This window comes from Geotrypetes seraphini, chromosome 5, assembly GCF_902459505.1.
Source record: "Geotrypetes seraphini chromosome 5, aGeoSer1.1, whole genome shotgun sequence".
NCBI classification, from domain to species: Eukaryota; Metazoa; Chordata; class Amphibia; order Gymnophiona; family Dermophiidae; genus Geotrypetes; species Geotrypetes seraphini.
In genome coordinates, this window is record NC_047088.1 from 186,557,302 (window position 1) to 186,629,390 (window position 72,089).

The 72,089-nt window shown below is 40.9% G+C and overlaps 1 protein-coding gene across 1 annotated transcript; it reads right to left on the reverse strand.

The window, feature by feature from the left end:
- Nucleotides 1-14,281: 14,281 nt before the first annotated feature.
- ZNF804A (zinc finger protein 804A) lies at nt 14,282-54,523 on the reverse strand. Its single transcript, XM_033944120.1, has 4 exons — nt 53,729-54,523; nt 39,480-39,623; nt 19,638-19,768; nt 14,282-17,501 (listed from the first exon to the last, which is right to left on the reverse strand). Exons 1-4 carry the CDS (start codon nt 54,521-54,523, stop codon nt 14,282-14,284), a joined length of 4,290 nt encoding a protein of 1,429 aa, XP_033800011.1.
- Nucleotides 54,524-72,089: the final 17,566 nt, after the last annotated feature.

Consider the following 72,089-nt stretch of genomic DNA (forward strand, 5'->3'; position numbering starts at 1 on the left):
CATGAAATACTGACACTGTTGTTTCCTGTACAATTTCTTCTATGTCTTGCCACAATTCTTTACCCCACAGTTCCTTACCATGAATTAACCAGTTATGGGACTTCCACCCCATTAACCATGTAGCAAGACCATTAGTGACCGACCAGGAGTCAGTAAAAAGATGACATTCCCTCTTTAAGACACATTGGCACCATGCATATTAATATCTTTTCTGTGACGGTCCCTACCGTCTGGAACTCAGCACCAAATTATATAAGAGAAAGTTCATCACTTGATAAATTTAAAACTAGCTTGAAGGCCTTTCTTTTTTTAAAGACGCATTTGGAGTATCTACAAAGTGCTAGATTATTTATTTTTTGTTTCCTCCCTTTTGTTTTGATCCTTCTCTCTTTCTTTTTCATTATAATTAGTTTTGTTTTGTTTTTAAATATATGCCTTTCTGACTGTCTGTTTTAATAATTACACAAATGTATTTCTACCCTTTTTCATTTTGTTTCGGTAAGTTCCCCAAACAAACCTGAAACCTACTTAAAACACTGTCTTTGAACGAACCCCAATTCATTAATATCAAACAAGCTGCTGAAAAGTTCTCAGCCAGCCTACAAACAATGCTGAAAACTAGTCAGCCTGCTTGTCACTACAACACATTTTGTTTCGGTAAGTTCCCCAAACAAACCTGAAACCTACTTACAGGGAGCTCTTATTCGTTCTGTCCGCTGAATATACATTAACATTTTATAACATTTCCAATATTCTTTTATCATTCTTAAAAACTTATTTCAGACAATTTATCTATGTATCAAACAATCTGCTGAAGAGTTCTCAGCCGGCCTACAAACAATGCTGAAAACTAGTCAGCCTGCTTGTCACTACAACAAAGGACAAGGAGGGGCTGTTCTCCTCCTCTTCCCGCCAAAGACTGCCACAGAATCAGAATCAGATCTCCGACTCCAACTCAACCACTTCACCCATACCACACATCCACAACCTGGTTCGCTTCACATTCAATTCATATTAAGCCCAACAGGGTTCACCACTTTCACCTACCCTATTTAACATTTACATATCCTCTCTAGGACACCCACTGCAAAAACCAAACCTGATCACCTGATCCCCCTCTTCTGCGGATGTCCCATCCACATTCAATATCACACCATCCCTATTCCGTACCGGGATTCTTTGTCCATCCCCTCCTCTTTTATCCTGCCTATCTGGTCCATAAGTGGTCTGATGTTTTCGTCTAGTTTACCGATGGGTTACTTACACCAACGGGGGAACCTATTTCTGGATCAGGACACCGAGGTCCTCCTGGACAATTGTTCCAATCCCATCCATCATCCGAGTCAGTACTGTCCCAAACATCCCCATCCCACTTACTAGGGTCCCAATTTACTGTAGCGGCCGCATTATGTTTCTGCACCTTTATCCTATTTACTTGGCCGCGCCTTTTCTTATATTTTGTGGCTGCAATATAAACTGCAGATTCCTCAGCTATCTTTTGATAGTGATCTAACTTATCCCTTAAAAGCTTATCACTACATTCCAGCATAAGACAACGCCTCTCTACTTCCACCTGCGCCCGTTCTGCTTTAATTTGTTCCTGAACTGCTGTTTGCAACCGCATGTGCACTATACGATATGCAGAAGTTAATACCCAGCTCCTTCGAGCCAGAGCAACTACATCACCCGATTTATTGGGGCATTTTTCTAAACTACATCACCCGATTTATCGGGGCATTTTTCTAAAGCTTGTACAAGATCAAGTGGTTCTGCCCTTCCCAGAACCCAGAGCAACTACATCACCCAATTTATCGGGGCATTTTTCTAAAGCTTGTACAAGATCAAGTGCCCTTCCCAGAACCTTTTCCCATGACTCTGCTAATCCATGATTATTGGCTAGTTCTTGTGCTATCAAATTATACGGTGCCTCAGTCCAGCTGGGCACCTCTATAGGTTCTTTTGAGGATTTCTCTTTTTTTTTTTTTTTGAACATTCCTGTATCACAAGAGCGTTCAAGTTTTCTTTCGAGAAATCCTGTCGACTACGCCAATTAATGTATTACTATTTAAAAGGGGTTTTCAAAAAAAAAAATAAAACCTTCAGTCACTTTTCCTCACTGAGAAGAATATCAGGAGTTCGAAATAGTATACAAATTAAGTTTTATTACATAAATATAGTATTTCTAGCCATAATCATTGATTAAGTACAGAGTTTGAATCAATACATTACCGGTTATTGCATCATCACTCTGTCGGGGGACCACGAACAAGAGGCTTAATCAATATGTCATCACACAGCTCGTCAGCAGTGGAAACGTCCCTACCTTTTTTTCTGGGAAAGCACTATTTATATTGTACTGAGTACCCATCCCCTCATTGTGGATTGGATAATCCAACGCATGCTACCTGCATGCTGAACTGATAATCACCAATCAGTATGTGTTAGAAACACCTAGCCTGGCTCGTGAGCTGAGTACCCATCCCCTCATTGTGGATTGGATAGCTGAGTACCCATCCCCTCCTTGTGGATTGGATATTCAGATGCATGCTGAACGCGTGATGATCTGATGTTTACCAATCAGTATGTGTTAAAAACACCTTAGCCTGCTCGTGCATGCTGGGCTGATGTGCTTCTGTGATCACCAATCAGTATGTGTTTTCAGAGTACTTGTGTTTTCCCTGTAACCACTGCCACGTATTCAAGGCAATCTCACTCAATATTAATATTCCTCACATTCCATTCGTTTCTCATTTGTATCACACATTTTTACAGTGCTTATCCTCTTCTTAATCTTCTTCCCCACCATGAGTCTCATCCCTTTGTAATTCCCTTTTCAGAAGTTCAGTGCCGTGGTCGATGTTTTCCCCCTGTGTCCAGGTTGAAGCTGATCATATTGTGATCACTGCTTTCCAGCATCCCCTCTACTTCTACACCTTGTGCCGGTCCTCGTAGTCCATTTAGAATTAAGTCCAGAATTGCATTTCCTCTCGTATTTTCCTTGACAAGTTGTTCCAGGAAGCAAATGCCTATAGCATCCAGGAACTTGGTCTCCCTACTGCAGCCGGAGGTGCCTAGGTTCCAGTTTATCCCCAGATAATTGAAGTCACCCATGATATTTGCATTGCCTCCCTTGCAGTTGCGTTTAATCTCATCCGTCATCTCTCCATCAATTTCTTCGGACTGCCCTGGGGGTCAGTAGTAGATGCCGATCTTCATTTCCGTTCCTTTTGTCCCCAGAATTTTGGCCCATAGAGACTCTACCTTATTTTTCATTTCCGGCGTGTTCTCTCCGGTAGACTCAATTTCTTCTTTGATGTATAGAGCAATATCCCCACCTTTTTGACCTACTCTGTCTTGTATCCCGGTAGCACAGTGTTCCAGGCGTTTTCCTCATTCCATCATGTTTCCGTGTTGCCGATAATGTCAACGCTATCATTTTGTGCCATAGCTTCCAATTCCCCCATCTTGTTTCTTAGGCTTCTTGCATTTGTGTACATACACTTGAGTTTGCTGCCTATTACTTTCTTGCAAATTCTTCCATCTTGTGTCCTTTTCGATCCGTCAGGATTTCTATTTTGCCTTTGATCTGGTGAGTCTTCCCCGCTGTCTTCCTGCACAATATCCTCTGGGTATACCGGTTCCAAAACCATCGATTCCTGGTCGACTGTCGGCTTTCCCCTTCTTAGTTTAAAAACTTCTCAATTTCTCTCTTGATGTTGCTTGCAAGTAGCTTCGTTCTATCTCCGCTGAGGTCTTGTCAGTGCTGCTGTACAACCAGAGCTAAAAGGGGCATTTTAGGAGGAGTGGTGAGGGTGGGATTTGGGCAGGACATGGGCTGATCTAAACTTAGTTGTACTGCAAGTATAACCGAAACTTTAACGAGGCTGCTTGGACAGAAGTTGTACGTTATGGCTTAGGCCATGTAAAAACAGGTCTAAGTGGCAAAAAAGTATCCAAAGTGACCAGATAAGCACTGCAGACACAAAGTACAGACTGTCCCAGTGATCACTGATCCCCCCACCATAAAAATTGTAATAAAAACACATATCTGCCTCCAGAATATCAGCACCTGGCAGCCTAGTAGAGCTGCACAGAGGTAGCTTAAGTGGTCTTGGGGGTGGGTTAGTGAACCATAGAGAGGAGGACCCAGGCCCATAAGCCACTCTAATCACTATATTCATGATGAAATATGTTCACCCCTCAAAACCCCCCAAAACCCTTTTGTACTGCCATAAAAGTAGCACCTACAGCCATAAGGGCTATTGGGATGGTAGGCAGATGAGTCTAGTAGGTTCTGGTGGTGTTTGGGGGGGCTCACCATGACCAATAAGGGAGTTATGGTGAGATGTTTATGTGGCACCCTTTTTGTGAAGTTCACAGCAGTGCCCTGTAAGGTACGCACTCTCTGATGCAATGTTTGGGTGTTCAGTCCATCACTTTGCTGACCCTGCCCACGTTGAAAAGGTCTTGCTCTGGGCGTTTTTGACTTGGATGAATTTTTGGACGAGAATGGGGTATAACGACAGACGACAGCATTCTGGATGATCAAACGGCTGGTCATCCAACTATTTTCGGTAGGGGGGAAATATTTTGGATGTATTTTTTGGAAATTGACATTTTGCTTAGCCAACTTTGGGTGACTAGCGACTTAGGCTAAAAACGGACTTACAAGTTTCTTTTGATTATGCCCCTCCATGGGATTTTCCACATGGGTTTAAAAAAAGGGTGTGGCCTAGAGAGGCACATAAGGGGGCCACGGATGCTCCTTAAAATGCAAGTAGTGTGTATACAGTAGAATTCTGGAGATCTGCACCCAACTTGGTTTCAGTTGAGCATAAATCCCAATGCTATATAGTCTATAAAGGGTGCCGATCCCAAAACACCCATTTTAGAATACCATTCTGCACCAATTTTTTCAGTACCAAATTTTAAATGCCATTTTTAGAATTTTCCCCTTGGTTTATATAGTTGGGTTTGCTTGTCAGAATGAACTTGCATTTAATTATTTTTGTCCAGATTCTATGCATGTCATTGCTACAATAAATAAAAGTATTTTATCTTTATTCTGTACAGAAAAAAACACTGACTTTACAGCCCCTATTTGTAGCACACTGTATATCCTGGAGCCTCTGAAAGAACAGTATTCCAGCTGCTGCCCTATCTTTACCATTTTTTTTTATTACCTTCAAGAGCATGTACGGTTGTGCAGAAGGTACAATTCATTTCTAGCACACAGTTAGTTTGCAGTCTCACTTTAACAGCATAAATTAGAAGTGTTTCAACAGTTCTATGCATCTCTGTAGCAAAGAAACAAGTATATAATTAGTTCAAATCATATTGTAAGAATGGGATCTGATTAACATTCTCAGCGTTAGCTCATTACTTTATTACCTATGAAATATTATGCCTACAAGAAGGTCAGAACCTGGACATATTGCTGCATTCCAATAGCAGGAGGAAATACATTTCTCATCTATTTGCCTCATATTAACTTTTCAATCATTTCTCTGTACAGCTGTTTTGGGAATGGAAAACCATTTAACGTAATCTATACCCCAATCTAGTTTTATCAAGGCAGTATGAAGATTAATGCTTCTTTTCCTTTAAATTCATCTGAGTTGATGGAATTATTTTTTTTCAGCTATTTACAATAGAATCCTGCTTTCTCTTATAGTCTGAGGGTATAATTTAGAAAGGAAATCATGTGTAAGAACTTTGAGGAATTTCCAAAAAATTTAATCAGATACAGGTTACTTGGCTGGCTGCAGTGTCTTGAGGTATTGTTAATTCACAGTAACTGTATTTTTTTGAGAGAGAGCATGAGACTGACAACTAAACAATTTCAATTATTAAACTCATTAAACAATATTCAAGTTTTAGCCAAAAAAGTGCAAACATTCTGCAAATCCGTTTCATAGAAATATGGAACATGAGGAAAGATACTGTGAGGACTGCTCCATTTACCGTACTTCCTAGTAACAAGTTTAGGACTAGAATAGATCAAGCGGGGTATTGTCTGGGGCACCCATTAGGTATAGCTAGGCATTTTCCTAGGGCAGCAGCATATATATATATATATATATATATATGTTGTATATGTAGTAGTTAGGGCACCTTTGTAAAAGAGGGCCTAGATCCTAACAAGAAGCCCATTTGCCTCATTAAATGACTTTTAGAAATTGTCCTCATCTGTGTGTGATACGTGCACACACACACACACACACACACACACACCAAAGTTTAACATTTCAAAGCATATCCCAAATTCTAGATAAGTTACTCAAAGTTGGGGGCACAAATTTGGGTGTACAAGGCAGATGTGCGTGCATATTAAATGAGTTAACAAGGTGTCAACAATCAATTAGAGTTCATTAGCATCAGTTTGGATTTGTGTATACATCGGGCCTAGTTGCTATTCTGTAGCATCTGTACCTAAATTTCACAGCATGCAATCAAATAGGGGGCATGCTTTGGGCAGGGCTTGGGCATTGACAGAAATTAGTCATGATGTTTTAGAATACTTGGATTTGCACATCTGTCATCAGCTGGGCGTGAGGATTTACAGCAGCACTAATGTACCTGGGGCAATGGAGTGTTAACTGACTTTTACACAGCAGTTTACAGTGCACTAGCGGCCAACTTGTTGCGTTCTCCACATCGGATCTTTCAGTTTGGAAAAATGAACTCCGCAATACCAACATTTTATTAACAAACGGACCTTTAAGAAAGGCTTTGTTAGCCGAAACATGGCCCGTTAGTCTCTAATACTGTTGATGTGGATATTTTCTTATCAATGATTGAAGATATTTTGAAGAAAAAAAAGGAAAGTCAAGAACATTGTGTTATGTCCACAGTTTGTTTCTTTGCTGTGTTAAGTGACTTGGCCAGGGTCACAAGGAGCAGTGCTGGTCATGAACCTGCAACCTCAGGGGGCTGAGACTGCTGCCCTAACCACTAAGCCACTCCTCCATACCACAAGTCAGTGACATTCCTGGAAAATTACGGTACAACAAAAACTTAACTTGTAGCACACCTTAATAACTACCTCCTTTAGTGATCAGTTACTGATAGATATAAAACTTTGTTGCCGTAATAGGAACCGACCATATTGTTCAATACTTAGTATACAAAAAAAGCAAGACATAGAATGAATGGTCATTTGTATATATTTAAATAGTTAACAAAAATGTATTGCAAGAGAGATTTCATCACTAGATTTACAATTTCAAAAGAACATTGTACAAAACATAGTGCATCAGCTTTGTCTAAACATTAAGTAGGTGCAAGTACACAGATTAGAAAATGAAGACGTATACTTGTTAATTGAGGAACGGAAATTACAGTACTAGAAATATCTATATACATTATGCACATTCTAGCACATTTTACATCTACCTGTAATATTAAGATCAATCTATTCAGTGCTTGAAACATATTGTATTATACTGTAGATCTGAACATGACATACAATTGCATCATAACACTTACAGTCAGTGCTCCCTCTAAGCGGGCGGGTGTTGTGAGCAAACTTTTTTCGCTGTGAGCTAAAAATATCGGGCGCCAGCAAGTTATGAGCCAACTCGCCCGATTCTCCTCTCGCCGCCCTGCCATCTGCCGTACGCCGTGCGCTGTGACGAGAAACTTGTGCGCTGCGATGTAATATTTTGTGCGCCAGCGCACGCCAGCGCAGCTTAGCGGGAACACTGCTTACAGTGCATTGTGGATCCAGGGTTGAGACATCTCAACCAGTTTATTTCAAACATTTACATAAATTCATGTGAAACTTGATGATGTGCAGCAAGGACCAGATTTACATTTGGGGCAGTGGTATAAATGCTGCCCAGGCAATCACCGCAGTACTGGAGTGACAAATTCACAAAGGGGGCCCAGCAGCCCCTCTATTGTGGTGATGCAGGTATAGCACACAACACTGTACTGTTTCCAGACATTTTTATTCATTTAAATTAGAGGATTCCTAGCTCCCTCTACTGGTCAGTCAGAGAAGGGCTTAAGTGCATCATCTCCTGCTCTCCAGGCCGTCTCCAGATAAATCGTATGATTCTGTACATCTTCTCATGAGATGACCCTGGCAGCAGGAGATGATGGCCTCTATATAATGAAGTATACTACAGTTTTGCAGCTACCATTCAGTAATAGCCAAAACTGACATAGCAATTGCAAAACCTCTGTGCTGATGGCATTCCTAGCGTTTTGGGGAGTGAGCAGCCATGTAGTTAACACACAGGAAAAGTCACTACGGTACTGTGCATTAATGTTGTGGAAGATAATGTGTGATGAAGTTAGCTACACCTATGAAAGTGGTCTGAACGACAGATGGGCTGCTGTTTGCAATGACATGGGAAATGTCATTGTTTTAGCAAATGAAAATGAGCAGAAAACACCCTAAGTTGTGCATTTTTTTTCCATCTGCCTGCAATAGTGCACCCTCTTTTCAAATGAAGACTAACCAAAACAAAACAAATTATTAAAAATGTTGGGACTGCCTGCCACTAGTATTAATTGCCCTGAGTTATCTCCCACATTAATAGTTAATGCATGGTAATGACCACTATTTTAACTATGAGTGATCCCTGCCCATTCCCCACCCCATAATGGCATTTTTCATCTTAGCTATTTCATATTACGTTAATGCACTGCACTATTCTGAGGCTATAAACTGCATTAAACAGTCAATACGGCTTAGTAACTAGGTCCTGATGCACTTACACAGTTTTTTTTAGCTGCCTAATATTTTACGCACGCTAAAATGGTTCGCGTTGCCTTAGTAAAAGGACCCCTTCTTGAATAAAAATGATGTCAAGAAGTTAAACAGTGACACAGTTACAGAGAAGTACAGTGTTTGCCATTCTTATCTCCTCCTAGTAAATTTATGGCTTTTGTGGGGGAGACCCTCCCAAAATTTTACTTGGGGAGCTACCCACGTCTGAATTTGCCACTAGTATGGGGCAAAAATAAAGTGCAAAAAGCTTGCGATTTACACTGCTTGCACAATTCTTGTATTTAACACCTCCTTATCATCATCATTTGCAGAGTGCATACAATGTGTGCAATGTTGTACACAGAGACATGGGGGTAATTCTATAAGGAGAGCGACAACATTTTGGCATGCATAAATGACCAGAATACTAGCACATAGGCACATATACGTGCAATATGCTGATATTCTGGCTATGTGCTCTCTGAAGTGATACCTGCGTGTGATGGCGCATAATATGAAGGTGGGCATACGCATGGGCGGAGTCTAGACAGAGAATGGGTTGAGCACACAGTTATACATGTAAATTATAGAATATTATAATTTACATATATAGCAATCTAGACACAAACACTTATGCTACCTCTATAGCTATGTGTGCCAAAAATATACAGGGCGAAGAAAAAAAAAAGTCCACAAGTTTTTTTTTCTCAGCAACCGCTTGGAATTTCAATGTGAAGTTTCACAACTTTATTTGTTGATGTTATTTACATTTAGTGCTGAGTTGCATGAAATTATCTTGAAACATTGTGCAGTTACATGCTTTTTTTTTTTTTTTTTGCGTGACCATCTAGTGATTTTTGAACATTCAAAAATGTTTGCACTGCAAAACTACCATTTTTTGAAAAAAAAAAAAAAAAGGGGGGGGGACCAGCTTACTGTTAATGAAATCATTATGATATAAACTTTTGTCTGTGGAGCAATGTTGGAGGCCTATCACAAGCCCTACCCAAAGCCTCAATCTTTGAACTTAAATGTTGCAGATGATCTCGGACAGCCTATCACAGGAGCTGATCAGCAAGAACTTCCCCAAGTAACCAAAGGTCTGTGTTAAACTGGGGGTGGACACTATGAGTATCACAGTGAACATGAAATTTTGACACATTGTTAATTGTTGCGTTCAAATTTCATTATTTTCCTGTTCTAGCTAGAACATTTTTAAAGTGCAAAAATCATTCAAAGCTGTTGCTGAAAGGCATAAAAACTAAGGGTTTTTTTTTTTTTTTTTCCCCCTCACCTTGTATAGGTGTATTTGCCCTGTTAAATTAGTATTCTATACTTCCCAGCATAGAACCCCAATAGTGGCCTTTCTGGCACCTACAAATACTAGCGGCGCCCCCTTATATAATTACCCTCAGAATGGACAGTCCTTACTCCTTGGAGCTTACAAACTAGACAATATAAACAGATATGGCATAGAATGAAAAATAATTTAGAGGCTTTGTGTTAACACAGCAAAACCATGAGAGAGGAGGTTTCAGCAGTTGGCTATAGAGGTGGTCAAATTGAGGATTTTGCTTGATTTATCATCAGATACAACATTGATGGTAGTAAATACTGAAAGAGGCAAAATGTTCAAGTAAAAGTTCCCAAATGCCATAAAAGGAAAAAAAAAGGGAGAGGTAGCTCTAAACAGGACAATACAAACAATGGATTAAGCCAGTGGTCTCAAACTTAAACCCTTTGCAGGGCTGCATTTTGGATTTGAGGTACTTGGAGGGCCTCAGGAAAAAATAGTTAATATCTTATTAAAGAAACGACAATCTTGCATGAGGTAAAACTCTTTATAGTTTATAACTCTTTCCTTTTGGCTAAGTCTTAATAATAATATTATAATTTATAGCTAAAGAGACATATGATCAAGAAACTGTTTTATTTTACTTTTGTGATTACAATAAACATACCGAGGGCCTTATGTGGCCCTGGGCCGTGAGTTTGAGACCACTGGATTAAACTCAAGATGGAACTGAAATCAGCACCCAGTTTAGACAATTTATCCTTCCAATGCTAATGAATTAGTCCTGGTTGGAGGTAGATCTACATCCCTCCAAAATGAGCTGTAGTTATTCTGCTTGGCCTGGGTTGAACAGGATCTTATCTTTATTTTTCTTGCTTTTTCATGCTCTATTTTTCTGTCACGTTGAAGACCTTAATTGTGTAAATGCAGAACAGAAAATAAAAACAATCAACAAAAAGAATGCCTTTTGCAAGGCGATTTTGGTTGTGTAATATTGGCTGTGCAATTTTTATCCTTTTCCAAGAGTTGCAGGAGAGGTTCTTTTATCAACATTTAGTAAAGTATTGAAGTTACCATGCAATAACTGCAAAGCCTCTGTATTAACTGTTGGGGTCTTTCCCAGCATCTAGTCATGCAATTACCATATAGGTAAAATCTCAACCGCATGTTATGTTTTGACAATGTCGATGCATTTAGGGGAAATTCTAAATAAATAACTTAGGCCCTCTTTGACTAAGCCACGGTAAAGGTTTCTACCGTGGCTCGGAGAGCTAAATGCTCCAATGCTGCTCTGCCGCCCACCCACCTCCTGTACTGGCTGATTCTAAAAACTTTCACCTCCCTCCCACCTTCTGGTGCACCTTTCAAATCCCTGGTGGTCCAGTGGTAAACTAGGGTAAGAGTGATCTTCCTGTGCTCCTGCCCTGTGCAGAGCTGCTGGTTGAATGACTTCTGCGAGTTTTCGCGGCAACCTTGCTAGTTCATGTGGTCTCATGGTGGGCTGGGACAGGAGGGATCCCTCCCGTTTCCTCTCCTGGCTAACTCTAAAAATTTTAACCTTCCTCCCACCTCCCTGGCATACCTTGCAAATCGCTGGTGGTCCAGTGATGAACTAGGGCAGGAACGATCTTCCTGTGCTCCTGCCCCATGCAGAGCTGCAAGCTGAATGGCTGCTGAAAATTCTTGCAAAAACTCGCAGCAAACATTCAGCTTGTGGCTCTGAAGGGGTAGAAGTGCAGGAATATTTCTCCTTCCCTGGTTCACCATTGGACTACCAGGGATTTGAAAGGTATGCTGGGGAGGGAGGTAAAATAATTTAGAGTCAATCGGGACAGGAGGCAGGATGGATCCCACCTGTCTCGGCCCACCACTGGCCCATCAGGGTACAGAGCCTGGCAGGGCAGGAAGGAAGGGGTGCTGGATGCAGAGCCTGGCAGAGAGGAAGGTGGCTGGGTGCAGAGCCTGACAGGGGAGGGGAGAGAGTGAGAGAAGGGGTTGGGTGCAGAGCCTAGCAGGAAGGGAGGGGGATGGGTACAGAGAAATTGAATATTAAACACAAATCCCACCCAAGGTTTATATTTGAGTCAACCTTTTTGCTTCCTTTTTTAGAGGGAAAAGTTTACCTTGGTTTATATTTGGGTTGGTTTATACACGAGTATATGCGGTACATTTATTTTAAGCAGGTACTTTCTGTCCCTAGTGGGTTCAGAATCTATGTTTTTGTTCCTGGGGCAACAGAGGGTTAAGTGCCTGAGCACTAATCACTAGGCTTTACCACTACCCATATCCCAGAAAAGTTCTGTCACTTTACTACCACTTACATGCATAAGGTCCATATTTTGTGTATATTTTCTCATGCAAGTGTGTGTAACTCTAAATGCCCTTTAAATAGCAAGCCAGCATGGTAACCATTAATGTGGCCATGTTCTAATGCCATGTGTTAATTCACAAGCTAAGGCCCAGATTTTGTAAATGTTGCCTGTCAATCACTGACAGGCATCACTTACAGAATTGTGGCTCCCAAGGACCCTAGGGTTTTACAGGCCTACATTTCCAGCATCTAGGGTCCTTCCTGAAGCACGGCTAGTGTCGCCTAGTGATGACGAAGCCCAGCACTGCCCCTAAACACGCCCATTTATGGGCTTCAATGTCACTAGGCAACGCTAGGCATTATGGACCTAGGCGCTGATCCAGGGGGCCACCTAGTGTCAGCTAATTTTTTGTTTTGATTATATTTTAATTGGGTTTTTAATGGTGAGATCAATTATTGCATGATGTAGAACCAATTAAAACCATTAAGTTAGTCAACAGTATGAGTGAATTAGGCACCTGATGGTAACTAACATTCGATGGCTTTTTGAGACTTTGGGCCTAAGTGCGTAACATACTTTAGTAAAGGGAAGGGGTAAAACGCGGACCTCACGGACCTGACGGACCTCGCGGATCTAAATCTGCACGTCCTTAAAAATTTGAGGTCCGTGCCACTTGTAGTTAGTTTCTGGTTCTGACAGACCTCGGTGACAGTTTAGTGTTGACGGATCCGTCTCAGCATAGGGAGGGAAAAGTATTAGGATCCATCAGCGCTAAAATGTCACTGAGGTCTGTCAGAGCCAGAGACTAGTGCTAGTGCTGGAGCGGCTCTAAAACAAATTCTGTAGCCCTTTCAGGACCAAGGGACATATTTGTCCCATAACTTTAAAATCCTATAAATTTTGATTGGGATAGTCTACAGTTCTAAATTTGATATGTACGGATTCCATATGATACTGCCTTTATGTAAACAAACTGGTTCCGACATTCATTCATTAGCGTCGTTGCCAGATTGACGAGAAGATTCACTTGCCACACTGTCCATAAGCCAGAAGTGTGATTTTTTTAAATAAAAATAATGATATTTCACAAAAAAAATCAATTTTTTGGCATCTGCAAGCCCTTTTTACCATAAAAATGTCGTCAAAACCACAAAAATTGGCCTACGATCCTTATGGTCCTGAAAGGGTTAAATTAAACTGGTTTCCTGTAGCCCCAGTAAATCGGCTCTGACACACCTCGGTGACATTGTAGCGCTGACGGATCCTAATACTTTTCCCTCCCTATGCTGAGACGGATCCATCAGCACTAAACTGTCACCGAGGTCTGTCAGAGCCAGAAACTAACTACAAGCGGCATGGACCTCAGATTTTTAAGAAAGTGCGGGTTTAGATCCGCGAGGTTCGTCAGGTCCGTGAGGTCCACATTTTACCCCTTCCCTTTAGTAAAAGACATCCCCCCAAAAAAATATATATATATATTTTCTCAGAGCTTTGCAAGGAAAATGACTCATGGGCCACTTTTTGCTGCCCTAATTTAGCATGAAATGCAGATGTAGTCCTTATGGGAACAATTTTCAAAAGCTATTTACTCTGGGGAAATAGGCTGTTGATCACCCATCCTTTCAGTTAAAAATATGCTTAGGGATCAACAGTGCACATACTTTTATCCATGGGGAAAAGAAGAGTGAACTTTCAATGAAACTAGGTCAGTAGAGGCTTTAGAATGCATAGTATTGGGAACTATACACTATTTTTCATGGAACAAGTTCTGGCAGACAATTCAGGAGCATATCTCTACATGCACTTTTTCCTGGCCAAATTTCAAAGAAGTAGCCACTTTGAGAACTGGTAAAAAAAAAAAAAAAAAAATCAATGGGTAAAAATATCCAGAAACTGCCCTTATGCATACACAAGTCAAACATTGTTCTTTTTTTTCCTGCTCCTATAAACAAAGTCTTAGAAAAAAGGCTGCAAAGGAATGACAGTCGGGTGTGCCGATAACAAAGGGGGAAGAAGAGTTGTTTGCAGCAATGGGGGGAAGGACAGATGACTAGGATGCATAACGGAGGCTGGGATTAAAGGTACTTGTGGTGGGGCAACAAAAGCAGTATGTGCCCCTGGGCAGAGACCAGGTCCTACTGATATATGTGGTAAGGGAGTTCTTGAAAGAGCTGGGACCTGTGAGAGAAATTGTTGGTGAGGATGGAGAAACTTGACCGTGCTCATGGTAGCTGTCGCTGCAGCTGCATGCTGTTGCAGTATAGTGTGATGAATTCTAGTTACTGAGGTAGAACAGAAAGGCTGTTGCAAGGGCAAAGGTTGAAGCAGAGAAGGTTGAACTGCAGCTGCAGGAAGGGTAAGTTTCACCTCATTAGCCACCATATTTTGCCTCAGCATGTGCTGATATGCGTCACATTGTAGACCTTTAACTTTTTCATGATGCTCTGGGATATATAACAATCTCTGGTCAGGCAGATGAAATGGGGCAAGAATCTGTTCAGTTGTTAAAAATGTCTGATGGTTTATGTGTGCTTCTTTCAGTGTTAAAGGTGGCTGGCTGTTTAGAATGCCTGCATTATACCTGAGCCACTCAGTGGTCGCCTCATCTATTTTCTCCAATGGTACTGTGTCCATTAGTTCATAACGACAAACATATGATTTGGGCGGAAATGGTTCAAAATTTCTATGAGTACTAGACATTTTATAAGCAGCGGAACTTTTATGAAGAAAACCATTTTTTTTTTCTTTTGGTTCAATTGTTTTCTCCGATGTTGCTAAGGACAGGTCGCTTTTCACATTCTGTGAAGAATATGTGAGGTCTGTTAAGAAATTATCTGGAACGCTCTTCATGATTGAATGCTTAATAGATTTACTGTTCTCTAATGAAATAAGATCATTGGGGCACGAAATTGATGATTGTACTAAATGGTTTGCTTGATCCATATTGCCATGAAAATCTACATTTTGCTGTGGGATGCTGCCTTCTACAGTGCCATGAGTTATAAATTCCCTGAAGATATTTATAGGAGGTGCAACATTTGATGGCTTAAAATGTATGTCTCTTGATTCCTTGTCTGCAAAAGCATGGTACACCAGGGTTTTCTTTCTCCTTCGTTTTCTTTTGGGCTTGCATGGCAGGGTAAAATTTTTCATGTCGCTGAATTGTTGCTCTGAAAAATATATCTGTTTGTGATAACTTTCATCAGATGATGAAGAATGTACACAGTGCCTACGTTTGCTACTGGATTCTTCTGGTTCATTCAGGGAGCTATATGCTCGTTTTAATGAATGACTACAATCTGAAAATTGATTGATTTGGTGGCTTACACAATTATGATCTAGACCACAGTTCAACCTTCTAACTCTCCAATTACAAACTGTTCTAGAATATGTTAAGCTATGGGGGCCTGGATTCAATAAAAGTTGTTTTGATTGTCGGTATGTTGCTGTTTTATTTTTGGTGTGTAAAATTTCATTGTTATCTGAGTCTTCATTATTCTGTTTTGAGTCCCAAAACTCACATGAACTTTTGTTGTCATATACCAGTGTCAGCCTTGATGAGGTCCCTTTGCCATCATTGTGCCCATTCTCTACCTTCTGATATGGTTGCTGTACCTGATCTGACCTGCATGTAATATCAGATACCTTACTGTGATTTTCAGAAGTTCTCCGAAGGCACTGATCTCCATGATCTTGCTCTGATGTGGCAGAAATATCAGTTGTTTGTTTGGCAATTTTTTCGGCGCTGTGCTGACACAGCTTTCTTCGTCGTTTCCTTTTTCTGGTTTTATGAACACATTTTACATGCATTTCTTTGGCCAGAATGTTATTGTCGCCTGTGCATCTTTCTTGCTCCAGACATTTTTTAGAAATGTGTTTTAGTAGTTTTCTAGCTCCACAAGAAGTGGCATGAACTTCCACCCCCAAACTCTCCTGAGTCCTTGTGGAATCATGGCTTTTAGTCTCAGTTCCATCAGTCAGGAATGACGTTATCTGACTAAAGTCAGTTATGCAAGTGCTAGTAGACGTGTTGTAATTTGCAAGTCCCATTTCATTAGTCTCTGCTTGATCTGAAACTGAACTTTTCAGGTAATCATCTGTTTTCCCACATTGACTAAGAGGTGCAGGTGATAGATGCTTCTGTTTTTCGAGACCGTCAATCGACCGAGAAGACTTGAAGTCAAAGCACAAAGGATTGCAGCTAAACGAAATAGATGGCTCCGCAGTTGTGTAGGAAACCATTTCAGAAGGCCACTGAAGGACGGTTGACCCATCTTTGCTAAGGACAGGAACAAAGGCTTCGCACATTCTTTTGTAAGAATTTTGTTTATGTTGTAAATTTGTACTGTCTCCCTCTGCATTTAAAGGGGTGTGAATATCAGGAACTTTTCCAGCAGGCTTGGCATTAGCTGAAAATGAATCGCTGCTTTTTCCATGGTCCTCATGCAAGGATACAAAATCCATATTAATGACTTGAAATGGAACTTTATTTTCCAACCATTCAGAACTATCACTTTCTTTAGGGTTATCCTGTATGGCAAGCACATCACTAGGTGATTTATGCTGGGAACATGCACTTGGTTCGGTGCTGAGGGAATTTGTTTCAATGAAAGAATGTGCAAATACATTTAATTGACAGGTAGAAGGGTGAGATGCAGAATTATCTTCTGTGTTAGACAGTTCATTCGACTTTTGAGCTGGGGGAGCTTCCAGCGTGTCAGTACCTTTTTCCACTGGAAATGGAGCACAGTTGTCTTTCTCTTCAGAACATAAAACTATTTCTGTTGGCAAAACAGACTGAAGGTTGTATGTTCTGGGATCAAATCTGCTTTTTTTACAAAACCCATTCTCAACAGACATTTCATCATTGAACTCATAGAAAACAGCAGCAGAAGATTCCAATTTCACAGCTGTTTTCTTTGGAAAAGCAAAAGAAAAGATAACTTTCTGTCCATGGATTTGATCTCCCAGTTTGTTACTTTCATTTCTTGCATTCCCAGGACTTGATGGTGTATCACATGAAACACTTTTATCATTCTGTATACTTTTCGGTAATGCATGCGTGCAGTCATCTTGTCTGTTACCAGAATCAGTTAGGGCAGTCTGAGGAACTTCATTAAATTTATCTCTCACAGAAACAGTTGTGGACTTGAACATAGGACCACTCCCTGGAGCACTAAGTATCAAGAAAAATTGGGATAAAAATGATAACACAATTAGATATTTAAAATGTTGATACACATCAAAGACCTGAACTTTCAGTGTTACTGGGTTAACAGCGTCATTCTAAACTAGCTTACTTTATCTTCTTCAATTTGATAGGAACATGCAGACACACACGTGATAAACCTATAGGCCAGGGGTGTCCAACCTTTTGCCTTCCCTGGGCCGCATTGGCCGAAAAAAATGTTTCTGGGGCTGCACAAATGCGCAAACGCTGCATCAAGACATAGGAGGGAGACAGCAAGATGGTAAACACAAAGGGGCAGCAGAGGAAAACACTGCATCGCCCTCGACCGGGGCCACACAAAATCCTTCACGGGTCCGCATGTGGCCCTCATGCCGCAGGTTGGACACCCCTGCTATAGGCCGATTCTATATATGCCACCTAAAAATTCTGATCTTTCTAGTATAAAAGTTAGGAGTACTGTATAGAATCACGCTTAGTGCCGCTTAAGCAATGTTATGCATCGCTAGATGTCCTTTTAGGCGCACCATATTTATGCTAGGGTTTTCTTGGCCTATATGCATGCACCTAAGTTAGGCACACAACAACACCTAAGTTAAAAACAGATGCCTAATTCCAAAACATGCCCACGATCGTCCCCTAACCACGGCCACTTTACGTAGACGCTTTGTAATCATGCCTAACAAGTTAAGCACTTAACTGCAAATTCCAATTCACCAATAATTGGTGTTAAGTGACAATTATCAGTGCTGATTAAGCCTATTAATCAATTAAGTTAGGCGCCTACATTGGCTAGACGTGCCGATGTAGGTGTCTAACTTTGAGGGATAGTGATTTTATCATAAACAAAACCAAATTATGAACTGCAGGATTGATATAATCAGCAACTCCTGCCTGCCCAACCCATGTTGAACGGGGCAGCTGATGATATTCAGCAACACTAAAGTGGACAGACTGGCCATGTCACATCTAGCCAGTAGAAGGGGAGAAGCCAGCAGGTATCCAGGTACCAGTGATATTTAGTGCTGGTGCCCACATAGCTAAGTGGACAGCTTGGACTGCACAGAAGGCAATCCCAGCTTTGCCTGCTTAACTATTTGCTGGCACTGCATCATTTCTGCTTTGCGGCTTGAAGTGTAGCTCATTCCACCACTCTCTCTCTCTCATCATCCCCACACCAATAAGAAAACTTGACCCTTTAATCCCCAAAATGAAAATTCCCCCAACATGACCTACAGCCTAACTACAAGTGGACCTCCCTCTCCTGAAAAAGGCCCCCTATGTCCTTATCAGAGAAGCCCCCTTTCTATGTCCCAGTGAATGACCCCTAGCAGCAGTTTCATGGACTACCTCTAGAGGTTGTGGTAGCCATTTTTAAACCAGAGGCACCAGGAGCAAGAGTGAGAGGGATTGGTCTTGGGGATGTAGACTTGGGGAGGGCCTGCTGGGATGTGGGAAGAGGCTTCTCTTAGGGGCCCTTACCAGGCATGTTTTGTGAATGGAGTCCACTTGTGGTTGGAAGAGTCGAGTCATATTGAGGGAGGCTCTTTCATGTTTGGAGGGGGGAGTCAAGTCATGTTTTTGCTGAAGCAGGAAGGGAGATGGGTCATGTTTGGAGGACTTCTAACGTTGGGGGATTAGGAGGCCATGCCTGAATATTCGATGCTTGTGCCCAGACATGGCCTGGCATGAAATATTTGGGTGTAAATTAGCTGGAAATGGTCAACGCATAAAAAAAACACTGATTGTCGCTAACTGAATATAGAACATTACATTTTCAAAGCATGTTCTCATTTAACGCTATTCATTATTCACTGAACACTGGATTCTAATATTACTTTCTAGAAAATACTGAATTATTACAGTAAGTAAAGTAGGTGTCTGAGTCCATTTGTAGAAATGATCAAAGAAATGGTTAGCATGCAAATTTTTGACTGAGTTCACTGATATTTTCAACCAGGCTGGCTTCATTAAATAGAGATAAGATATATTTCTCTACTATAAAATGTTGACTTAGCTTCAATGAAAATGGTAGTTTTACTTTCAGCAGAACAGGCTGTTTATATAGTTTACTTTATTTGATGCCAAATCAAATTACACATGTTCCACTTCAATTACACTTACCAGGTTGCTTCTTTTCTGAGCTCAGCTAATCTGTGCAGTCGCCGGAGATCTTTTTCTTGTTTTTTCTCATCTTTTCTTGACTTGGAAGCTACGTTACGAGCAAATTCTCTCTGTTTCAATTCCTTCAGCCTCTTTAAATACAACAACAAAAAATTAAAAATCTGAAAATATTTTTCACATTCTACGAGGGAGCCTCTGAAAAGTTCTTAGCTCAACCAATGAAGTTGGGGCAGTCTCTATCGAAGGCTATATACTTAGTCCAGCAATTTTCCACTTTTTTTCATTCCATATTTTTCCATATAGCCCTTGATGGAGACTGTTCCAACTTTGTTGGTTGGGCTGAGAACTTTTTAGCGGCCCCTCATAACAATACCGTTAGAAAATTCTACATGTTTTGCTTCTAAAAGTCAGAATTCAAGGAATTAGCACAAAGGACCCTTATATGCAAGAAAGGGAAGATCAAACCAGAGCCAAAAATTGTTTTATTTAAAAAAAAGGAAAGGAAAATGGATGGATAAGATTGGTTTTGCATCTTTATATTCTCTTTGTATTACATCTAAATGACATACAAAAAAATGTTACTATTTATTTACTTAGCTATATCCCACAGATCCTGTCCACAGCATCATTCTCTGCAGAACACAAGATTGCATATGTAATCTATGTACAATACAGTATAAACAAATATTGAGGCTCCCTCCCTTATGCCACACCTCCAAATAACTGTGTTCTATTTATTACAGTATTTTAATGTCTAATTCATAGATTAGATGAGTGCTATATTTAAGTGCACATCAACAATGCATTACTAGTTTGCCTTCATGATAACTTTGGGTCCTTTTTACAAAGCTGTGGTAGTGAGTCCCGATGTGGCAAACGCAACAAAGCCCATAAAAATTGATTGGGCTTCACTGCATTTGCCACATGGGAATGACTACTACAGCTTTTTAAAAGGAGTTCTTGGTTAGCTAAAAACAAAACCCTGAACATCTCTCTCTTTGGCTCTCTCTTTAAAAATTAAAAAGTTTTACATACCGTAACAACTCAATATGAAAAGAGAAGTACTGTATATAATCAGATATAATGAAGGAAGGGGAGGAAAGAGAGAAACACACAGGCACAAATTTCCATCGAAATGCCAAAATCAAAGAGTAAGTGAGTATCAAATCTTATTACATGGAATAGAAAGAAACAATTTCAAAGAGGACCATTTCCGCAGAAAGACATGAGTGGAATCAGACTTTTTCGCTAAGTAAGACTCATATCAGTATGTTAAACAAACTAGATACCATCACTTATCATGAGAGAGTTGTATCAGGTCTTTCCACGAAATACATAGTACTGTACTTTGATTGCAATAGCCAATAAGGTATCCAGTAGGAGACAGAATTCCTGGAAGCTACAAAGGATTGCTTCATGGAGCAGCTTGTTAGAGAACCGACGAGAGGAAATGCCACTCTGGATCTAATCCTAAATGGGTTAAGGGGACCTGCAAAGGAAGTAGAAGTAGTGGGACCCTTGGGAAACAGCGATCATAATATGATCAAGTTCAAGGTTGAGGTAGGAATATCGAAAGGAAAGAGAACCATAGCGACAACTTTTATCTTCAGGAAAGGAAACTACGAAGCAATGAGGGAAATGGTAAGGAAGAAACGGTAGAACATGCCTGGTCTTTTTTCAAGGACACGGTGAGTGAGGTGCAAATTCTGTATATCCCCAGATTCAGAAAGGGGTGCAAAAAGAGTCGAACAAAAGACCCAGTGTTGATACCTAAAATAGTGAAGGAAGCGATAGGCAATAAGAAAAATTCCTTCAGGAAATGGAAAAAGGACAAAACTGAGGGGAACTGGAAAGAGCACAGGAAGTATCAAAAAGAATGTTACCGTGTGGTTCGAAAAGCCAATAAAGAGTATGAAGAGAGGCTAGCCAGAGAAGCACAAAATTTCAAACCGTTCTTTAGATATGTTAAAGGGAAGCAGCCGGCTAGGGAGGAGGTGGGACCGCTGGATGATGGAGACAGGAAGGAGTACGTTAGATAGATTGTGAGCCCACCGGGACAGATAGGGAAAATGCTTGAGTACCTGATTGTAAAACCGCTTAGATAACATTGATAGGCGTATATAAAAATCCTAATAAATTTGAAACTTGAAACTTGAGTAGTGAAGGAGGAGAAAGAAGTCGAGGAAAGACTAAACATTTTCTTTTCGTCTGTATTTACAAACGAAGACACAACCAACATACCGGAACCTGAACAATTCTTCAGTGGAAATCAAGCAGAAAAATTAACATCCATGGAAGTGAGCCTTGAAGATGTACGCAGGCAGATAGAAAATCTAAAAACTGACAAATCCCCGGGTCCGGATAGAATCCATCCAAGGGTTCTGAAGGAATTAAAGGAGGAGAAAGCGGAACTACTGCAGCAAATTTGCAATCTATCCCTGAAAACAGGCATGATCCCAGAGGACTGGAAGATAGCCAACGTTACGCCCATCTTTAAAAAGGGATCAAGAGGTGACCCGGGAAACTACAGACCGGTGAGTCTGACCTCGGTTCCAGGGAAAATGGCGGAAGCACTGGTAAAAGAAAACATCAATGACCATTTTGAAAGAAACAAACTTCTGATAACCAGCCAACATGGTTTCTACAAGGGAAGATCGTGCCTAACGAACTTATTGCACTTCTTCGAAGGAATTAACAAACGGATGGACAAAGGAGACCCCATAGACATCATATACCTAGATTTCCAAAAAGCCTTTGACAAGGTGCCTCATGAACGTCTACTCCGGAAACTGAAGAACCATGGGGTGGAAGGAGACGTACATAGATGGATCAGAAACTGGTTGGCGGATAGGAGACAGAGGGTAGGGGTGAAGGGCCACTACTCGGACTGGAGGAGGGTCACGAGTGGTGTTCCACAGGGCTTGGTGCTTGGGCTGCTGCTATTTCATATATTCATAAATGATCTAGAAACTGCGACGTAGTGTGATAATAAAATTTGTGGACGACACTAAACTATTTAGTGGAGCTCGGACTAAAGAGGACTGCGAAGAATTGCAAAGGGTCTTGAACAAACTAGGGGAATGGGCAACGAGATGGCAGATGACATTCAACATTGAGAAATTTAAATTATTACATGTGGGAAGCAGAAACCTGAGGTAAAACTATACGATGGGAGGGATGTTATTGAATGAGAGTACCCAAGAAAGGGACTTGGGGTAATGGTGGACATGACAATGAAGCCGACGGCATAGTGTGCAGCGGCCGCTAAAAGAGCGAATAGAATGCTAGGCATAATCAAGAAGGGTATTACAACCAGAATGAAAGAAGTTATCCTGCCATTGTATCGGGCGATGGTACGTCCGCATCTGGAGTGCTGCATCCAATATTGGTCGCCGTACCTTAAGAAGGATATGGCGTTACTCGAGAGGGTTCAGAGGAGAGTGACACGTCTGATTAAAGGGATGGAAAACCTTTCATACGCTGAGAGATTGGAGAAACTTGGTCTCTTTTCCCTGGAGAAGAGGAGACTTAGAGGGGATATGATAGAAACTTACAAGATCATGAAGGGCATAGAGAGAGTAGAGAGGGAAAGATTCTTCAAACTTTCAAAGAATAAAAGAACAAGAGGGCATTTGGAAAAGTTGAAAGGGGACAGATTCAAAACGAATGCCTGGAAGATCTTCTTTACCCAACATGTGGTGGATTCCTGGAATGCGATTCCAGAGGACATAATAGGGCAGAGTACGGTACTGGGGTTTAAGAAAGGATTGGACAATTTCCTGCTGGAAAAGGGGATAGAGGGGTATAGATAGAGGATTACTGCACAGGTCCTGGACCTGTTGGGCCGCCGCATGAGCGGACTGCTGGGCGCGATGGATCTCAGGTCTGACCCAGCGGAGGCATTGCTTATGTTCTTATGTTCTCTGAAACAAATACTTTATAACAAAACAGCTGCATAAGAAAAAGGTAAAGAAATATGTTACAGTATGCATTGTACTGTTTGTTGTTCAAAAATTTAAATAAACTAAGACTGAAAAAAAAATTAAAAAGTTTTGTACAAACTGTTCTCAAAGTTATTAGCTATCTATAATAATATATACACTGAGCAAGATTTCAGCTTCTCAGAGTTGTAATGCAAGTAGTCTCAGCAAGGTCTATTTTTGTATGCATTAGTTTCAGGAGAAAAACAGTGGGAGAGAAGGTTGCCACCAACATATATTTTATTTTTCACATAACGTTGTTAATGTTACTATGGAAAAGTTTACAGAATAAAAAAAGAAAAGTAATTTTTTAAAATACTGCACAGAAGAGTTCCACAGACAATATGAGAAGGGAAAAGACTTCAGTGGTTCTTTCAACACTAACCTAAGGCCCTCTTTTACAAAGGCGCGCTAAGCGTTTTAACACAGAATTAGCACATGCTGAATCAACGGGTGCGCTAACCGCTAACACGTCCATAGGATAACATGCATGCATTAGCGTTTAATGCGTGTTTAGTGTCGGGAGCACTGCAGAGCATTCAGCATGTTGGCCTGTGCTAAAAACCACTTTCACAGTTTTGTAAAAGGGGGGATAAAAAAAAAATCACTAAATTTTAATCAATTAACAATAACTTATCTTAATATTCGATAGAAATCTGCTGCAAACATGGGCCATGTTTTCCAACGGCTTCATGAGGGTGCGGTCCTCAAATATTCATGCATCTGCCTTTACTTCTAGGCGCCCTGATATAGACTTGCCTCCACAGAGGGCAATTTTGTAAGGGGGCACCTAGATTAAGAGTACAAGTAGGTTCCTATTTAGCTTCTATTATATCAGGACACAGAGCTGCCTGTTTCCTTATAAAATATTAGTTTAAGCAGAGATTTACTACTTTGCCGCTGCAGAGATTTACATCTGTTCTCGAGCAGCTGTCAATGCCTACATCTAGATCAGGGGTGTCAAACATTGGTCAGGCTGCAACCCAGTCCAATTTTCAGGATTTTCCCCAATGAATATGCATGAGATCTATTTGCATGTATTGCCGCCATTGTACGCAAAGAGATCTCAAGCATATTCATTGGGGAAATCCTGAAAACCCGACTGGGTGAGGGCCATGTTGGACATCCCTGATCTAGATTACTAACACACACGTGCAACTTAGCCTATTTTACAATCCACCTGCATACTTGCGAGTATTGACGTAGCGAGGCGCCTGGGGTGAAGGCGCTCCTCCTCTGCCCCCGATCCCCCCTGTTGTGCATGTGCCCCCCCTTCCCCGTACCTCTAATTGTTTCCCTCCGTGAGTGACAACTTCAGCGTGCTCCTCAAGACCATGGTGGCTCTCCCTCTGACGTCACCTCCTGTGCACGGCTCCCGGAAGTGATGTCAGCACAAAAGCTGACATGGTTGCAAGAAACAAGTTGAATTTGTTACTCGTGGCAGTGAACAACTAGAGGTACGGGTGAAGGGTAGGGGGGGCATGAGCAGACTGTCCCCTCAGCCCCCCCTTACTATGTCACTGTTTGCGAACTTCACTTGCATTCCGCTCCATTCTGGCAAAGTACCGTATTTTTCGCTCCCTGAGATGCACTTTTTTCCACCCATAAGAGGGTGGAAATCTCAGTGGGTCTTATGAAGCAAAGATGCAAAATTTGTATTCCCCATACAGCTGCAAAACACCCACCCACACACACACACACACACACACACCACCTTTTTAAAAGCCAGCCCCCCCCCCTACGTGCCACATCACCTTTTTAAACACCACCACTGGACCACCTTTTTAAAACAACCCCCTACCCCTACCCCCTACCCCCTACCATCGCCGTACCTTTTTCAAGTAGCTTGGTGGTCCAGCTTACATCCCTCCCTCGAAGGCTCCGTACTATTTCTGGGCAGCAGGCACACGAGTCAGGAGTGTGGCGGTCAGGACCAAGCTTTATATGCTCCCGCTTGGGTCTGTGCCGCTTTCCGAATGGCTGGCGGCAGTTCTCACGGGACTTCACATTTACACACTAAAAGGCCCCTTTTCTAATGGTAATGAAATGAGTATGCACTACATCATTGGTCTCAAACTCGCGGCCCTGGGACCACATGAGGCCCGCCAGGTACTATTTTGAGGCCTTCGGTATGTTTACTGTATCATAATCACAGAAGTAAAATAAAACAGTTTCTTGATCATATGTCTCTTTAGCTATAAGTTACAATATTATTATTAAGACTTAGCCAAAAGGAAAGATTTATAAACTATAAAGAGTTTAACCTCATGCAAAATTGTCATTTCTTTAATAAGACATTAACTATTTTTTCTGAGGCCCTCCAAGCACCTACAAATCCAAAATGTGGCCCTGCAAAGGGTTTGAGTTTGAGACCACTGCACTAAATGCTACACACCCCATGTCCATCAGTGCACACTAACCTCGAAAAAGGGGCCCTAAGCTACTTACTCACTATTCTAAAAGAGTTAATTTAATCAATCTCAAGTCCACAATTATTGGAATCCAAGATAGTATTAAGCGGTTTTAGGAATAGAAATTAAGGAAAGCAAAGCGCTTCAAAAGCTTTGCTTTCCTTAATTTTTTTTTTTTTTCTATTCTTAAAACCGCTTAATACACGCTATGCTATAATGTAATGTAATGTAATTTATTTCTTATATACCGCTAAACTCCGTTAGGATTCTAAGCGGTTTACAGAAAATAGACAATAAAGTGCATGTGCATCTGTTTTTCTGTCAATTAGACACACAAACATACACGAACCCAGAAGAAAGCAGGTATTTTATACATTCTTATGTGCAGCTGGCACCAAAATGTGCACACTCAGTTATAGAATTACCTCCTGCATGTACAAATGAGATGTCTAAGCAGCCTGCAGAAACAGCAGGTACAACTTGAAACATCTAAGTTATGTGTACCAAGTTATACATGGATATTTTGTGATGTTACCTAACTGGATACTGTTGCTGAATATACTGTACAGTATGTATGATTTAAAACCTAAGTTAGATGCTTCTAATTAAACATTGATTGCACAGATGACTACTGGGATTACATTATCCTGTAATTACAGATTAAGTCTACTGACATATAAAACAAATCCATACAATGTTGATCTGTATTGGAAATCAATTCAAATAAAATCACAAGAATGTATAGGCAGCCCAGATCATTCCTAACCCTCACCTATACTTCATCCATGCAGTAATGCATCCATTAACCACCCCAATACCATAAGCTACATATCAAAACCTATGCTGAAATAGTGACACAGCCACAATTTAAACACCTGAGTCGTGAAATCTTTCTTTTTCTCATATGCTGCTGGTTTGCCTGGTTTGTTATGTCTGTCATAACATTAGAGCTGACTTGGTGGAGAGTGTTACATGTGGTGTACATTGATTTCAGCAGGCCTTTGCTACAGTTCCATGTAGGCAATTCATAAAGAAACTGAGTCCCTAAAGTGACTGTCACAGAAATATAGAAAATAGGCACATGGGTCCGGATTCTCTAAATGGTGTTAACCTGATTTTATTATGCCATGAGTCTGGATTTGGAAAACATAAATAATAAAACGTAAATCTAAATCTATTTCAGAAAAACAAGAATGTACAAGTTTAGAAACATAATAAAGCTGTATAATAGATTTAGGGGCGAAGTTATCAAGCTGCATTAGGGCAATAACTAGTGTTTTGTCACTTATCTTAATTTAAAGGACATTAATGCAGGTCGTCATGCTCTAATGCAGTGTTAAGTCACCATGGGGTAAATAGTAAAGAAATGCAAATCATGCAAATGCATGTAAAGCACTTAATTTCTTCATAAATGCTATATCATGTGCACATTGCAAGCCTTGATATGGCCAGTAAAATAACTTCCACTAAACATTGGGGATTTTTTTACCACTTGATAGAATTAGTCCTCAAAGCCCCGAATGCTCTTGAGTCACAGCTTAAAAAGACCAGTAGGAGCTACCAACTCCAATCCTCACCTGCCCCTCCCTGCATTAGACTTCAATCCTCTGATCCTCACCCAATTCCACCTGCCCCAAACCCTAACCCTCCTCCTTGATGACACCACACCTATCCCCTGCACAAACCCCAACCTCCCTGAGCCTCATCTGATTTCCCCCTGCACAAGATTCCAACTCCCCATGACACTCAAACCTCACCCAATGAGTTCTTCATCTCTCAGAGTTCCCAATAACTCCTGATCTTGCTGGTACCTTCAACCAATATGTCTCCTCTAGAAGAAGTATTGCCTTTTACCGTAAATTCATAGGTTTCTCCATAAGAATTTTGAACTAATATGTTTTTATTTATTGGCATTTGCTTATTCACTTTTTAGCCACCCTGAAAATACGCAAATAACTGGTAAAAATCTGAAATATGTACTTAAAGAAAAATTTAATTAAAGATTTGAAAATAGCCAGTTCTAAGTAAATATTATAAGATTAAATCAGGGGTGTCCAATGTCGGTCCTCGAGGGCCGCAATCCAGTCGGGTTTCCAGGATTTCCCCAATGAATATGTATGAGATCTATTAGCATACAATGAAAGCAGTGCATGCAAATAGATCTCATGCATATTCATTGGGGAAATCCTGAAAACCCGACTGGATTGCGGCCCTCGAGGACCGACATTGGACACCCCTGGATTAAATAATCATTAGTGAAATAAGCCCCCCTGGACATGGTATTCTACAAGTGGCAACCCCCACCCCCCAAAAAAAAAGTCCATTTGTGTGCCAATAGTACCTCAAAAAATACCTCTCTTATCTAACTCTTAGGGCTCCTTTTACTAAGCCACAAATTTCTGCACACACTAGATGCTAATGCCAGCATTGAGTTGGCGTTAGTTCTAGCCGTGTAGCATGGGTTTAGCATACGCTAAAATTCTGCACACACTAAAAACGCTATCTTAAGAAAAGGAGCCCTTAGAATGAGTCTTTCAATAGAAACAGCGATGAATACTCTTCTCTTTAAACATTATTCCTGCTCTGACACAGCTGTATTTTGTTGTTTTTTGTAGGAGTCCATTGGCCTGACACATTTATATAGCAAAACGCCTGCTAGCTCACGTTGGCAAAAGCGGATTGGCAAAGACAGCAGGAGATTTACGACACATGCAGCACACAATCGAAGCCCTGCCTAAGCTAAGTTCTTTGCTTTGTACTTTGAAGAATTTTGAATACTGAATTAAGAGAGCATTGAACAAATTTTACTTGGCAGGAGGGGGTGTGGGGCCAATGAGGTTTCTTCCCTTTCCAGTGCAATTGTATAGTTAACATACAACACACGGGGATCTGAGGTCCCTTCCCCTTTAAGTAATTAAATTATATATTTGCGACAAGTTTAAAGAGAAGAGCATTCATCTCTGTTTCCATTGAAAGACTCATACTAAGAGTTAGATAAGAGAGGTATTTTTTGAGTAATTAGATTGGTTCTCTCTTAGGGCTACATTCACTAAGGGCATGGATTGGATCCGATCCAATCCGTGTCCGGGGGGCTGATTCACGAATCGCCCTCATGCAAATTAGGGTGATCAGAATCATGCCCCCAACCGAGCGCCCGGATTGCTCTATAGCGATCCCGACGCATGCGCAGACCATCTGTAGATGGTCTGCGCATGCACTGGCCCTCCGTGCCAAGCAGAGCAGGAAATTTCTTTTTTTTCTTTGCAAGCCCGTGGTTTTAAGCCGCTTTAAGCCCGTGGGTTAAAACGACGGGCTTGCACTGTGGGATAGGGCAGGAGAGGCGGGGTGGCAGAATAGATTCGGGCCTAGAGCAGGAGATCGGGGCACGCAGGAGATCGGGGCTGAGAGCAGAGAAGCAGGGCAGAGAGCAGGGCGGCAGAAGGCAGGGCAGTCAGAAAGGACCTCAGCAGTCGCTTATTTTTAGATCAGTCAGCCCAGTCGGTGTTTCTTTTTTTTAGTGAATCGCTGCCTGCCTATATTTGAATGCCGTTCCCCCTCATTTGTATGCGCGGATTGGAGGATGATCAGGTCAGAGGTTAATGAATTGGGTCGGAGGGAAATCGGGTCGCTAAGTGGTCGGAAGTTGATCAGTGGGCTTAGTGAATCTAGCCCTTAGTCCTGTATAAATTTATATTGATACACACAGGAAAACTCCCTGGGTTATCCTTAGCATTCTAAAAGGGATGCATAGAACATTCAGAACATTTACAGTATATATATATATATATATATATATTTTTTTTTTTTTTGGGGGGGGGGTAATAAAATGCAAAGCCATGCAGAAAACAGTGATCCGAAAGTATTAGGACTGACTCAAAGCATCGCATTGTAATAGTGTCTTATTATGCAGCAAAACCAGAAACTACTAAAGGAAAGTGAACACAAATGGCAATTTATATGAACAATTTCTAGAAAATGCTTTAAAATTCGCATTAAAAACGCACAGCAATTATCTATTAAAAGCAGATCACCATTGACTTCCTGTAACTTAAACAGGTTAATAAAAAGATATGCTGCTTCCATACAAAGATATCCTAGAAAACAATTGTTTTGCAGTTATGAAACCTTGTTCAGATATTTTATGAAGTGCATTAGCACTTTCTTCCTTTTAGTACTTGTTTATTTAGGTTATTTTCAGCACTTTTTCATATTCCAGCATCAGAAAGGATAGATTGAGTCCTTTATGAATGTAAACCGTTTGTTAATCACGCAACTAAAGCAGCTGAGGCACACATTTTAATCTTCTATTGCCTACTGCCCCAGAGTTGACTAAACCACATCACTTTTGAGTTTTCTAAATGTACAAAATGTGCTGATTTCTGCAGATTGAATATTTCACTGTGACAGCAAGTATGTAGCCATGTGGATAAAAGCAATCTGGACAAAGTGCAAGCTTAAAGGATATTATGCTAGCAGCAGCAAAATTTTGTATACGCTCTTTTATAGATATTAAGAATATGTGTTTGCAAAGAAAACAGAATAAATGAAGGCTTTTAAATCTCTGGCATATATTTATATATGTGTCAAATGGTTACAAACGATAGAGTACCTTGAACATTTAATTACGATGCAGTCTACTACAGAGATGTGTCATGAGGTTGCATGGTAGCGAAACACCTTGAATGCGATATAATTAGTATGTTTAGATGAATATATTTTATATTAATCTAACATCTTAGAGATACAGAAGAATTCTCTATTTACAAGGAAACCACAACTTCAAAAAGATATAAGCAGGTTGAAGTTGGTCCAGAGAGAGGCTACTAAAATGGTCAGTGGTCTTTGTCATACAGCATATTGGAACAGACTTAAAGATCTCAATACGCAGTCTTTGGAAGAAAAGTGGGGAGAGATGATAGAGACATTTAAATATAATCATGGCATAAATGCTTAGGAGGTGAGTCTCTGTCATCTGAAAGAAAGCTCTGATATGAAGGGGCATAAGATGAATAGTTTATAGTTTATTTAAAATTTGTTATACCGCTTATCGTACTAAAATAGTAAAAAAATGAATTACAAACTAAGAACATAAGATTTGCAGCTGCTGGGTCAGACCAATGGTCCATCGTGCCCAGCAGTCTGTTCACACGGCGGCCCTTAGGTCAAAGACCAGTGCCCTTTTTGAGTCTAGCCTTACCTGTGTCTGTTCTGTTCCAGTAGGAACTTATCCAACCTTTTCTTGAATCCCTGAAGGGTGTTTTCCCCCTATAACAGTCTCCAGAAGAGCGTTCCAGATTCTACCACTCTCTGGGTGAAGAAGAACTTCCTTACATTTGTCGGAATCTTTTCCTTTCTAACTCTAGCGAGTGCCCTCTCAAACTCATCACCTTAGAGAGGGGAACAATCTCTCTTTCTCTACTAAGTCAATTCCCTTCAATATCTTGAATGTTTCGATCATGTCCCCTCTCAGTCTCCTCTTTTCAAGGGAAAAGAGGCCCAGTTTCTCTAGCCTCTCATGGTATGGCAAATTCCCCAGTCCCTTAACCATTTTTGTCGCTCTTCTCTGGACAAGACATTGCAGACATATTGGAAACAGAAGGATATGGTGGAAAATCCATATAATATATAGAATAGTAAGACATTTAAGGGAAGTACATGGAAACTGGATTTGATTCCACATGACTCTAGGCAAGTCACCTAACCCTCCACTGCAGCATTCTATGAAAAAGGTACAGGTACTCAATACCAGGCCATTCTTCAGGAGTGGACCTGAAGGGACCTAACACACAGTAGCCAGGTCCCCTGCAACTAGCCACAGAATCCATGAAAAGGCAGTACTGAATGTACAGAACCTGAGCTCTTTTATTAATACTTGGGGACCGTAGATCATAAAAGGTGCCGGTACTCAGTACCCCTGAGTACCTCCTTAAAAAACAAAAAGCCCTGAACCTGAAGAAATACTTCTTCAAGAGAAGGGTGGAAACTATATCTGAATTCAAGAAGCTTGGAACAACTACATAGGATCTCTAAGGAAGAGGAAGGGATAGTAGATGACATGGGTGGTCAGACTGGATAGGCCATATGTGCTCTATTTGCCTTCATTTTTCGTTGTTTCGAAATATGTAAATGTTTTAATAAACTGATTTGAAGGGTATTATGATCAAAGAAAACAGTCACAGCTAAGTTAATGCTGGAAATGTTACAAATAGACACATACAGAAAATGGATGGAGGGTTTAAGCAAGATTTTCAAATATAAATAACACAAGAATAATTTTTAAACAACTTTTGTTTATCTATTCTTTCTGTAATTTTCACAAGGAAAATGGTCAATAATTAAGCTCCAAACTAAAAAACAAGTCTCATCCATAAGAATGTTGAGGTCAGCGCTCTATCTCATGTTAAACCTCATTTCAGATACAGCATGTAGAGGGGGGATTGAGATGTCTCCCAAACCTCTATCTGCAGTTTGACCTCTTGGTGCTAGTACTGCAAGACTACTGCTGGAGGTCAATGACACCATTTTGAACCCAGAAGCATGATGGAAAAGGGGTGACTGGGGAAAAATAATTCACAGGTTAGAGTAAATCAATCACATACCAAAACAGACCTACTCTCTTCTGCTATGAAAGGAACAGTTCAATGGTGGAGCAAAAATGACCTCCAAGAGTGGAGCAAAAATGACCTCAGTAACTTCTTTTAGCTCTGCTATTATGAGCTTGCACTCTATTAAACAGCAGCCTATCCTTCATTCACTGGTGAAAGAAAAATCAGGAATCTCTCATGAGGAACTTTGTCAAAAGCTTTCTGAAAGTCTAGATATGCTAGGTCAACTGGCTCTCCTTTAATCACATGTTTATGCACACCTTCAAAGAAGTGTAGCAAATTATCTCTCTTGGCTGAACCTATGCCGACTCTGTCCCATTAAACACTGTGGGGCTCATTTTCAAAGCACTTGGAACTCTTTTTAAAAATCTTGGGTACTACGGGTAATTTTAACGATAGGTTACAGATCACTAACAGATCAGCAATTTCACATTTTAGTTCTTTCAGCAACCTGTGATGTATCCCATCTGATCCTGGTGATTTATCACTCTTTAACTTGTCAATTTGGCTCAGTACATCTTCCAGGTTCACAGAGATTTCTTTCAGTTCTTCCGCATTGTCACTCTTGAAAACCATATCTGATTCAGGTATATCTCTTCTTTTCCATAAAGACCAAATCAAATAATTCATTCAGTCTCTCCACTATGGCCTTATCATCCCTGAGTGCCCCTTTTGCTCTTTGATGATCCAAGGGTACCATGGATTCCCTCGTAAGCTTTCTGCTTCTGATGTACTTGAAAAAGTTGTTACTATGAATTTTTGCCTCTTTGGCAAATTTCTCTTCATATTCTTTTTTTTAGCTTTTTTTATCAATGTTTTGCATCTATCTTGTCAGTTCTTATGTTCCTTCTTATTTTCTTCATTAGGATCCTTTTTCCATACTTTGAAGGATGTTCTTTTGGCTTTAATATTGTGTTTCACTTCACCTTTTAGCCATGCCTACTTTTGTTTTCTCTTCTTTCCACCTTTGTTAATACATGGAATTCATCTGGTCTGGGCTTCCATATGCCTGATTTAAAGTCCTAACCTTTGCCATTGACCCTTTTAGCTTCTTTTTCACCATTTTCCTCATTTTATCATAGTCTCCCTTTCAAAAATTAAATGCTGCTAAATTTACACATGGATCCCACAACTAAAGTTTACATGTGGCTCCTGAGTCTAAATATATGCATGCAAATTCCAATTAATTCCAATTGGTACCAATAACTGCTTATGGCCCTAATTATCAGCATTAATTGGATTGTTATCCAATCAAATTACATACACAAATTTGCACATACAACTCATAGCACCATGTATAGAATTTGGGGATTATGGCTTGAAAATTTGTCAATAGGCAGCTAACAGAATGTCAAGGACCTGCATGTGGAGCCTGCAAAGGCAGGAGTCTGCTAATGAGGTAAAAGAGCCAGAAAAGTAAGGGCTAGTTAGAGGGAGACTGCATCATGCCTGGAGCTACCACTCTTGGTGGGTATTGTCCTAGAGGAAGTCTGGAAAACCCGTGAGTTGAGACCTAACAGAATATGGACGGCTACAACCATAAATGTAGTTTTAGTTTGTTGCCTAGAGCTGTATATCTGCTGAACATGAATGCCCATATATACATTTATAGAGTGTTACTGTCTTAAGGAAAGAACCATTTTATCTAAGGGTATCAACAGAAAGGGAGTAAAAGAAACTTTGTTATTTTATCCTATTTCAATTCCATCTTTCCCAATTGCATACAAGACAGATTAGTACTGGCTAATTTAATAAAAGGGCACTTATGTGGATAGCCCAAGAAGATTCCTAGTTTAAGCCTATTTCATAAAGGCAGCATAGGTATCTATGTAGTCCCAGATCTATCTCCAATAGGCCACAAATGCCAATGCACACATTTATATAGGCTTTGAAATGTGTGCATATAGTCTATGGGGATAATTCTCAAAAGGTCAAATCAGGTTATGTGCCTGAATGTGAGTGCTAAGGGTAAATTCTATGGCAGTTAGTATTCTATATTGGCAATTAAACATCTAACAAATAAATCCAGAGTTATGCCCCTAACTCAATGGCTGGTGTAAAGCTTGTACCTAACCGCTGTCGGTTAAGTGCTTAACTAATAGCATTCTATAACCTGCATGCAGTGGTATAGTAAAGGGAGTGTGTGGGGGGTGGACTACCCCAGGTGCCATCTTGGTAGGGGTGCTGGCACCTCTCTACCCACATGACATGCTCATATCCTCCCTTCCTTTCTCCCCCCCCCCTTCCCCCTGTCTTTAAAATCTTTACCAGCACAAGCAACTACCCTAGCCTGCTGCTCGCACTGGCCTGGCTCCCTCTGAAATCACTTCCGGGTTACAGGGCCAGAAAGTGACATCAGAGGAAAAGCCAATGCCTGAGCGAGCAGCAGGCAGGATAATCTGCTCATGCTGGTGAAGATTTTAAAGAGTTACATGGGGGAGGGTGTGAATGTGGCGTTTATGCGCGGAAGGAGTGGAAGGTTGGTGCAAAATGAGGGAGGGGTGGAGAGGAAGGTGTCATCATCCCAGGTGCCTCCTGCCCTTGCTATGCCACTGCCTGCATGCATAAAGGCTAGGCACTTTCCTGACCCACCCATGCCTTTCCCACATCTACACCCTACACCCCCATGGCAGTTGCATGCTAATCAAATTACATGCTAGGTTATAGAATACTGATTAAGGGAGGAAGTTATCAAGCTGAGTTAGGGTACTAAGTTATGTTATTTGCCCCTTAATGCAACCTAGAGTTCTAATTTAGTTTGACAAACTTTTGCAGATGGTGCTGGACTGAACCACACCAATTGGGTATCATTTCTTGCCTGAAGACTACCTGGGACAGCAATGTCTATGATGGTAGGCTCTTTATGGGGTCTAGAGCACCTTGATGACTTTTCCCCTAAGTGCAATTACATGTGTAATTGCAAATTAGTGTCAATTAATTATGCTTAATGCCAATTAGTGCCTAAATTAACAATTTGGTATACTATAACAATCTAATAACAAATCTGTAATTCTAATAACAAATCTGTAATTCTAATAACAACTCTGTAATTCTGACAAATAATTGTAAATCTGCCTGTCTATGCAGATCCTAATGTAACTCAATGTAAACCGCCTTGAACTCACATGGGTATGGCGGTATATAAAAATAAACTATTATTATTATTATTATTATTATTATAACCTGTGCAAGCAATTTTGTATGCTTAGCATAAAATTTGGAACACTCCGTTCTTTCTTAGATGGTCAGTAATTTTATAAATTATTATTACTCGAAGATTATACTAATAAACATAAAAACTGGTGCACAAGATTATAGAATTAGGGGATATGTGTGTACCTATGTATTTTATAAAACAAACACACACATTGCAATGCTACAGTACATCTGCTCCGCTCTGCCCTTATTATGCCCCTGGGAACACCTGTTTTCAAACTACATTAAAAATCTGTGGAGTGACGATGTTCCTAAATGGACTTTATTTGAAAGTGCCAAAGTTCCAAAGGTACACTGAAATCAACCACATAAAATAATTTCATCCACATAAAAATAAATCATCCACATAAAAGCCTTAAAGGACCTAGTCCACTAGGTATACAGGACCCAACACGGTCCCGTTTTGACAAAAAGTCTTCTTCAGGGGTCCTATAAATAATGAGGGGTACATTAAGAATGCATGTAAGTTATGAATAGTAGTGGTGATAAGCAGTGTTCCCTCTAAGCGGGCGGGTGTTGTGAGCAAACTTTTTTCACCGTGAGCCAAAAATATCGGGCGCCAGCAAGTTATGAGCCAACTCGCCCGATTCTCCTCTCGCCGCCCTGCCATCTGCCGTACGCCTCTTCCGATCGTGCGCTGTGACGAGAAACGTGTGCGCTGCGATGTAATATTTTGTGCGCCAGCGCACGCCAGCGCAGCTTAGCGGGAACACTGGTTCAAATGGTTTTATTTATTTCCCCAAATTTATTTTTGTTATACGCATTGAAAATATTTGATATTGCGTTTAAATCAAAATCTCAATAAACTTGAAACGAGTGCCCGTGAGATTGTGGGAGGGTTAAATACTCAAAACTTAGAAGTTTTTGCTATGCCAGCTTTCTGGTATCTTTACATACAGTGGCGTACCTAGCATATGTAACATCCGGGGCCCATCATTTTTTGGCACCCCCCCCATCTGTAAGAAAAACATGATTTTTAGTAACAAACCACACGTCACACATGAGTACCTAGGAAAAGGCAGCATCTTACATATTGCAGTGAGCAGTACATCAATACACCCATTGTAAAACTAAACAAGCCAGACCAGCACAGATCAATCCTACACCGTCAATCCTAACAGAAAACCATGTCTTTCGAACACACAGAACACAGAAAACACCTTCGCCTAGTAAGGAATATGTAATCACAAACTAACCCCTCCCTCTTTTACAAAACTGTAGTGTGGATTTTAGCTATGGAGGTAACAGCTCTGATGCTCATAAAATTCTGAGCATCAGAGCTGCTACCACCAAGGCTGGTGCTAAAAACGCTTCACAGTTTTGTAAAAGGGGGGATAAAATAAAAATACATAGACAAAGGTTAAATTGAACCAGCAAGAAGCTGGACTCTGCATACAATGCTTCACAGAAACAGTGACACATGTCTCCTAAAGCAATAAATAAATAGAAATTTTTTTCTACCTTTGTCTTCTGTGGTTTCTCCTTTCCTCATCTTCTTGTAACTCTCTTCCTTCCATCCACTGTCTGCCGTCTCTCTTCCCCTATATGGCATCTTCTCTCCTTCTATGCCCCTTCCAGAAACTGTATGCCTCCCCCTTCCATCTCTCCTTTCACCCCATTGGTCTGGCATCTCTCTCCTCGCCTTCCCTCTCCCACACCTCTCCTCATAGTCTGGTATCTCCCCTTCCCTGATTCTCTGGCATCTCTCTCCTTTCCTTTTCTTCCATCTTTCGCTCCCCCTCCATGCTCTCACATCTCCCCCTTCCTTTTCCCTTAGACTGGCATACCTTCCTCCTACGCTCCAAGCCCTGGCATCTCCTTTAATTCCCTCCCTCATCTTCCTTCTCCCTCCAGCTGGGTACCGCAACACTCTTCCCTGCAGCTCTGCACTTCCCCACAATTGCCATGCTTCGGTTCCTCTTCTTCCTTCCTTCCTCCCCCCCCCCCCCCGCGGGACCCTGCGGCACCATCAACTCTTACTCCCTCTAATGTCGGCCCTGCAGCTCCAGACTTCCTCGCACCTTCTCCCCTCCCCCTTTGGATCGCTATTATTTTAAATGTTATAGCCGCGGAGCTGTATCCATCAGTGGAGATGTCTAACCTCGGCCTGCCCCGGAACTCTTACTGCAGCAGCCGCCCGTCTAGGCAGGAACAGGAAGTCACTGTTGCAGTAAGAGTTCCGGGGCAGGCCGAGGTTAGACATCTCCACTGATGGATACAGCTCCGCGGCTATAACATTTAAAATAATAGCGATCCAAAGGGGGAGGGGAGAAGGTGCGAGGAAGTCTGGAGCTGCAGGGCCGACATTAGAGGGAGTAAGAGTTGATGGTGCCGCAGGGTCCCGGGGGGGGGGGGGGGAGGAAGGAAGGAAGAAGAGGAACCGAAGCATGGCAATTGTGGGGAAGTGCAATCCCCCCAATGCGTCCCCTTACCTTACCGACGCGTGTGTGCGCTGTGAAGAGAAACTTTGCGCTGCGATGTAATATTTTGTGCGCGAGCGCTGGCCAGCGCAGCTTAGCGGGAACACTGGAATAAGATGTGAGACTGTGAATGATATCTGACATGCAAAGAGTATGAAAGATATGTGATAAAGGACACAGTGATGTAAATGGCACTAATAAAAATGAATTGGTGAAAAAAGTGATAAATATCATAAATATGTGAAAACAGAAAATATTTGAGTCTATGCAAAATGCAGAGTGAAGTGAAAAACTTAAATGTATTATAAAAATGGTGGGCGTGTGAAGACCATGGTAAACAAATGATCTGTGAATACTTGTATTTAAACAAGCTAGAAAGACACAAAGGGAACTATATAGGACAAAAAATGAATGAAGAATACATATCACTTTTTTCACCAACTAATTTTTATTAGTGCCATTTACATCACTGTGTCCTTTATCACATATCTTTCATACTCTTTGCATGTCAGATATCATTCACAGTCTCACATCTTAGCACCACTACTATTCATAACTTACATGCATTCTTAATGTACCCCTCATTATTTATAGGACCCCTGAAGAAGACTTTTTGTCAAAACGCGGACCGTGTTGGGTCCTGTATCCCTAGCGGACTAGGGGTCTTTTAAGGCTTTTATGTGGATGATTTATTTTTATGTGGATAAAATTATTTTATGTGGATGATTTCAGTGTACCTTTGGAACTTTGACACTTTCAAATAAAGACCATTTAGGAACATCGTCACTCCACAGAGTTTTTTTGGTTTTCTCTGGATTTTCTTCTTTGTGGATATTTTGAGGTCAATTCCTTTTGTTTCAAACTACATTAACCCCTTTTACAAAACGAAGCTAGAATTCTATGAGTGTTGGAGTGTTATCACCACAGCCAGCGCTAAAAACACTAGCGCTAAAAACGCTAGCGCGGTTTTGTAAAAATGGGGGGGGTGTTAAACTAGGTGCGCCTATTCCATGCGCCTACCTTTTACATGTATATGCAAACATACAATTTTTAAAAAGTCTTTTTTATGTAAATTAGGTTCTACAAATTGCTCCCATTATAAACACATTTTTCTGGTTGATTGGTAGCAGTAGAAGATGTCCTCCTGTCACACCATCTTTGATTTATTTTACATATAAAGACAGAAATTACTTTTTAACAAATTGCTTACTTGTTTGTGTGCATGATCGTATGAGTTGATGTGATTGTCAAATTCCTGATGCTTATAGTATTGTTTGTCACAGAGCTCACAGTAGAAGTTGGCCTTAAAATCTTGCAGGGCCTTTGCAATAGCATTCTCCTTTTCTGCATAATCCTGAATAAAGACCAAAAATATCAGTTACTCGTCTCTCCCTAGGGTACTAGCAAAAAAAAAAAAAAAATACCAAGCCATGCTGGTTTGCTTGAATAGTCCCATTTACACAATGCTTCTGCTCAGCATGATTTACACATTTTATACAATTATTTTATTTCTATTAATATTCTTTAATAGAATAAAACAAATATACTCATTGTCACACACACAAATATGTAATAAATCAATTGCATTTGGAAAAATATAAAAAATAAAAACATATTTATGTTATAAATTCCCTTTGGATGAGAATTAAATAAACAAAGCTGATAAAAACTATTATTAGACCCACACATTATTATAAGGTCCACACATCAAGCATACACATCACATCTATTATTAGGCCCACACATCAAGTACATCTTTTTTGTAAAGTCTAGAATATCAATCCTGATGATTTTAGAAATTAAGAGCTCCTTTTATTAAGCTGTGGTATAAAGCGGCCTTAGCATACTTTTACGTGGGTGTTTCTAGTGTGCTATGGCCATTTTTACTGTAGCACACCCCTGCATGTCTACTCCTGATGTAACTGGGGGTGCCTAGGTTCTATAACAATATAAGCTCATACCACACACACACACAAACACCTAGGGCATCTAAACTCTTTTGTGATAAGGTCCACCGTAGTATCAAAGCTATGCCATTAAGGTTAATTTTATCATGACCTCTGTAAAATGTTTTGAACATCTCATTAAATCCATTTTTAACATTCATGCCAAAATTATGCCTAAGTACATGGCAAACCTTTATGTCAGGCCTACTCAACCAAGTCTTTGGAACATATCCACTGGGTTTTCTGGTTATCTACAGTGAATTTGCATACCGAGAAGAAAGTGCATGCCGATCTATCTCATGCATATTCATTATGATTATTTAGAAAACTTCATGGGACTCGGTGTGCCCTCAGGACTAGTTTGAGAAGCCCTGCTTTATGAGTTATATTCCATTAGCCTTGGACACAGATATTCTAATCTGTTGCTTTGAAACAACTTAGCTCCAAGGCATATTTTACGAGTTGAATGCTTAGCTGATAGATTGGGGGTTAGCTTTACTCCTATTGACAGGCTTTGAAATCCGTAGTCTTCCTTTCTATGGGACCACCAGCCACCCCTCTGAACAAAGTGGTTTCCAAATTATCAGTGAGCATGATACCGGAAATTTTTCAAGATGAAATATACATGAACAGCAACATTTTACCTACATTGTAGAAGTAGGAATTGAGATGTACAGATCAATGCCCCAGTTTTCACTTATACTTGTATTTGGAACAAAATCTGACAATGTCTAGAAAGCTGGCATATAACCAGTTATGTGCCGGCACATAACTGGTTATGTTTCTTAGATCACAAATGTAACCAGTTACATTCTAATACATAACAAGTCATCTTTGTGATCTTAGAAACATAACCAATTATGATCATGAAACCAATTGTGATCATGTGTTGCGGTGGCCAAAAAGCAAGCAGCATGCTAGGAATTATTAAAAAAGAGATGGTTAACAAGACTAAGAATGTTATAATGCCCCTGTTTCGCTCCATGGTGCGACCTCATCTCGAGTATTGTGTTCAGTTCTGGTCTCCTTTTCTCAAGAAAGACATAGTGGCGCTAGAAAAGGTTCAAAGAAGAGCGACCAAGATGATAAAGGGGATGAAACTCCTCTCGTATGAGGAAAGACTAAAACGGTTAGGGCTCTTCAGCTTGGAAAAGAGATAGCTGAGGGGAGATATGATTGAAGGCTTCAAAATCCTGAGTGGAGCAGAACGCGTACAAGTGGATCAATTTTTCATTCCGTTAAAAAGTACAAAGACTACCTGTAACTCAATGAAGTTACAGGTAAATATTTTTAAAGCCAATAGGAGGAAATTTTTTTTCACCCAGAGAATAGTTAAGCTCTGGAACGCATTGCCAGAGGTTGTGGTAAGAACGGATAGCATAGCTGGTTTTAAGAAAGGTTTGGACAGTTTCCTGGAGGAAAAGTCCATAGTCTATTATTGAGAAAGACATGGGGGAAGCCACTGCTTGACCTGGATCGATAGCATGGAATATTGGCCACCGTGAGAACAGGCTACTGGGCTTGATGAACCATTGGTCTGACCCAGTAAAACTAATCTTATGTTCTAATACCATACTGACCTGTTTAACTTGCTAATTTGGCATATGAATGACCATAAAACACTGAGGGATTAAGAAAGCAATCCCCCCCCCAAAAAAAAAAACAACAAAAAACATTCCAATGGAGTGCTGCTCAATAGTAGTTGGTCATTAAATCCAAAACATTGATCTTTTAGGACACAGATGTTTAGTTTCCTTCTGAAATGGGGACTAAACGTCTATGAACTTGCCACTCCTTTCCCCACCCCCTTTGCATGAACTTGGGTCTAATACATGTATAATTCAGGCTTTGTAAAATTGGGACTTAAACATTTATGCAAGATAAATGTTTAAGTGCCAGTTTATGCATATATTAAATCTGTAAAATGAGTGTCATAGTTCCATTTTGAACAATACCCCATACAGTTTATTCAACTATCTTTGGCAAACAACTCTCTTTGGCAAACAAAAATTTCCCAGCTTCATTTACATGCATATTTATAAACATTAATAGCTAACCAACCCCTCTCCCAAGAAAACTTCCACTCAGTCTCTCTAAATGTAGGTGCATATATGCCACATGCACTCATGTTTATGCAGATAGAACTACAATCCCAAATCTGAGGAGTAGAAATTGATAATCACCTATCCATGAAAAGCCACTTACAATCAATAATAAAAAAAATTATTTCCTTGTAATGAGAAAACTAAGATCCATCAGAAAATACTTTGAAACAGAGGCTTTCCAAATCTTAGTGCAATCCCTAATCCTATCTCAACTTCAGTTGTGCAGGAGTTAAAATATGAAATTCCCTTGTGGGCTAAATATGAAATTGTCGTGAAAGGGGCCTGTTTAGAAAATTTTTAAAGACACAATTATTTGTAGACACCTTTTTCTAGTCAGTAATCTTCTCTGGTTTAGCTGAAGAATTATTCATGATCTTTTTATTTAAGCTTATGCTGCTATTTTGCAGATATGTTTTTAGGATTGTTTGTTTTATTATGTTCTTTTATAATTTATGCATGTAATTCATGTAAACCGTTTAGTTTTAAACGGTATAGAAATTTTTAAAATAAATAAATTAAATAAAATAAATAGATTACTGTAATATAACATTAGTTCTTTCCTCTAAAACTTTGCTATCACGTCTACAACCAGTTCAAAATGCAACAGTAAGACTATGGAAATCAGAACACTTATGCCCTACTATATGAAACTACATTGGCTGCCTATAACCACAAGGATCAAGTTTAAATTAGGTATCACTGCCTTTAAGATCCTGGAAGGCAACGCCCCCAACTACCTAACAGAGTTGGCCACCCTAATTCAGAGTGCCTCCAACAGATATTACACCCGAAAACTTTTCCACTTAAAATTTCCAGCATGAAATAATATAAAGTCTACTAGGCAAATTACCTTATCCATCCAATATCAATTAGCAAAATGCTGGAACCAACTACCACTTACACTATGATCTTGTGACCACTATCTCAGATTCAGAAAACTTTTAGCAGATTCAGAAAACTTTTAGCAACATTTCTACACCAAGACAGAGAGCCAACCGTGAAGTAACTGAAATGGTAATTGTAAAAGCACGTCTAGACTGTCTAATGCAACTCCTGGGACATAACGATGAGCCAACGATGACCTACTTGAACTTGAAATGATGTATTGCTAACTATGACCAAACTGTATTAATAACTGTACTGATTTTCTTATACTAGCAACTCTACTGAATATCTGTGTCAAACTATCTTTGTAACTTTCTGGGTAACTAACCTAACCTCTTGTAATGTAATCTGACCTTGAACTGAATAGGGAAAGGCAGGATAGAAAACCTGATTAACCTAACATAACATATCAAGAAGGCTATTTTATAAAAGCCAATTTCTGCAATTAAAATTGCTGCTTTACACACAGAAATGCTTTAGAAAATTATCAGCCCTACTGGTAAAAGAAAATAGATTTTTAGATTGTTCCCTTGGGCTTCTGGAAAGCTTTGAATTCTCAGAAATGAAAGTTCAACTCAGATCCACTTCAGGAACTCCAAAAATATTTTGAACATGAAAATTTTCATTGCCAGAGACATGAACTAATGTTTTTTTCTCTCCTTCTGTCTGGTTGGTATCAAACAAAAACACCTATTACTTAGCTGTACAATATAAGTCAGATTTGTTAGGCTACTTTGTGGATTGAAGAAGTTTGATCATGTAACACCTTCCTATCGACTTCTACACTGGCTGCCGATGGAGGCATGCATGAAATTCAATTTTGGATTTTTTTGCTTTAAGGTACTATATGGTTTAACCCCTAAATATATAACAGACCTTTTCTCTTTCACATCCAACAGACATAAGAGAAGCTCACTTCCAAACTTTGTTTCTCCACCGGTTAGAGATTGTAAATTTAAAAGACATCATCAACATCTTTTCTCACATCAGGTGGCATTATGGGGCAAAGATCTGGAACAACTGCTCATGCCTACTACTTATGGGGAATTCAGGAAACACCTAAAAACATATCTGTTCCCGAAGTACTTAGGTAACTGACCTATACAATCTTAGTCCACAACAACTGATCTTTAGAACTGTTAATAACTAACTCCTAACTTTGTTAATTCTACTCAATCTGTAGCATCTTCTAATCATTGTAAACCGCATAGAACTTCACGGTCCTGCAGTATATAAACTGTTATCATTATTATTTATTTGTATGATTCTTGCTGTTTACCTCTGCTTGCAGCTGACAAAAGGGCCAATTGTCCCTACCAGTGCTCCCTCTAAGGTACAGCATGCACAACCACACACTGTTCTTAAAGTGGTCACATATCATTCCTGAACCTACTGCAGGAGACTTATAGGAGCCTATGCCACTGAAAATACTGCTCAGTGAAATAAAATGAAGCCACAACCACGTTCTCAAGTACGAGTCTTAATTAAGTAGGGCGTTTGTAACTCGTAGACTGCCTAATTGTATAATGCATGCACATAAATGATAGGCATGCCTCTTTCCCACCCATGCCTCTCCCAGGTCCATTCATCCTTGTACATTACATATTTTGCCCACACAATTCACAGAATCCCGACTAAAAATACTTATACATATATTAATGCCAAATAGCAGCTGATTATTAGTTACATGTGTAACTGAAAATAGTCTATAACTTGTGCATGTGTAAACTTTTGCGCACAAGTTTATAGAATTATGGAGTAAGAGTTGGATTCAGTAAATGATGCTCAAAATTTGGTGCCAGTAAAAATCAGTACTAAGCGTGATTCTATAACGGGCATGCACCCTCTCCAGAATGCACTTAGCCCCAATTCATATGCCTAAGTTTAGGCACTAGACTTATGGTGTAAATGCTGGAACTGAAGTTAGGCAGGCTGAGACTGTATTCTACAATCACGTGTGCAGCTTTTTAGAATACCTCTGATGTGCCCATGGCTACACCCCCTATTGAGTGAAGTTATTAGAGTTAGGCACCATGCCTACATTTTAAAGAGTACCAATTAAAATCAATAATTGGTTGTTAGCACTAATTATTGACCAGAAAGAGCTCGATTAATTTGCAAATGCATCTTAGGCAAGCGTTCAAATTTGGGCATGCAAATCTGTGTGCCATCTATAGAAATGGGGGATGAGGAGGTTTTGCATTACCTGTTATGCTAACAGTTGACATATATCAGCCAGCTTCAGCAAGACGTTACCTCACTGATTTGCCAAACTTCATTCTGTATAATTTCACAATATTTTCAGGTCCTCAGCGGGCCACCACACACTCAAACCATCTCATTGTGCGGGGCTTTATGCTCCCACTCGTCACTGGACCCAATGTATATTTTTATCTGTGCATGTTTCATAAATATTGATTTTTTAAGAAATTTTTTATATAAATATATGCTAAAAGTACTTAGCTTGTGAATTCGACGCTAATCGGGAGGGTAGAAACATCAATCACCCAACATGTTTCGCCCATGTGATTCAAAGGCTTTATCAAGGCTCCCTCTCCCGTTCATAACCACTGTCTCCCACCATTGCATCTAGAATGAAATGCTTATCTAAGATCTAAGATCTTAGATCACATTTCGGGTGGCCACGTCGTGAAGAGCATATAGTTTTGAGGGATTGTGCCCTGAGGAAACCCGAACAGGGTGAAACATGTTGGCGACTCTGTCCCTCTTGGCTAACCACCCAAGTTAAGTTAATCACATAATTTATAATTATTTATTGAAAATATAGAAAATATATCAAGACAAGCATAGTACATCCTATATTAATATACCAGTGACCCGATGACGATAGGGGGCATAAAGCCAGAAGTCATGAAAGTTTATTGAGCTTCTGGTGGCACCTCTGAGGGCCTGGAGAATTTATTGTATAAACAACTTTGGTATAGAAAATATTCAGGGGAGGTTTACACTACACCATCCCCCTAACTGTGTTGTAGAATACATTCTTCTATAAAGTATTCATACATCTAAGCCTTATATAGAAACAGTTGACATATGTACATAAATTACTGTTCACACCTGTTCCCTTTCCCATTCCATATTATACAGTTAGGGTCTGATTCTATAAATGGCACCTAACTGGGTAGGTGCCCAGGAAAATGGCACCTACTGCATGTCATTCAAAGTTAGGCGCTGTTTATAGAATTGCACCTAGCGGAGCCTAAGTCGAATAAGGTGCCGATAGTGGTTCACAGCTTTGGCAGCTGTATATTAGGCTAGGATTTTCTTGACCTAAAATACCGGCATCTATCTTATTCCATGCCCAAACTCTGCCAACCATGCCTACTTTCCGGGTAGGCACCTCAATGTAGTCACCTACATCATGCCTACCGAGTTAGGCATCTACCAGAAAAAAATAATTTTTAAAAATTATTTTTTAATGGTGTTGCTCAATTAACACTGCAGACTGAAAAAAAAAAGTTAGACTTCTAACTTGTAAGGCACCATTTACAGAATCAGGCCCTTAATGTGGGAATTAATGCATGCTGTGTCCAGCTGTAGCATTAACTGTTAGCATGATCATGCGCCAACAGCACATGCTAATTCCCACACTAACTGCATAATGTACTCTAGCAAAAGGTCCCTGAATGCTATATGGTAATAATATACAACTTAAATGGGAGTTGATGTAGCAAAAACACAATTACAGCTAGTGTGAACAGTTGGTTTACAGCCCAATATGCATATAAATCTCATGAAATTTCAGAACAGTAGAAATAATGACGGAAACCTCAGAGCTCGAGCTCAAAGACAGAGATGTGGAAGTTATTTGGTGCCTGTAACTCTCAGGTATTCACAGACCCCAGCTGTCTTGCGGCAATTTAATCTGGTAACCATCTGGCACTGTTGCAATCAAAATGATATATGTCTCACTGCTATAAAATACTTATAATCTAGCTGGGTGCAGGATTGCCCAATTAATCTTTTATATATTTAATTCTGTTTTCAGAGGATTCAGTACATATTTTCATGATTAATGTATCAGAGGGAAAACTAGACTTTATTCTCATCATACAGCAAGCTAAGAACGCGCCTGTTTAGTTGTATTAATAGTTATCTGGATAAGTGGCATAATAGGGCCTGTCTAGGGATATTTGATGGCGCTATCTGGATAGTGTCACTCAATATCCTTACAGACTGACTCAGTTCTATCGATGTAGGGGTGGGGCTCGGGCTGTTATAAGTTATTTGTTTGGAAGCAATATTGAGACGGCAAAACACATGAATATCCAAATAATGTTAGGACAGTAAAAAAGGCACTCCTAGTTTCACCAAGATAGTGATCTCAGTATCTGCTGGTCATTACAGGTTTCAGGTTTCTTTAAAATTTGATTAAATTGCTTATAATACTTCTAAGCGATGTACATTGTAAAATGGGTTACATTATTATAAAATAAGACTACATCTCAAATCATACAAGGACCAACATGATACAACAGGGAAAAGGGTTGAACTACAATAGTTTTATTAAAGGAGTCTAGGGAAGCACATAAGGATTGACAGGGAAAATCTCTGATGTCTCCGTAGTTTAATAAACTTTGTTAAAGAGAAGTATCATACATTCCATACTTAAGTATGAAAAGCATCTTTAATTAAATAAGAAAGTCTTTAAGCTGCTCTTAAAGCGATCAAGCTTTTGTTCTTCTCTAAGATATGAAGGTAAAGTATTCCATAACTGCAGAGCATAAACTGTGAATATTTCGTTTCTTTGAGTATTAATAACCTTTAGGGAGGTAATTACAAGTAAATTGTGATCTGCAGATCGTAAAGTTCTCAATGGTGTATATGGTATTAAGAGTTTATCTAAGAATGCTGGTAAGTTTGATTGTCGTATTTTAAAACAGAGCAAGATTATTTTATAAGTAATCCGATGGGATATTGGCAACCAGTGGGCATTTTGTAGAAGGGGTGTCACATGATCAAATTTTTTGGAATTAGCGATGAGTTTTATAGATGCATTCTGGATTAACTGCAAGTGTCTTAGTTAGATCTGGGTGATGTTTTTATATAGTGAATTACAGTAGTCCAGTCTAGAGATGACGAGGGAATGGACTAAGGTTTTAATGCAGCTGGTTCTAGAACTTTTGCGATTGATATTATCATTCGGAGCTTATAAAAAAAAGCTTCTGGATACTGAATCTGGATAAGAACATAAGAATTGACGCTGCTGGGTCAGACCAGTGGTCCATCGTCCCAGCAGTCTGCTCATGCGACGGCCCTCTGGTCAAAAACCAACGCCCTAATTGAGACTAGCCCTACCTGCGTACGTTCTGGTTCAGCAAGAACTTGTCTAACTTTGTCTTGAATCCCTGGAGGGTGTTTTCCTCTATGACAGACTCCGGAAGAGCGTTCCAGTTTTCTACCACTCTCTGGGTGAAGAACTTCCTTATATTCGTATGGAATCTATCCTCTTTCAATTTTAGAGAGTGTCCTCTCGTTCTCCCTACCTTGGAAACTCGGTGCCAGCTGCTATCCAGACATTGGTGTTGAATACCTGCATCTAATTCAGCCACGGTAACAAGTCTTTAAATATCTGATATGCCACGGCTAGATATTTAGCAACACAAAAACTCTAAAGGGATAACAAAGGAGATACTCCCCAATAATAAAACCGCGTCTAGCATTCAGCTAAGTAATTTTGTTATTCTGTCATGTTCTGGGTGTTGCCCTTGAACTATTTTTTGAGCAAGAAGCGTTATGAACGATTTTATTACAATATCAACGTTCACATATATATTAAACTAAACTAAACTAAACCTTAAGTTTGTATACCGCATCATCTTCATAAAGATAGAGCTCGACACGGTTTACAGGTAATTCAATAAATGACGGAAGGACATAATAAGAAATTAGAGGTTATGAAGAGGATAGCTAACTTTACATTTTAAATAGATAGCTTTACGTTTTGGAGAAAAGCCAGGTTTTCAGATGCTTTCGGAATAATTGGAATGAGCCTAGGTTCCGCAGTGGGGCAGGGAGGTTATTCCAAAGCTCACTGAATTTGAAGAAAAGGGATTTCCCTAATTTACTTGCATACATATAAAAAATAGAGTTAAAGATGTAGCATGGACTGTGGACATTTTTGCTTGCTTGGTAAAGTTCTATGGGGATTTCTCATTTACCCTGAGTTTCCGTATACTGAAACTCTCATATAAAGATATATATAATTATTTGTAGAGCACTTTCACAAACGAGGTTCTTTTTTGGTTCTATTTCTAATGTGGCAACATATCTGTAGTAACATTCATCTGTAGAATCTTATCATCTTAAAAGAGTTCTCTTTTACTAATCAGCGCTAATGCATTCTGTGGCCACCGGGCCCTGGACTAGGCGAATAGCGCCCCGGATGGACCACAGGTAAATTGCGCTGGCGTGCTGCTGAAACTAGAGACAGTCCCCACAGGCCAAGTATCAGAAAAACCAGTCAAGAGGAAACAAGTCAAGAGGAAACCAGGTAATTAGTTAAATTCTATCCAGGGTTCTTTATTTCTCCAAAAATCTGAATGGGAAACAAGAAACAAAAAGGAAAAATTCAAAGCAAAAATCCTGGTCAGCAAATCAGGTGGGGTGGGGGGAATATTTTATGATCTATTTTGTTTATGATTAATTGTTGGATATAAGGGATGGGGGATATTTGATGAAAGGTATAATTTGATGATATAATAAGTAATGTTAAAGTATAAAATGATTGTATTTTGTGTTATACTTATTGTGAGTTTTAAAAAATGAATAAAGTTTTAAAAAGCAAATCAGATTATACACAGTCCCTGTGCTATAGCAAGGGCAGCACAGCTTCTTGCAGCTAGGCCTCACCTGAGCCTAGGCCTTACTCCGACCCAAGGACTGGGCCTTGCTCTAAAAGAGAACTAATTTCACTGAGCAGTGTAATAGCTTTTACTGCTTTATTTCACACAATACCAAAAGAAAAGTTCAGGAGGCCCTCAGCTCTCTGCTTCTGAGCTGGGGCAGGAGAACTGCCAAGTTTGTCTTCACACAATATTCAAATATTCCCACCCGAGGTCTTGACAAACTTCTCCCACTTAGAACAGTTCTCAGTCCCTTTGAATTACTTCATTCAAAACAAGAATCATAATCTCACAAGGCAAAAACAAAACTGTGAGAGTTCCAGCAACAGCCCTTATAGAACACAAGAAGGTGCCCTGCCTCCGCCTGGACCTTGAGTTGGGCCTCAGCAGTGCTGTGAGCCCATGTAGCAAAAAGGAAAAACAACAAAACTCTTTCATACTAGGTCACAGTCTGGAGCACAAGTCCCATTAATTGTCCACACCAAAAATCCAAAGAAGTATTCAAAACAGTTTTCAGAACAGTGGACAGCTTTGGAAACTTCCCACAAAAAAACCAGTTTTTCAGTTAGTGGCCTTGCAAGCAATACCAATTTCCATTGCTTCAGGTTCTGGAAATATATGTTCACAAACCTCCATTGCTTCCCCTTGAGATTTGGCCTCAGCTTCCTGGCAAGGAGCTACATTTTCCACTTCTATGGGTTCCAGGCTAGTTGTTCTGGTCTGGCTGACTGTTGAGCACAGCAGAGAGGACCCTTTCCCTTCCTTTTCCTCTCCGATTCTGAATGGAAAACAACTAGATTTTCAGGGGGAAAGCCACACCCTGATCTCAGTGTGCCTGTGCTGTTCTGAGGCTCTCTTGAGCTCCCTCTGTGGATGTTCTAGAAATTGCAGGGTTTTCTCATAGGAGCATTCTGTCTGAACCAAATATTCACAGGCTTAGGAGCAAACCTAGCAGAGCTGGGCTGAGTTACCATGTCCTCAGCTTCTGAATAAACAGATAGGACCTCATCCTCTGCAGATTCTTCCCTAGTATACTCCTGGAACCTAGGCTGCTGGGCTCTGCAGGGCTTGGGAACAACTTTCCTAGCCCTGTCTCTGCCTCTCCTGGGGTTTCCAGCTGGGAACATGCCAGGCACAGAGTCTGACTGGTCACAATGTCTAATGCAACCAAATTGGCCTAATGCGAGAGGCATCAAAACATTCTGCCTTAGTTTTGTCATTTGCACCATGCAATAAGTATTTGGTTTTTTTTTTCTTGGATGGGGCATGTCATGTGTGTGGATGGGGTGTGGATGTGCTGATCGGCTAGCGTGTGTATATTACTGGTACACTGTTAGCGCATTATTAACCCAGGAGCCCTTAACACCACCTGAATAAGAGGCACCAAGTGCTCCTGTGGTAATAATTTGAATGGCTGCATACTATTGCTCTACAGACAGATATCACTAGGCACTCTATTTACAAAACCTTAGGGATAAGCAACAATTAAGTTGAAAGTATAGCACTACTTATTCTAGTACTCTTCAAAAGAACAATTTCATGTGATCCATAGGATCGTCAGAGGTGACACCCTCGAAAATATTGTCAATGGGAGTTATTTTGACTTAAAGAAGAACACCGTGTAAGGGGGGATTGCCTTGAAAGAGCCTATACTGGTGAAACATGGATTTGTGTTGGCTGAAGTAACCCCCCCCCTCCAATATGAATGCAGATAAGTGGCTTTTATAAAAAATTACAATATAATACAATTGGAAAGTTGCAATACATGAAAAATAAAGAATGATGCACATATATTTATAAAATTATTATTTTGAACTAATGAAGAGATGTGGTGAAAATAACTCCTATTGACAATATTTTTGAGAATGTCACCTCTGACGGATCTTTGGGTCAAGTGAAATTGTTCTGTTGAAGAGCACTAGAATAAGCAGTGCTGTGCTTTCTTCTTTTGCTAATATTAGTGCATGACCATTAATGAAACAAGTTGAACAAAAAAATCCTGTTTTCAAAGCTGCACCAAAAATGGGCGTAACACATGGGAAAGGGCTGTGTAAGGACACACTAAACCCATTTGTTAGCACTGAACATAAGAATAGCCTTACTGAATCAGACCAATGATCCATCAAGCCCTGTAGCCCGTTCTCACGGTAGCCAATCCAGGTCACTAATACCTGGCCAAAACCCAAGGAGTAGCAATATTCCATGCTACCGATCCAGGGCAAGCAGTAGCTTCCCCCATGTCTTTCTCAATAACAGACTATGGACTTTTCCTCCAGGAAATTGTCCAAACCTTTCTTAAAACCAGCTACGCTATCTGCTCTTACCATAACATCTGACAATGCGTTCCAGAGCTTAACTAGTCTCTGAGTGAAAAAAAATTTCCTCCTATTGGTTTTAAAAGTATTTCCCTGTAACTTCATCGAGTGTCCCCTAGTCTTTGTAATTTTTGACAGAGTGAAAAATTGATCCACTTGTACCCATTCTACTCCACTCAGGATTTTGTAGACTTCAATCATATCTCTCCTCAGCTGTCTCTTTTCCAAGCTGAAGAGTCCTAATTTTGTTTAAAATGTAAAACAAACTAAAAAAAAACCCCACTTTCATTTGACTTGATTTGATTTATTATTTACAGCCAACCTAACTATAAAAAAACATTGTAGGTGAGAAACAGCAAACAAGTGAAAAAGAAATAATAATTTAAAATATAGCTATTAAATTTAATAAAATAAGACAATTTATTAAATATTGAGCCACCTCAGTTAGAGGTTTGTTTGTTTTTTTAACACGCTGTGGCAGTCAAAAATAGCTGGATATTTAGCAACATTATCCAAATAGTGGCACTCAGCTCCAGATAAGTGCCAATATTATGGAAGTTATCCGAATAACATTCTGTTTTAAGCTATCCATATAAATTTTCTGGATATCAGACTGAATATTGCTTCTATCTGGATAAGTTCTGGGATAGCCCAGGCTCTATCCATGCTCCATCCCAGCACCATCCACATCCATGTACAACTTAGGCACAGGTATTTAGGCCTGGTTTTCATTAGCGTAAATGGGTGCACCTAAATGTTATGTCATGCACGGCTACTAAATATGATTCTATATACAGTATAGTGGGTGCCTCTTATAGAATCACGTTAAGCACAGTACTGTTGGGCACTCATTTCTTAGGTGCCATATATAGAATTTGGGCCTTAGTATTCCTTTTTTTTTTATTTAACTTTATTTTTATTGAATTTAACATACTTTACAAGTATAACTACTTGATTTAGAAATACAGAATCATGTTCCAAAAGAAAAACATCATTAAACATTGCAGTCTTTAAAATAAATATATATGAAACTTAACTCTTCCTTAGACCTCAATTAGAAGGAGGAAAAGAAAACAAAGATATTATAGGAGTAATATTACAATGATACAACAAAAAAAAAAATAAAAGTAAAGACTTAAACGCTAGAACCCAGCATTTCCTTTAAGCTGACACATTTGCATGGATAAACTAGCAAAAAAGTAGCACCTAGCTTCCTTGTCTCTTCTCTCATGCCCAAAAACATTTTCCTTCTTTCCTGGGTTATTCTAGTTACATCATGATATAACCATAAACGTTGACCACAAAAAAGTGATCCAGACTTTTTAAAGAATAGCCTCATAACTGCGTTAAGATCTTGTTCAAAGATGAAGTTAACAATTAAAGTTCCTCTTTCTTTAACTTCCATAGATGATTCCTCTAATATTGCCGTGAGATTTTGCAGATCTTTATCAGTAACCAAATTCTCACCCTTAGGTATATCTAAATTTCTTTTTGAAGTAGGTAAGAAGTATACTTTGTTTAAAGGTGGAATCTGATCTTGCGGATAGTTCAAACATTCTACCAAAAATTTTTTAAAAATCTCAATGGGTGATATTGCCGAAATCCTTGGGCAATTTAGAATTCTCAAGTTCAATCTTCTGTTAAAGTTCTCAATCATTTCTATTTTATGGGCTGTAGAATTTTGTTCTTTAACAATGGTGGTAATTGAGTTTATCAGTGAAGCTGACTCAATTTGTATTTTATCCATGCATTCTTGCTTAACTTTTAGCAAACTTTCAGAAAAGTTATCCATTTTCTTAACCATTACCTCAACATCTGAGGCAGTCTTCTCCACCTTCACATCCATTCTCTTGATAGCCTCCAAAAGTATTTCCAGTGTCACTGCTGGGGTGCTTGTTAGTGCTCCTTCTCCTTCAGCAACCTTTCCTCCCAGCGTTCCAGCTAGGGCTGTAGCTCCTCCCATTGCCTGCTCCGGGGTCTCCAACTCCTCTCCCTCGGGGCCAAGCTCGACACTCTGTGCCTCTGCTGGACATGGGGGCGCAGAGAGATGCGGTGGAGACAACGATGTCAGCAGGTCCAAAGACCCGAGTGCTCCCTCACTCAGGTCCGACGCGGAACTCTCCCGCCGCTGGGACATTTGGGCGTCGGCTGGGCTCAGCGGCTGCAAAAACCACTGAAATGACTGCTGGGCTGGAGACGATGTGAGCAGCGGCAAATGACCCGCTCTCACACTCCCCTTCCTCTTCGCATGAGGCATTCCGACAAGTAAGTATCTGGTTGAAGTATTAATATGAAGAAAAAACGCTAAGCCTGCCGAGCACAGCTACATAGCGTCCGCCATCTTGTATTCCTCCCCCTCATTGTCAGTATTCCTTTTTTTATTGGATTTTGCTCACACCTTCAGGTACACTAGGGGGGTCTTTTACTAAGGCGCGCTAACCGACATGCCCATTATATTAGCATTTAGCGCACGCTAAATTGGCTAGCGCACCTTAGTAAAAGGACCCCTAGGTATTTCCATAGTACTTGCTTGGTACCTGAGGCTACAAAGGATTAAGGGCCGGATTCAGTAAGTGGTGCTGAAAATTAGGTGCTGGGAAAAATTGGTATTCTGTAAAGAGCACTCTGGAATGAGTGTTTGTTTTTTAAAAAAATTATTTATATAATATATAAAATGTGTACCATTGATTTCCATGACCAACTTTAGGCACAAGGATTTATGTCAAGTAAATCCCTGGAATTCTATAACACTGAATGCAATTTTTTGGGATACCCATGCCCCCTTTTGGGTTGCATGGTATAATAGAATGGCATGCAGCCAGATGAATGTGCAAATCTTGATTGGCACCAATTAATATCAATAATTGATTGTTAGCATCCAAAATATTGGCTGTTAATGGCTTGTTAACCAATTAAGCTGGTCGTGCAGCTCAAGATTGGGCTCAAATTTCAATCCACAAATTTGAACAACCATTATAGAATGCAGGGGTAAGTGACTTGTCTAAGATTGTAAGGAGACGCAGTGGGATTTGAACCTGGTACAATCTAAACAAAAAAGGACAGTGAAACACAAATCTAGAATCATACAAAAAAGTTTCACTTTGAAAGCAAAGAAAATATCAACAAACTCAAAAAATCTCTAAAATATATTGTAGAGGTCTAACCACTAGTGACTCTTCCACTCCACAGGTATAGGTAATATATTGTACATGTGCAAATAGCAATTCCAGAAAACCATCATATACACATGGTATTCCACACTACACACAGAATGCAAGAGGCAGAAGAAGTGGTTTGGATGGGCCTAATAGTTTGACGTGGATTTCCCATTTTGCATTAAAAAATCTAGACATTTGCATTTACATCTGCCTCAAGGTAAGTGCCTGCTTGAAGGGCCAGGTTTAAAGGCCAAATTTTCCTCAGATGTCTGTGAGAGCAACTATTTAAATCACTGCTCCTGATAGCATCCATCCCCTCATACGTTGACACAGAGCTCTCCCATCGCATCCCCTTGAATAAAGACCATTTAATCCTATTCTCTGTTTTCTATTTTTTAACCAGTTCTTAATCAACAGTTGGATACTATTTCCTATCCCATGACTTTCTAATTTCCTCAGAAGATCCTCTTTCCCATCCCCAGATATCAAGCCCCTTATAAACCTCCCACAACAGCAAAACATCTGAATCCTAAGGTGTCATTTTAGATCCCAGACCCACCATGAGCAAGTGAAACTAAGGATCAGTGCTGCTCCCAGTAGACTAGCTGGAATCCCAGTGACACCAGGGATGGAATTACAGGTGGAGGCACTGCAAAAGAGCAACAAATATGTGTGTGTGTGGGGGGGGTGATTAATTGCAGGGGTGTTTGTGGGGTGTTTTATGTCTGGGGGGTCAGATAGGGGCTTGAAGTCAGGTCAGATGGAGGACTGGATGTCAAGAGGTGGTCAGGGGAAGAGATATGCTGGAGGGGATTGGAAGAGGGGATCTTATGCTGGGACAGTGATCAGAGAGCCTTTTTGTCCAATGTGGCAGATAGGGTGCCAACTGGGGGGGGGGGGCAAATGATGCTGGGGGTATATAAAGGGGTGAGCAATGGAAGCTGTCAGGAACAGCAATTACAAAAAGCTACTCTCACACAGATCTGGGAAAAAACTCTACACTTTTTCCCCATTTGCAGCTTTTATTAAAATCACTACTCTTCCTGGACATGGTGAGACATTGACATGCACTGTTGCACGTATTTAACGAGAGGATGTGCCTTTGTCAGAGCCTTTGTAAAGTACAGTTGGAATTTTTTATGCCTCAGCTGAGCGTCTTAAATCCCATCTCCATATACTGCCAAAAACTGGCCTCAACATGAAGTTATATGTATGCTCAGTGACTGAAAAAGTACAAGTACAGTTTGAAAATCCATGTATAACTTTAAATGGGTACTTTGCCATTTAAAGTTATTCTTTCTAGTTACCTGTTGGCACTTAAACTTATACTAGCCAATATTCAGCACTTTTTACCCACTTTTATGAAGTGATTCACTCAAGGTGGTTTACATTAAATAGTAGTCAGATACTCTAAGCATTTTCCCTATCTGTCCTGGTGGACTTACAATCTAACTATGGTATCTGGGGCAATTGAGGGTTAAGTGACTTGCCCAGGGTCACAAGGAAGGGCACTGGGATCAAACCCATAATCTCTGGGTGCTGAGGCAACATCGCTAACAATTAGGCTACTCCTCTCTAGCATATCTCCTCTCAGCCTTCTCTTCTTCAAGATGAAAACCCCTAGCTTCTTTAGCCTTTCCTCATAGGGAAGTCATCCGTCCTTTCTAATTCCATTATATCTTTTTTGTGATGCAGTTATCAGAATTGCACACAATATTTGAGGTGTGGTTACACCGGTATTATAATAATCTTATTTTTGCTTTCCATTCCTTTCCTAATAATTTCTAACATTCTTAGCCAACACTGCACAGAGCAGAGGTTTTCAATGTACCATCAACAATGACAACGATCATTTTCCTGGGCAGTGATTCCTACTATGTATGGAGCCCTCCATCATGTAGCTATAGTTCGGGTTCCTCTTTCCCACATGCTTCATTTTGCAGTTGCTCACATTAAGGGTTCCTTTTACTAAGCTGCATTAGGGCTTTAACGCATGGAATACCGCGCGCTACATTGCCCCGCATGCTAGACCTTAACGCTAGCATTGAGCTGGCGTTAGTTCTAGAAGCGTAGCGTGCGGTAATTTCCTGCTAACGCTAGCGCACCTTAGTAAAAGGAGCCCTAAATGTCATTCGCCATTTGGATGCTCAGTCAACCGGTCTCGTAAGGTCCTCTTGCAATTTTTCACAATCTTCTTGAATCTTTGAATAACTTTGGGCTCCTTTTATGAAGGTGCGCTACCAGTTTTAGCGCACACAGAAGATTAGCGCGAGCTATAGCGCGTGCTAGCCGAAAATCTACCACCTGCTTAAAAGGAGGCGGTAGCGGCTGGAACGCCTGGCAATTTAGTGCATGCTATTCCGCGTGTTAAGGCCCTAATGCACCTTTGTAAAAGGAGCCCTTTGTGTCATCAGCATATTTAATTGCCTCACTAGCTCCCATCTCTAGATCATTGATAAATATGTTAAAAAGCAGCAGGTTCAGCACAGACCCTAGTGGAACTCTACTACCTTTCTCCATTTAAAATACAGATCATTTAATCCTACTCTGTTTTCTATTTTTGTACCAGTTCTTAATCCACAGTTGGACACTATTTCCTATCACATGACTTTCTAATTTCCTCAGGTAGGCATACATTAGGCTTAAGTTAGGCATAAGTTAGGCTTAAGTTAGGCTAAAGTTAAGCTAAAGTTAGGCTTACTTTCAAAATTTCAACTTTCTGGCTGATGAATGGCATGTGAGCTTGCTCCGCCCCTGCACCTCATCAGACACTGGGCTCTGCTTAGAGTGAAGGAAAAGCTGGTCTAAGTGTAGTTTTTGCTTCATTTCAATGGAGTTTTAGCTTTCTTAGTCGGAGACTTCATATAGACACAGATTAGGCGTGCTTTCAGCTTTCGCAATATTTCCTATAGTGAGTTTGAATATATTTTTTTTTCTTCTTTCTCCTTCCTAATAGATTTAATAAGCCACCATATCAATAGAACACATCAATATAAACATATTGCATGGAAAACAGTACTTTTCTGCTCAAACAGTAATATGATTTACTCAATACACCACCTTTGGCTTTCCTGCTTAAAAAGAACCCCCTTTTTTCTCAACAAACAGTGCTGCAATCAGCTCTTTCTTGAAAGCAAAGAAAGAACATGAAAAACATATCATTATTGCACACATTACTTCATTTCTCAGCGCTTAAAAAGAGAAAAAACAGATAGAGACCTTAACATGCATTTTCCCTCATTGCAAAATGGAGCTCTTCAGCTTCACAAAGCTGACCTCATTGTGAGATCATCAAGCTGCACCTTCAAGGTAGTATGCTACAATTAAAAGATGTGCTGGGTGTTGAACTCACAACCTCTGTATGATTAGTACAGGACTTTAACCCATAGAGCTACATCAGCTTCTACACAGGTGGATTTCAGTGCTCTTTCATATAATAGTTGACTGACCTGCATATGTATCATCTGATTAACTCATATCACAATCACCACAAAGAAAGAATTTCTGGCTCACCAGGTTAATGTGCCTTGTTGCATTCTGTCCATCTCAAACTTCCTGGTTCAAATCCCAACTTCCTAACAGCTTCCTATTAGCTGTTATAAGAGGGTCTAGATGGTGGACTTTGCTGTTTTTAGCAGCACATTTCCAGGCAAACTTATTTTCTCCTTCCCATAGCTAGGACATCCTAAGCTGTCATGGGAGGAAATATCTCCTCTGACAGAAAGATGCCATTTATGGCTCACCAGGTTAATGTGCCTTGTTGCACCTTGTCCATCTTCTGAAGCTCCCCGGTTCAAATCCCACCCTCACCTTTACTAATTTGAACAGCATCCTAACAGCTCTCATAAGTTGTGGACTTTGCTGTTTTTCATCGGCAGTTTGCAGGCACAGGTGCATCAGATACATTCATCTTCTCTCTGCTACAAGCCATTGTGGTAGGAATGGATTTCTTTCTATGCAATATCTGCACAGGGCAACAGATAGAAGAGTTTATTAAACTTCAGAGGGTTTGGACAGGTATTGAAGGAAGGTACATGTTTTTGAGATGTACCCTAGAGACATTCCTGTTGGTATATTCAGCTTGGCTGTTTGTGGTTTCATGCCTGAGGAGTGTGTGTTGGGGTGGGGGGAGGGGGATTTAGGAAGAGAGAACAGGCTACTTTAGACATCTGAGAATTGCTACAGATCATTTTAAAAATCAACTCAAATATGTTTAAGCGAAGGAATGGCCAGAGTTTGAAGGTTTTCTGGTAGAAAAATGAATATGAAATATTTGCCAACCACACTCAAGACTTGAACCCCTGACCTATGGAAGATAAAAGTAGCCTCCTTAAGGCATAGAGCTATAGAGGGAACTTTGTTTAGAATTTGGTAACAGTGCCTCTACAGACTAAGCAGATGACAAATGGCTTCTAGTAAAAGCATTGAGAAGGAAAGGAATTGATTAAAAGTCAGGACAGGTGTATTTGCCCAAACCCCACCTAAAGCACACCCAATCAGATTTGAAAGTTTTCTAGTGGGAAGTTCAAACAGTGCCTATGACATCAGATGCTACTTAGGCACAAACAGTACAACATTAGCAATAATAGAAACAATCTATTCCAAAAGTTGAGTTTGCATGTGTTACAAAACAGCAGTATTTGAATCCATATCACATTTATTGAACCCAACTTGAGATTCTGGCTTTTGGAACAATGAAAGCAGCACTTTAAGCCATTGAGCTACCAGCCTTTTGTCTCAGCTAACTGTGAGATGATAGCTAAGCAGATTTTACCTTAGCAGATCACTAAACTATGATATGACAGGGGAGCCAGAGACCCTGGAGTGGAAGGTGTTGTAGCTCAATGAGTAAAAGCGCTGTACTGATTTTCCAGAAGTTGTGAGTTCAACTCCTGACCTGTCTTTTACTTGTGCAGGTGCACTTTGATGATGTCACAATGAGGTCATCATTGTGTAGCTCCATACCTCCATTTGCAATGAATTAGAAGCCACATTCAGGTCTGTTCTGTGTTTTATTCTGTTTTTAAGCTTGGCCAATTGAAGTTATGGGCTTTCTGTTTGCTTAGATCAGGGGTGTCCAATGTCGGTCCTCGAGGGCCGCAATCCAGTCGGGTTTTCAGGATTTCCCCAATGAATATGCATTGAAAGCAGTGCATGCAAATAGATCTCATGCATATTCATTGGGGAAATCCTGAAAACCCGACTGGACTGCGGCCCTCGAGGACCGACATTGGACACCCCTGGCTTAGATGAATGAGCTGATTGTAGCAATGTTTCATGATATAGAGAGTGTTATTTAGAGCAAGGAATCACTTCTAAAAACCTCTCTCAAATTACGTCTGTGGGATGCCCAGAGAAAGCTGATTGGATGACCTAAATAGCATGTATTGTGCTAAAGCCTTTCTGGAGCTTACACCACGTCTATTTGAAGTCTATATGGAGCTCAAAGTCCTATGCTTTACATTTCTTATAGGAGCTAATGATACCATTGCTATATATAAGTTTCTGTATAGCACAGGAGTGAAGCTTCTCTCCCCCCCCAAATTCCATGCTGATGTTCCCAGATCAACTCCTACTGAAACTAACCCTATATAATAAAACGCTAGTCGCACATGCGCACTCAGACCTGCGTGATCTGTAATCCCTGATCTGTGATCCGTAGGTCCGTGGCCAGAGTGCGTATGCAGCGGACAGATCGGAAAAGCACAGCACAGCCGGCGACTCCCTCACTCACTGCCCCCTCCCGCCCTCACTCACTGCGAAAACCACTACCTCCTCCTTCTCGCCGGCTCACACGCTTTTAAATGAAGAGAAAAGCGCTGCAGTGCGCTAACGCTGACTTTGCTGTCTTTTGTCCACTGCGGCCCGCCCTCTCTGACTATTTCCTGTGTCCGCTAGGGTTGGCCGCAGTGGATAGAAGACGCCTAAGCCAGCGGCTGTAGCCGCCCGATCTCCGTTCCTCCGGAGGGGGGTCTGGGAGGAGAGGGATCGCGGCCACTCAGCGCCCCCACCAAGGAGCCCAGCAACTTTCCGCTGCCCGGGACCCGAGTCATTTGCCGCCCCCCCTCTTCCCTTACCGCAGGCCCAACTGGCGATTTAAGCAGCGCGTGCAGCAGTCTTCACACGCTGCTTCGGGCCCTTCTACTGCCCTGATTTGCTCCGGACGTGCCAGAGTAAATCAGGGCAGTAGAAGGACCCGAAGCAGCGTGTGGAGATTGCTGCACACGTTGCTTGAATCGCCATGTGTAGTCGGGCCCGCGGGAAGGGAAGGGAAGGGGGCGGCAAAGGACTCGGGCCCGCGTTTGTAGTCACGACTGTGGAAAGGGAAAGGGGTAGAGGAAACGCTAATGCTGCTGCACAGGGAACTGGTGTGGGGGGAGGGAAATGGAAGGGGGAGCGAATGCTGCTTTGCACAGACAGACAGAGGGAGGAAGGGAGACAGAAAGACAAGAAGAAAGACACAGGGGCAGGTGCATAGGGAACTGGTGTGGAGGGAGGGAAATGGAGGGGGAGGGAATGCTGCTTTGGACAGACAGACAGAGGGAGGAAGGGAGACAGAAAGACAAGAAGAAAGACACAGGGGCAGGTGCACAGGGAACTGGTGTGGGGGAGGGAAATGGAGGGGGAGGGAATGCTGCTTCGGACAGACAGACAGAGGGAGGAAGGGAGACGGAAAGAAAAGAAAAAAGACACAGGGGCAGGGAGATATACAGAAAGACAAACAGACAAAAGGGGCCAGGGACAGAGACAGACATAAAGAAAGACAGCGGGAGTCGCGTCAGGAGGGGTGCGGGATGCCGCAGAGGGAACTTTTCCAATGGGTGCAACTGGGCGGCTATCGGGAGCCTCTGATCAGGGCAAGAGCAAGGTAAGTGTATCATAGGGATAAGAAGGAGGAGGGCGGAAGAAAAAGGAAGGGACGCCTATTGCTGGACAGGGGGAGAAGGAAAGAGGTGCTGATGGACGGGGGGTGAAGAAAAAGAAACGGAGGCCTAATGTTGAACAGGGGGAGAAGGAAGGTGCTGCTGGACAGGGGGGAGGTAAAACAAAGGGAGAAGGGCTGCTGCTGCATAAGGAGAGCTGTGAAGGGGTGGTGGTGGACACAGGGGAGGTAAAAGGAAGGGAGAATGGACAGGGGGAGCAGGCAAGGGGTGGTGATGGACAGCTAAGGAAAAAGAAAGACAGAAAGAAAGAAAGCGGCTAAGGAGAAAGAGAGAGAGAAAGAAATAAAGAGAGACACACACACATATATTCTAGCACCCGTTAATGTAACGGGCTATAAGACTAGTATATTATAAATATCCTTTTAAACATGGTATACTGTGTTTTTATTATCCTTTTAATGATGGTATAATTTGGGTTAATTATGTTAAAGCTTACAGTCCTGAAATAATGATAACAAATCAGTAAAAAACACCTTTTTATATATAACATCGTAGGGATGTCTATCTGGCATCTATTTGGGGTTTTTTGGGAACGTGTGCCTAATAGACGCCTAAGATACGCTTAGTGCATTAAAGACGTCTATACGATGCCTAAATAGTGCCTAAATAATGCTGATTGCCACTTGTGCTACAAGGACGTCTATAGCATGCCTAAAGTTAGGCGCACTTTACAAAATCTAGGTCTCAGTGTCCAATAAGTGTCAATTTTTTTTATTGGATGTGTAGGTGAAAATCAGCACTTTGTGAGGGTAGTCCTCACTCTGTGTTTATCTAGTACCGATTTGTTTTGCATCCTTTGCACATAGTTGAAAAGGGGAGACATTGCCTATACATTGGATTATGTTTCTTATGGGAATATCCTGCTATATGATGCCATGTGCTTGTCAACAGAAAAAAAAAAATAAGTAAAACTCACCGATGTAATTTTTTTTCTTTTGAAAATTATCTTGCATGATAGCTTTCACAAATTAATGCATTAATGAGCTGTTTTGCATGAATGGTATCACAACACCTTATTAAAGTGGAATTTCACACTGAATGAATTTTGTGTGAGTGTTTGCCACAAACATGGCCCCTTTCTTCAGTAAAATGGACTTAGTTCTCCAAACTTCATTAGAACACTGTCATTTTTGTGTTTTTGTAAATTTACCAGAATAATAAATTGATGGCTTGGTTTAAAGATCGATGTTGATATAGAAGGTATAAGTCTAAACATGTATTAAAGGATGACCTCCTTCTGGTGTTTTAAGGGTGTCCAGAAGGAGGTCATCCTTTAATACATGTTTGTAAATTTACCAGCAGCTTCGAGTGTTTACACTCGTAAAGTCACTTTGGTGAAAGAAATATTGTACTTTAGTACAACAGGGCCTATATTTGAAATGCCTCTAAAAATGTATAGGGCCTGATATTCAAAAGGGTTTCTCCAGGAAGGAGAGGCACCTGTCTAGTTAAACTTCATTGAGTTATCCATCCACCAGTATTCAGTGGAACTTAAATGGATAGTGTCGTTGCATATTGCCTCTTATGCTATGGATAGTGCCAGGACAGTTAGAGGGCAGGGGCAGAGCTAGGATGGAGCCAGCACTTAACCAATTAGTAATGACATTCAGTATGGCAACTGGTTAAGCAAATTCATAAAGGAACTTTTCTATCAAAATGCACTACATTTTAGCTTTAAACATATTATAACATGAGATTTTAATGCGCAGCAAGAAGAGGCATTCCTACTATTTTTTATTACAGGTTGTGCATTATCATTCAGATTCATGTGCGATATCCCAGTGATTTGGGAGGCAGCAAAGAGTCTGTCCGAATGTTATCCATGAGCTAAATGGATGCTAGTATACATTTATGGCTATATCCTATACAGCAGGGGTAGGGAACTCCGGTCCTTGAAAGCCGTATTCCAGTCGGGTTTTCAGGATTTCCCCAATGAATATGCATGAGATCTATTTGCATGCACTGCTTTCAATGCATATTCATTGGGGAAATCCTGAAAACCTGACTGGAATACGGCTCTCAAGGACTGGAGTTCCCTACCCCTGCTATACAGTACATGGCACCCAAAATTTGGTGCTGACTAGAATGGCACCTAGCGCGATTCTATAAAAGGTTTGCACATCTTATAGAAGTGTCAGCACATGTCATAACTTTTAGATGCACCCATTTAGGCAAAGGACAACCAGGCCTAAATACCTGTGACTAATTTGTGTGAGCATCATGCATAAATTTTAGTAATGCCCATAATCATCCACTGCTCCTCCCCTACCAATGTCCCTTTTTCATCTTCACACACTCTCACCACTTTATAGACTGTACCTACAAAGTTATGCAAGTAACATCTAATCCAGTGGTTCCCAAACCTGTCCTGGGTGACCCCCCCAGCCTGTCAGGTTTTCAAGATATCCCTAATGAATATGCATGAGAGAGATTTGCATACCTGTCACTTCCATTATATGCAAATCTCTCTCATGCATATTCATTAGGGATATCTTGAAAACCTGACTGGCTGGGGGTCCCCCAGGACAGGTTTGGGAACCACTGATCTAATCATTGCCTATTAATGTCAGTTATTAGGTGTTCATTATCAATTAACCTCTAACAGGTACCAATTAGCATTAATTATGAGGCGTTAATCACCAATTATTGGCTCCGATGAGGTCTTTAAAGCAATTAAATGGCGGGCAGAAACTGACTATGTGCACCAATTTGCACACTTAGGAAGCGATATACAGAATTTGAACCTAAATATTTAAAAGTTGTTTTATAATCATTGGGATCCTTCTGAAATGAGAACCTTTCTATATTATTTCTCATGCTTGCTGTGATCTGCTCAGAATGTAAGATGGGCAAAATAAAGGTTAATAAATGAAATGAATATATTGCTTTACAATTTACCTTTTTCCATTAGCTTTTTTATATGGAGCATAAAATCTGATGTCCTACCCAAAACCACATTATATAGCCAATCCTATCATGATGAGTCGAAATCTGCTCCAAGCCCTTGAAAAGTCTTATCTGTATTTGGTAAGTTACTATTATTTCCAATGAAGGCCAGGTGACCCCTTCCAGTATACCTCAAATATGCCACCTCTTCCTAAGAACCTCATGGACCATCTATAAACTTGCATCTCTCTATTTACGCTTGACTTGTATCCTGTGTGCTGCAATACACAAATCTGTTGTTTCCTAACATTGCCAGGGATCACAGGATGCTACCACAGAGCTATGGAATATGTGAGTCATCTCACAAATCAAAGACGTTCACTTTCTGGGGATTAATGGAGTTCTTTTATGATGAATGTGATTTGTGAATTGTAAACCGCTTGGATCCTTTTGGGCCATTATGCGGTATATAAAGTTTTTAATAAACATAAACATTAAACCTGCTATGATATGGCTTCCTTTTTTGTGTATTTGGTTCACTAAGAGCCTAGTTCTATATACAGTATGAGGGGAATTTTCGATAGGACGTCTAAGTCTGAGGTTGGGCATTTTGGGTAAGATGTCCTTAAACCCAGTAGAAAAAATGCCATTTTCAAAGATGCCAGATGTCTATCTTTTATTTTTGAAAATGACCTATATAGACATCTTGGTCCTTAGGATACTTACCTTTTTTGGCCATTTTCAAAAATAAAACCATATACGTGAAAAATGCACAAAAGCAAGTTTTGTAGATATACCCAACTACCTTGTCTAATCATGGCAGAGAAATCCCCCATGAGCTGAGTTGGTTTCTGGGATTTCTGCCGGCTCAGCTGATGGTGATTCCCCTCTGCCAGGATCAGCTGGAGCGCTACATTCCCTCCTCCCCCCCCCCCCAACATCAATGTAATACAATACCAGGGACCTTCCCAACATTCCTGGACCCATATCACCTGACACCCCCAACATGAGGTAACACCTTCCCCTACAGCCCCGACATCACCCCTGACAAGAGGCAACACCCCCCCACATCATCTGAAACCACTCATGAGGCAACACCCCCTCCATCACCCGACATCCCCATACCTTCCAATGCAAAATTGGCAGGAGGGCTGCCTGTTAAGAATGATGGGCCTTACCCCTCCCAATTCATCTTGGGATGCAGTGGGAGGGGCCTAAGGCCCTGATTGGCACTAACCATTCTAACATTTAGGCACACGCTATTTATGCCAGTTCCTAATTCAAAAATAAGCACATAATTCAAAAACACATCCATGAGCTGCCCCTAACCAAGCCCACTTTTAATCATGTGATTTTCACTAGGCACCTAACTTGTAGAAACACAGCTACAAAGTTAGGTGCTAACTTTCAATTAGCTCCACTTAGGGACAAATTCTATAAATGGCGTCTTAACTTAGGGCTGGTAGGTTTGAAATGCAACTTAAGGAGCAAATTCAATAGCGCCTGCCAGCGCCTACACAAACAGCACTGGAATCACGCCTCTGGAGGCACGTGCCAGCAGCTAACATGAGAAGTGGCGATAGGTGCTGTAAAACGCCTATGTAGGTACAATTCATGACAAAGGCGCCAGAAATATAGGCCTAGAAAATCCTGGCCTACATTTTCGGCACCTATCTTTGCCAGAGATATGATTCTCTAAATGGCGCCATCATGTAATTGACATGTCATCGGCTGCCGCCAACAGTGCCAGTTAGAGAATCTGGGCCTTAGTACCAATAAGAGGTGTTGAGTGCACATTATGAGCACCAATTTAGCCGATTATTCAATTAAGTTAGGCGCCTTCATTGGCTAGGCGTGCTGATGTAAGCATTTAAATATAATCACACTTTATAGAATTTGGGAGTAAATGCCAGAAGCTTATGGTGTTGGTTTACCTCTACAGGAACTTGCAAGCCATTTTGAGGGTTCACAATCCACAAAGGTTATTTTTTACCCTGGAAATAAGATCATTGTTGGCATTAGTGCTATCATTTTGTACAGCAAGAAAAGATATTGGCAATGTGCTCCACACTAGTTCAATGAAAGCGTTTCTTGTTTGAGAAAACTCAGCTAATATCTAAATAAAGTCTGTACAGAGAAAATATCCCCATGTTCTGTATTATACTTACCTTCTGTTTAGAACATTCTTATTGATTAATCTTTGTGAAATGTCAAAATGGTTTTCCTGACTCTGGGAACAATTATCAAATAAAAATGTTCTTTTCCCTGCTGATTTGCTTTTTCTAATTAGGTTGATAGGTCTGCCTTTACAAGAAACTTGACTGCAGTTCTGGTAACCATTTGCAGCACTCTGTTTCCCCATTGATTTATATGGATTTAAGCTACAAAAATGCTTGCTTTTCTTTCCGTATATCTATATGAGCCAGTCAGATGACTGAAGTACAGATAAGTGAAACTGGCAACTTGCCCTTACTCTGAGTTCTGTCATGATAGGAAAATGCTCAATTGGCTTTATCTGTCTATTTCCAGCTGGTGGGCATCTCAGCATACTGGGGCAGAGAAAATAGAGGCCACGCCAACTGTCACAAAGCTGTAATTTGGAATAGCGACTAGCCAAACCATTGAGCTAAAGGGGTTTGTTTGGTTTTCTTGAGATCCGCAGGGTGTGCAGAGTACATTCTTTTAACACTGCTCAATGCAGGCGTTAGCGGCTAGCGCGGTATTATGCGCATTAAACCCCTACCGCAGCTTGAAAAAAGGACCCCTAAGTCTCAAGATTCCTAATAACATACTCTATAAAAGAGATCCAGCTATTGAAAATGCTGCTGACCAAGTTTCTGCTTATCTAACTTTACCCAATGCTTCAACAGATAACTGCCTTGCCTTTTCAGATTTTAAATATTTTACAGGTCGATCCACTTTCAGTAGCTCATGAAAATACCAAGGTGCAATAGAATATGAGGTCTGATTCATTATTTGTAGGATTTTATATTCTACACGTGATTTTATTGGCAACCAATGTAATTGTTTCAATAAAGGCATAGCCTCCACAAATCTTGAGGCACACAATATCATTTTTGCTGCATCATTTTGAACAACTTGCAAAGCATGCATTCTGGCGCTCATAACTGCAAAATGTAGCGTGTTGCAATAATCAATCCTCGATAATACCAGACTTTGTATTATGGATCTGAAGGCATTACTAGTAAGCATAGGTTTCAGTCTAGATAACAGGTGCAAATGGAAAAAAGAGGATTTCACCACATGAAGAATATGTTCCTGCATAGATTGTCTTGAGTCTAAAATTACTCCCATCTGCATTAAAAAAACAAACCAATTTCAAATCACCTACCTTCACTGACTCCCAGTGTGGTAATTCCTGTTTTCTCCTTATCAACAACAATTCAGTCTTTGATAGATGCAATGCCAATATATTGAAATTTCATCCATTTACCTATCTTATCCATAATATAGCTTTAATTTTTCTGCCAAATCCTCAACATCATTCAATATTGGAGAGAGAATTTGTACAACATCAGCAAAGATTCCATAGCACACGCCTAGTTCTTCAAATGTGCGTTCTAAGGATGCATTAAAGGTTTTAAATAATAGAACCTAACGCACCTTGTCAACAATTGTACAAAAATGTGCCACTTTAACACGTGGAGGGGCATAATAAAAAAAAAGTCTAAGTCCCCTTTTGTCCTAAGGCAGGGAAAATGTCCATAATAAAAAAAAAACATCCAAATGGAAGGTTTTTTTTGATAATAGCCTGCCTCTACATTCAGCTGTTAAAACGCCCAGACCACCACTACGTCTACACTTATACCCCCACGACGTCTACACTTATACCCCATAATGGACAAAAAAATGCCTAAGCCCCAAACGTCCAACACAAGGGCTTTTAGGCGAAGGAGGAGCCAGTCCTTTGCCTAAAAGCTGGATTCTGTAACCGGTGTCTGTCAAAAGCAACACCGGTTATAGAATCCACACCAACCCCCCCCCCCCACGACATCGGGGCAAGAGGGAGCCCAAGCCCTCTTGCCCCACGGCACCCCGACGTTCCCAGACGACATCGGGGCAAGAGGGAGCCCAAGCCCTCTTGCCCCGCGGCACCTCAACGTTCCCCGATGACATCGGGGCAAGAAGGAGCCCAAGCCCTCTTGCCCCGCAGCACCCGCGGCACCCCCCGATTATGATCAGGCTAGGAGGGAGCCCAACCCCTCCTGCCCAGGCAGACCCTCCTACCCCCCACCCCCACTACAATACGGGCAGGAGGGATGCCAGGCCCTCCTGCCCTCGACACAACCCCTCCAATGACCGTCCCCCGAGCCCACGATCGCCCCCCCACCGACCCATGACCCCCCCCCCCCCCGCCGACCCCACATCCCCAATACCACCCCCCATACCTGTAAAATGTTGGCCGGACGGGTGCCAAACCCGCCCGTCCGGCAGGCCAGCCGGCTGCAGAATGGGGCCGGATTGGCCCAGGCATCTGAAACCCCGCCCACAGGTGGGGCCTAAGGTGCCTGGGCCAACCAGAATAGGCCCGGGAGTCTTAGGCCCCTCCTGTGGGTGGGGCCTTAGGTACATGGGCCGGGGGTTTGGGGGGGCAGTCGTTGGGCAGGGTTGTGTCGAGGGCAGGAGGGCCTGGGATCCCTCCTGCCCATATTGTAGTGGGGGGTGGGGGGTAGGCGTTCTGCCTGGGCAGGAGGGCTTGGGTTCCCTCTTGGCCTGATCGTAATCGGGGGGTGCTTAGGCAGGGTTGTGTCGAGGGCAGGAGGGCCTGGGATCCCTCCTGCCCATATTGTAGTGGGGGGTGGGGGGTAGGCGTTCTGCCTGGGCAAGAGGGCTTAGGCTCCCTCTTGCCCCGATGTTGTGTATGGGGGGGTGATGTATCGCGGCAGGAGAGATGCCTTATCTCCCCTAAGGTGATGCCATCACTCCTCTACCTGAACTGCCGCGACCTGCGGAAGGAGAGATAGGGCAGCAGTTCGGGTAGAGGAGTGATGGCATCTTGGTAGGGGAGATGAGGCATCTCTCCTGCCGCGATGATTGCTGTAGGGGGTAGGCAGGTTGCTGGGGCCGCTGAGCTGATCGCAGCAGTCACGATCAGCTCAGCAGCCCCTTTTTCGGCACTTAGACCTGTTTTGACTTCGTCTAAGTCAAAAATTATAAGTGCCGCCTAGGCAACCTGCCTAAGGTTTTGGTTATACCTGCTGCATGCCTAGGTGTAGGTCGGCCCACTTCCCACCCTTTCCCCTCATCTAAACATGCTTCTTTTCTCTCTGTGCGTTTAGTGGCAGGGGAAAGGCCTAAATTGGTTTTAGATACGTCTAAAACCAGCTTTGGTTATGGGTACTTGGACGATCAGGCTTTTTGTTTGTCCAAGTAGCCATTTAGGACACTTTTTAGACGTTTTTTTCTTTTGATTATGAACCTCATAACTTACATAATTTTGCCTGGGGACAGATTTTATGTTGCATTTTTTTTGTTAATGTTATAAATTTTGAGTCAAAGAATTACCTGTTTCTAGATTTTATTTGTGCAAGGGAAAAGTTAAGAATAAAAGTATGATCTCAAAACTGTATGGGCCAGTATGAAGACTATGAAGGATATGTGATGTTCAATTAAGTTTTTCCTTTTACTTTCTATATCCTGGCTCCTTATTTTGCCTATTATATTGTGGACAAATTATTTTCCTGATATATTTAATGTTCCTGTTTTTTTTTTCTCATATTATCACAGTATGTGATACTGTAAAAATCTGAATTAAAAATGTTTTTAAAACTCACAATTTTTCTCTTTTGCGATTATCACAGAAAGTGTTGCTGTACTTGATATTGTAAAAAATCTGAATTTTAAAAAAATCATAGTATTCTGTATGTTATGTGATAAATATTGGTCCCACCCATGCTCCTCCTCTGTGAACTCCCCCTACATATTAAGGGGTCCTTTTACCAAGTTGCGATAAAAAGTGACCTTATCACACCCTTGTGCAGGTTTTTCCCACTCGCTAGGTCATTTTTACTGCAACTGTATAAATGGACTTCACACTCATGGCCACACCTCCTTTGAGATATGCACATGTAAATTGTAATGTGTGCCCATGAGAACTGATGGCAGCCATTCGGAGTGCGGAGCCAGACCAGGCAGGCACGCAAAAAGCACATGCCTACCTTGTGCACCACTCTACTGTTGCCGCTGCCGGAAGAGAGCAGAGGAACCGATCAGGAGGCAGCCGTCCAGCGAGGCAGGAGCACGGAAAGCACGCTGGACCACCAGGATAAAGAAAAAGATACCGGAGGGATGAAAAAAAGGTTTGGGGGTGCTGGGGGGGATGACTGGCTGCCTTGGGGCTGGCTGGCTGCCACTACACATGCCTACCATTAGACATGCCCACCATTAGACGTGCCCTATACCCTCTCCCAGCCTACCACTAGCCCATCAGAGGGGTAACAGGGTACAGGGCACACCATTTCGTTCAGAATTTTTTTTTCTTGGTTTTTCCTCTACAGGTGGGTGTGTCTTATGGTCGGGTGTGTCTTATGGTCAGGTGCGTCTTATAGAGTGAAAAATACGGTATTTATTTAATGCTTTAAACCAAAGCAGTGTACAAACAACATACAAAATAACATACAAAACAAGGAAATACATTTACACATCAAACATGAAATTAAAAAAAAAAAAAATCAAGGCCTAAAATCCTCTCTGG

Coding starts and splice junctions, on each gene's coding strand:
- ZNF804A (XM_033944120.1), bottom strand. CDS start 54,523: ATGTCCCAGCGGCGGGAGAGTTCCGCGTCGGACCTGAGTGAGGGAGCA. Junction 19,769..39,479: donor ACGATCATGCACACAAACAA/GTAAGCAATTTG, acceptor TTGTATTTAAAG/AGGCTGAAGGAATTGAAACA. Junction 17,502..19,637: donor CTCAGAAAAGAAGCAACCTG/GTAAGTGTAATT, acceptor CTTGATACTTAG/TGCTCCAGGGAGTGGTCCTA.